Source organism: Acomys minous, assembly GCF_964271855.1.
Source record: "Acomys minous genome assembly, chromosome: 9".
In the NCBI taxonomy this organism is placed as follows: Eukaryota; Metazoa; Chordata; class Mammalia; order Rodentia; family Muridae; genus Acomys; species Acomys minous.
Window position 1 is genome coordinate 65076697 of NC_140490.1, and position 72089 is coordinate 65148785.

At 37.5% G+C, this 72089-nt stretch overlaps 1 protein-coding gene across 3 annotated transcripts; it reads right to left on the minus strand.

Moving 5' to 3' along the window:
• Positions 1-21242: 21242 nt before the first annotated feature.
• LOC311605303 (prolactin-2C5-like) lies at positions 21243-52573 on the minus strand. Of its 3 annotated transcripts, none has more exons than XM_084795714.1 (6): positions 52444-52573; positions 29209-29359; positions 26767-26942; positions 23548-23655; positions 22339-22518; positions 21243-21516 (listed from the first exon to the last, which is right to left on the minus strand). In XM_084795714.1, exons 2-6 carry the CDS (start codon positions 29237-29239, stop codon positions 21328-21330), a joined length of 684 nt encoding a protein of 227 aa, XP_084651840.1. In that variant the 5' UTR covers positions 29240-29359; positions 52444-52573; the 3' UTR covers positions 21243-21327. The 3 variants fall into 3 exon arrangements, with proteins under 3 accessions (XP_084651840.1, XP_084651841.1, XP_084651839.1); XM_084795715.1 differs by having other exon boundaries at positions 29209-29362; XM_084795713.1 differs by having other exon boundaries at positions 29209-29386.
• Positions 52574-72089: the final 19516 nt, after the last annotated feature.

Genomic DNA, 72089 nt, shown 5'->3' on the forward strand with positions numbered 1-72089 from the left:
CCCCATCGACTTCTGTTTTTTTTTTTTCCAAAATAGGCCTTCATGTGGTCTTTGCTTATTGCAGAAAACATCATGATCCAAGTTTCACATAAAATAACTTCAAAGGAAGAAGTAAGCAGCTACGGAACTATGGAACAAGAAAATGAGCCATCTTTTGAAATGGTAAATAGTAGATAGAAAGTTTCATTAATTTTTTTTTATTTGTACACTTTACATTCCCATTGTAGCCCACTTCCTCCTCATTTTTCAGTCCCACTCTCTTCCTCCCTGATCTCCCTTCCTTCATGAACTCTCCCCATCCCTTAGTGCTCAGAAAGGTTGAGCCTTCCTCACCTATTGTTTGACTTCAGACTATCAAGTCTCATATGGACTACCTGTATCCTCTTCCTCTGTGATCTGACAAAGCCACCCCACCAGTGGGAAGTGATCAAAGAGTAAGTACTGAGCCCAGGTCAGATGTAGCTCCTACTTCTCATAATATGGGGCCCACTCATGCCTATCTATATATCTGTATCTGAGATGTATGATGCATTGCCATGATGTTTCCTTTAACTATTTTCCCTCTAATTCATGATTGATATAATAGTTTTATTCATGGAAAATTAAAAGCTTATTCTTGAGGAAAGTCTGAATTGGAACTGATCAAATTTATTTACTTATTTTGTGGAAAATTTATCTACATAATTAGTATGTTCACAAAATAGTTATTTCTTAAGAAAGAGGGGTTAGGCACAAAATTAACACATGCCTAGCTCATGTAGGAGGGAATATCAATGTGTGTCAAGTTGTTGGAGTAAAAAAAATGACATTCCTTTGAATCAGTTCATCATGCAATCAAAAGTTTGGAGGTCTCAGTATATATTATGAAGGGTAGCTTCTATTGATCATCCCACATTTTCAGTATACTGACAGACAAATCAAATACTGTGCAAATAGACATTCCCTAAGCACTGAAAAATTTTTCAAACAGCACTATGTGCTAGGATACAAGTTTGAAATGATTCTGGGTAGCTCTACGAATCTCCTCAACCATGTTATCATTGGAATCAACTGAGATTTACTCCATATTATCTATTCATTTCGTATTAATAAGGTGTTCCCTTTTTTTTTCTGTTACTGCGATAAACACCCTGACCAAAAGAATCATTGGGAACAAAAGTTTAGTCACGTTACACATTGTAGTCTAAAATTGAGGGATGGTAAAGCATGGCTTTAAGTAGAAATTATGGAGAAACAGTGTTAAATTGGTCTCTCTCCTTTGCTCAGCTACCTTTATTTTACTGTTTAGACACACTCTGCCTAAGGGTTGCACCACCCATAGTATCCTGAACCCTTATATATGAATTAGTGATTTATAAGATGTGGATTCTAAAAATTCACTTATTTTAGCTTGTTCAACTTAATGGTAACCCCCTTTTTAAAGTACCATAAAATTCTTATCTTGTGTGCATTGCACTGTTTCCTTATTCATGCATAATTTTGTTCATTTGACCTTTTATTTTTTTCTTTTGGTTAATTGGACAAAGAGTCTATTGATCATTTTTATCTTCTCAATAAAAAAACAGTTCTTAGATTTATTGATTCTTTGCTTTGTTTTCTTTACTTCTCTTACTTTGGGCTTTATATTTTAATTTTTTCTTTCAGTCTGTGTCTTGTTTTTTCCTCATGTTGAGTTGCATTATTAAATTATTAGTATGTGTGATTTCCGATTCCTTTCATAATGCACATAGAGTTGTAACTTTCCTCATAGGGCTGCTATACATATGCCCCAGTGATTTTGTTGTGTTTTCATTTTCATTTAATCCTAGTAATTTCCTTATTTCTTTCTTGGTTTTTTTGTGAGCCATTTTACATACTTTCAATGAGTTTGTGTATGTACTAGGTTTTTTTTTTTTTTTTTTTTTAGCTGCTGATTTTAAGTTTTATTTTACTATGGTCATGTGAGATACATGGAGATATTTCAGTATTTTTAAACCTGTTAAACCATTCCATGTATCATGTCATTTAATTCTCTATGTTTTTTCAGATGACAGATGACCTGTATATTGCAATCACTTATTCTGTGTCATTAACTCAAGTAGTATACTTTGGTGAAATTAGTTGTAGCAGAATTTGAAGAATAATTTTAGAATAGAAATGTCTTCTTGGTTAACAGTTTCCCTGACTCAAATGAAGTGCCCTTCTTATTTTTTTTTTTTAATTTTTGTTTAAAGTCAATTTTGCCAGATATTAGGAGAGTGTCTATTGCTTGCTTCTATGTCCTGTTTGATTTTAGTGCTTTATTTTCACCCTTTTACTGTAAGCTGGTGCCTATCTTTACAGCTAAAATGTATTTATTTTATAAAACTTATAGATGAGTTTTGTTTCTTTATTAACTCAGTCAGCCTGTATCTTTTGAATGTAGAGTTGTCTTTCTTTAATATTTAAAGTTATTCTTGAAGGATATATGTTGATTACATTTATTGATGTTGTTTGTGTCCTAGGTGGTGTCTTGTGCTTTAGTAATTATAGCTTCATATTTCTTTCACAGTTTCTTGACTATGTTCACTTGTGTTCTAATTCTGAAGTGTTTCCCACATATTTTTCTTTTATTTTTTGTCTTTAAGTTTTCTTTTTTCTTTTTTTAAATTTTATTTTATTAATTTATTCATATTAAATCTCAATTATTAACCCATCACTTCTATCCTCCCATTCCTCCCTTCCTCCCATTTTCCCCTTACTCCCCTCCCCTATGTCTGTGACTGAGGCGGACCTCCTCCCTCTGTATATGCTCATAGAGGATCGAGTCTCTTCTTGGCGACCTGTTATCCTTCCTCTGAATGCCACCAGGCCTCTCCATCAAGGGGACATGGTCAGAAATGGGGAACCAGAGTTTGTATGAAAGTCAGACTCACTCTCCATTCAATGGTGGAGAATGTCCTGTCCATTGGCTAGGTCTGGGTAGAGGTTCGAAGTTTACTGCCTATATTTTCCTTGGCTAGTGCCATAGTTTGAGCAGGACCCCAGGACCCAGATCATAATGTTCTTCTTGTAGGTTTCCAAGACCCCCTGGATCCTTCTATTTCCCCATTCTCCAATGCTTCTCTCACCTAAAGTCTTAATAGGATGTCCTCCCCTCTGACCCACTTTCCTGGTAAGTAAAGTTTTTCATGGGACATACCCCTTGGACTATTATCTCAATATAAGTGAGTATATACCATTTGTCACTTTTTGTTTCTGGGTGAACTCACTCATTATGATAATTTCTAGTTCAATCCATTTGTCCACAAATTTTGGGAATTCCTTGTTTTTAATAGCTGTGTAGTATTTCATAGTGTAAATGTACCATAGTTTCTTTAGCCATTCTTCTACTGAGGGACACTTAGGCTGTTTCCATGTTCTGGCTACTATGAATAATGCAGCTATGAACATGGTTGAGCATATGTGCCTGTTGTGTGGTAGAACATTTTCTGGGTATATTCCAAGGAGTGGAATAGCTGGGTCTTGAGGAAGCCCTATTCCCATTTTTCTGAGAAAATGCCAGATAGATTTCCAAAGTAGTTGTAATTGTTTGCATTCGCACCAGCAATGAAGGAGTATTCCTCTTTCTCCACATCCTTGCCAGCATGTGGTGTCAGTTGAGTTATTGATCTTAACCATTTTGATGGGTGTAAGATGGAATCTCAGAGTTGTTTTGATTTGCATTTCTCTGATGACTAACAAGGATGAACATTTCTTTAAGTGTTTCTCAGCCATTTGATATTCCTCTTTAAGAATTCTCTGTTTAGTTCTGAGCCCTATTTCTCAATTGGGTTATTTGGTTTCATGGTGTTTAATTTCTTGAGTTCTTTATATATATTGGACATTAGACCTTTGTCAGATGAAGGGTTGGTGAAGATCTTTTCCCAATCTCTAGGCTGTCACTTTCTTCTGTTGACAGTGATTTCTGCCTTACAGAAGCTTCTCAGCCTCATGAGGTCCCATTTATTAATTGTTGACCTTAAGGCCTGGGCTGTTGGTGTTCTGTTCAGGAAATTGTCTCCTGTGCCAATGTGTTCCAGGCTCTTCCTGACCTTTTCCTCTAACTGATTTAATGTCTCTGCTTTTATGTTGAGGTCTTTAATCCACTTGGACTTGAGTTTTGTGCATGGTGACAAATAGGGGTCTAATTGCATTTTTCTACATGTAGACATCCAGTTCCTATATATTTTTCAACCTTGGACTTTAGGATATACATTTTTATGTTATGTGTAGCTTGGTAATTTTTATTTCCTCCTCCTCCTTCTCCTCTTCCTTCTTCCTTTTCTTTTTCCTACTCCTCCTTCTTCTTCCTTTTCTTCTTCCCTCCTCCTCCTCCTTTTCCTCCTCCTCCTCCTTTTGTCTTCATCCTCCTCCTTCAAATATCACAGATAATTTTGCAAGGTACATTAGTCTAGGTTGGCCACCAGTGTGTTTTGAGACTTATGAAGTATTTTCCAGACTGTTCTGCTTTCAAAATTTCCACTAAGCAGGCGTTAGTATTAGTATGTGGCTTGTATTTTTACTCTTCAAGCATTTAATAATATTTGTTCTGTTTAACTGTGATATATCATACATAATTTTTCATGTTTTTGTCTATTTTTTTACTCTTTGCTTCCTGTATGTGTATAAGTATGTCGTTCATTAGTTTGATTATTTTTTTTCTATTATCTTCCTGAAGATTTGGTCTATGCCCACGATCTGAGAATCTTTTTCCTCATCTATTCTTGTAATTTGAAGGTTCCATATTCAGGATGTCCTATTTTTCCTGTATGGTTGTTTCTTGTGTTCTTTTAAATTTTTCTATTATTTGCTTAATGATTCTATATAAAAATATGAAATGCTCCACATATTTATATGTCTTCTTTGAGCAAGGGCTTTGCCAATCTTCTCTGAGCTGGTTAGGCTCCAGTTTTAGTACATATGCTTCTAAAGTAGTCACGTTTTGGGTCTTCTTTAAACTCCCTGAAGTTTTTTTTGTAAGTTAATGATTGTTCCTTTAAATTCTGTGTCCTAGGGTTCATCTAAGTAATTTAAAAATTGGCGAACACATCTATAGGGCTGATGGATTTTGGAGTTGAGACATTACCTTGAACTTTCATATTAATTGTGTTTTTATAATGAGGTCTGGGTATTCGGATTTGTTTTACTAGTTGTGTCTAATATGAGTTCAGCAGGTTAGGACAGAACATAGGATGTGTGGGCCTGATTGAGCCTAAAGACAGATTAAAACTAAAGTTCAATAAAGTAATAAGGGTAGAGGGGATTGAGCAGGTAGGTATAAAGGAGGACTATCCCAATCTAAGCCTGGAGTTGGGTGAAAACTAGAGGATGGGAAGGGTGCAAGAGGGCATAATCAGATAAACTTTCCTAGTTAGAGCCTGGCAAAGGTTCCTCAAAATGTTTCTGGGCAGAGAAGTAGGCTGTGTCTTGGGAGGGGCTATAGGTTTTGGCCAAATAGCATTGACAAGCCCAGTTTGGAGACTGGATATGGAATCCAAGCTAGATCTGGATGTTTGTGTGTGCAGGGAGTGGGGTAGACTGAACCTGCTAAATGTTGGCAAATGTTATCAGAATGGAAATTCCTGAAGTCAGAAATCTACATTTTTTATTTTTCTCTCATAGAATACATCCCTACGTCAGGCACCTCTCACTCCACTCTTCCCAGTCTCCTTTCTATCTCTTTTCTTTCCCAGAGCCACTGTTCCTCTGCTTTCAGAAAAGAGGAAGACTCCCAGGGATATCAGTCAAACATGGCATAACAACATGCAATGGAATTAGACACAAACCATCATGTGAAGGCTGGATGAGGCAACCCACAAGGAGAAAAGTCTCACGAACAGGCATAAGAGTTAGAGACACCACTACTCGACTGTTAGGAGTCCCATAAAACCCCAAAATAATCAACTAAAACAAAAATGAAAAGGACCTAGTGTAGATCACCACATCAGTCTCTTTTGGCCCCTATGAGCCCTGATTGTTGTTTCTGTGGTCATGCTCTCCTGTTGTCCTTAACCACTCTGTCTCCTACAATATTTTCTCCCACTCTTCCTTGGAGTTCTCTGCCTCAGTCTAATGTTTGGCTGTGTGTCTCTGTATCTGTTCCATCAGCTTCTGGAGAAAACATCTATGATGGTGATTGGGATAGGTATCAATATATGAGTATAGCAGATTATCACTAAGAATCATTTCATTGATTTTATTTATTAATTTATTTTAACCAGTAGGCCTCTTGGCTATTCAGTTTCTGGCTCTTGGCCATCCAGGCAGTGTCAGGAATAGACTCCCTTTCATGTCATGGGGTTCAAGTTAGACCAGTCATTGGTTTCCCACCCTACAAGCTCTTAGCCATCATTTTCCTAGCACATTTTGCAGGCAGGACAGGTTTTACGTTGAGGGTTTTGTGGCTGGGTTGATGTCCTAGTTCCACCACTGGAAGTCTTGTCTGCCTGCAGATGATGTCTGCTTCAGACTCTGTATCCTCCATTACTAGGAACCCCTGCTAGAGTCACCATCATGTATTCCAGGAAGTTTCCATTACACTAGACTTCCCCATTTCCTCCCCAAATGATCCCTCCCAATTCCAATGGTCTCTTCCTGTACTCCCTTTCCATTCATGGGTCCCCTGCACAATCCAACTTGTTTCCATGCCCACCTGCCCCCAGTCCATGAGGAAAATCCCAGTCTTCTGGAGAAATATATTCTATTTTTGCTTCCCAAGGAGATCCGTGTGTTCTGCCTAAAGCTTTCTTTGTTACTTAGCTTCTCTGAGTCTGCAGAATGTATGTGATTATCCTTTACTTAACAGCTAATATCCACTTATAAATGAGTAAATAGGTTTTTCCTTTTGAGTCTGGTTACCTTACTCAGTACCATTTTTCTAGTTCCATTCATTTGTCTGCAAATTCATGATGTTATTTTATTTAATATCTTAGTACTAATCTAAGTTGTATAAATGTACTGCATTTTCCTTATCCATTTTTTTTTTGTTGAGGGGCATCTTTTTTTTTTTTTAGTTTCTGATTATTATGAATAAAACTACTATCAACATAGTTGAGCTAGGGGCTTTGTGATAGGATGGAGAATCTTTTGGTTATATGCCCAAGATATATATACGGGTCTTGCGAATTTTCCAATTTCTTGAGAAACCACCATATTGATTTCTATAGTGGCAGTACTAACTTGCACTCCTACCAGTAATGGAGGAGTGTTACCTGACCAGCATGAGCTGTCACTTGTGTTTTTAATCTTAGTTATTCTCACATGTGTAAGATAAAATCTCAATGTCATTTTGATTTGCATTTCTCTGATGATTAAGAATGTTATTTATTTGAGTCTTTCTTAGGCATTCGAGAGGGTAGGAGTTAGCTATTCTACATAGGAGGTGGAGGAGAGGAGTTTCAGGCTGTAAATGTGTGGGAGAAGGGAGGTAGCATTTTTGATTTTTTACAGACCCAGAAAGACACACATTATATGTACTCATTTATAAGTGGATATTAGCCATAAAGTACAAGATAAATAGACTGCAATCTGGGGCTTCCAATGGAGGGAGGACACTAACCCATCCACAAAAACTTTGACCCAAAATTTGTTCTGTCTACAAGTGGTTCAGGCATTAATATGGAACAACGGTCAAGGAAATAGCAAACCAATGATTGGCCCAACTTGAAACCCACCCTATGGAGAGTCCAACCTCTGATACTATTAAGGATACTCTGCTATTCTTTGAGACAGGAGCCTAGCATAACTTTCTTCTGAGAAGCTTAACCCAGAAGCTGATTAAAACAGATACAGAGAGGCACAGCCAAAAAATATGCTGAGCTTGGGAAGTTTTGTGGAAGAGTGGTGGGAAGAACTTGGGAGCCAATGTGACTAAGGACACCACAAGAAGACCTACAAAGTAATCTATCCAGTGCCCATGGGTCTCACAGAGAGTGAACCACCAACCAAAGAGCATGCATGGACTGGACTTAGGTCATATATATATAATGTGCAGCTTGTTCTTCATATGGGTCCCCTAACAGTTAGAGCAGGACCTGCATCTGACTCTGTTGCCTGCCATTGGACCCCTTTAAAAACATAGCTGGATTGTCTTGTCTGGTCTCAGTGGGCAATGATGCTCCTAGCCCTGCTGTGACTTGATATAACAAAGTGGGTAGGTACCCATCGGGGACTCTCCTTATCTGAGGAGAAGGGACTATAGAAATGGGGGAGGGGGTAAAACAGTTGGATAGGGAAGTGATGAGGTGGGGGAAGGCTGCAAAGTAATTTAATAAATTAAAACATTTAAAGTCTTTTTTAGAAGAAAAAGAAGAAGAACAAAAGGAAAAAGAAGAAGGAGGAGGAAGAGGAGGAGGAGGAGGAGGAGGAGGAGGAGGAGAAGAAGAAGAAGAAGAAGAAGAAGAAGAAGAAGAAGAAGAAGAAGAAGAAGTGTTTTTTTAGGAATCTTCCTGGTGAGCCTACAAAACTAGGAAGATTTAAGGTCATTAATGAGTGCTATAGAGCAACAGTAAGTAAAACAGCATGGTACTGGCATAGCAAAAAAGATGGTTGGTCAATCGAATTGAATTGAAGACCCAGAAATAAATCCACACATGTATGGACACTTGATTTTTGACAAAGAAGGCAAATCTATTCAATGGAAAAAGGATAGCATCTTCAACAAATGGTGGTAGGTAACTGGATATCTACATGTAGATAAATGGAAGTAGATCCAATTTATCACTATGCACAAAACTCAAGTCCAAGTACATTAAAGACCTCAACACAAAACCAGAGACACTAAATCAGTTAGAAGAAAAAGTAGGGAAGAGCTTAGAACTCATTGGCACAGGAGACAACTTCCTAAACAGAATTCTAACAGCCCAGGCCCTAAGGTGAACAATTACTAATGGGACTTCTAGTTTCTAAGATGGCAGTGCCTATCTCACACTGGATCTGATCTACCTGATCAGGACTGGACTGGGATCCACAAACTGTAAGAATTGGAGAACATTAGGTGAATGGGGTCTCACACAATGCAGGCTACAGATGGGTGTGGGCCCGGGTCAACCAACAGCCCATGAAAGTCCTGGACCCACTTCCCAGACTCTGGACCAGAACCCACAGGCAGTCTGCAGCCAGCCTTTATAGCCCAAACATGGTGTGTGGGACTGTGGAACACCAGAGCTCCTGGCCTGGGGGAATCTCAGTGAAATGAGCAAATCTGTCCTCAGACTCCACCCACCCACCCACCCTGCACCAGTCTACAGAGTGTCCCAGAGACCGCAGAGAAGCCCAGGCAGCTGTGATCATGGTGCCCAGTCACTGCATGTGGTCTGAATGGGACCAAACTGGAGCAGAGCTGCCGGCCAGGGCAGACCAAGCCTGCAAAATTGGGCAGATAGCACCCAGCCTTGCCAGTTCCCACAGCCTGAAAGGGACTCCCATGCTCCTGGGAGAAGCTGGACATCCCTGAGTGGTCCAGAGGGGGGTCTGAACAGCAACCACAACTCAGTGAGATGGCACTACCAAAGATGTGCTATCTAGATTCGTCTGGGAAGGAACCTGACTACAGGCCACAGCGGTCTGGGCCTGTACAATTGTGCAGATAAAGCCCAGCCTGGCCAGTCTACATGGCCCAGCAGGGTCTCCCATGCTCTTGGGAGAGGCTGGACAACCCTGAATTGTCTGGACAGGGTTCTGAATAGCAGCCACAACTCAGTGGGACTGAAATGGCACAGTCGTCCTGTCTGAACAGGTCCGAGAGGAAACCAATATACCAACCACTGCAGTCTGTGCCTACATAGTTAGGCAGATAAAACCCAGCCTGGCCAGTCCCCATAGCCCGGCGGGGTCTCCCATACTTTTGGGAGAGACTGGACAGTCCTGAGGAAGCAGGGTAGAGGTCTGAACAATGGCCACAAGTCAGAGGGACTGAATTGCCAAACATGCACTATCTAGACTGGTCTGGGCAGGAACCTGACTGTAGGCCACAGCAGTCCGGGCCTGCACAATTGGGCAGATAATGCTCAGCCTGGCCAGTTTAAATTGCTCAACAGGGTCTTCCATGTGCTTGGGAGAGGGTGGACTGCCCTGAGGGGTCAGGTAAGAAAAATAAACAGAGGCCCCAACACAACTGGTCTGAATCACCTCAGTAGCATGAACAATAACAGGTAGAAGTCTACCTCTGTTGACGCAGCCAGGAGCCTAAGGTGTAGAACAAAGTCTTCTGGAGTGAAAACAAGGTCACCTGCCTATTGCAGGGAAGAAATCCCCACTCAACACAGGCAAGGGCACGTGACTTATAATCACTCACCAACTATCCACTCTCAACAACCAGTGAAGGACACCAGAAACTACCACCCCACATCAGAGATTGTGGGATACTAAAGGACTGTGTAAGACTGCAAACAACAAAACCCAAAAAAATTCAGCATCTCAAGATCCCAGCTATCCAAAGAAAGCAATCCTGAGAACCCAAACACAATTGAAATACAAGAAAATGACCTCAAATACTTAGTAGTGAATATGATGATTGAAGAAACAAATAAAATCCATAAACAAATGCAGGAAGATGCAACCAAATAGGTTGAAGACATGAAAGAGGCCTATAGAGAAGCATTGGAAGAAATTCGGGAAAATACAAACAACGAGATGAAGGAAATCAACAAAACAGTTCAACATCTGAAAATGAAAATGTAAACAATGATAAAGGGATAGACAGAAGAAGAACATGAATGAGGGACCTTAAAGAAGAAAACAAGCTTCCACCAGAGAACTACTACAGTTGATAAACACCTTCAGCAAATTGGCTGGATACAAAATTAACTCAAAAGAGACAGTAGCCTTCCTATATACACATGATATTCATTCAGAGGAAGAAATTAGGAAAACTACATCCTTCATGTTAGCCACAAGCAATATAAAATATCTAGGAGTAACTCTAGCCAAGCAGGTGAAGGACTTGTTTGAAAAAAAATTCAAAACTCTGAAGAAAGAGATTTAAGATGATGTGAGAAGATGGAATGATCTTCTTGTTAATGAATAGAGATAATTAACATAGTAAAAACGGCAATTTTACCCAATGCAATTTACAGATTTAATGCATTCCCTATCAAAATACCTACACATTTTTAAAAGCTATTCAAAGATCAATTATCAACTTCATACGGAAAAACAAAAAAACCAGAATAGCTAAAACAATCTTCTACAATAAAATTTCTTCTAGAGGAATCTCCTTACCTGATCCCAAGCTGTACTATAAAGCAACAGTAATTAAACAGCATGGTACCGGCACAGCAATAGGTTGGGGTCATCAGTGGAATCTAATCGAAGGCCCAGATGTGAATCCATACCTATATGGTCACTTGAATTTTGACAAAGAAGCCAAATCTATTCAATGGAAAAACGATAGCATCTTCAGCAAATGGAGCTGGTCTAACTGCATGTCTATGTGTAAAAAAAATGCAATTGGAATCTTATTTGTCACTATGCACAAAACTCAAGTCCCAGTGCATCAAAGACTTCAACATAAAAGCAGAGACACTAAACCAGTTAGAAGAAAAAGTGGGGAAGAGCCTAGACCACATTGGCACAGGAGACAACTTCCTGAACAGAACACCAATAGCTCAGGCTTTAAGGTCAACAATTAATAAATGGAACCTCATGAGGCTGAGAAGCTTCTGTAAGGCAGAAGTCACTGTCAACAGAAGAAAGCGACAGCCTACAGACTGGGAAAAGATCTTGACCAACCCTACATTTGACAAAGGTCTAATATAAAAAATATATAAAGAACTCAAGAAATTAAACACCACCAAACCAAATAACCCAATTGAGAAATAGGGCTCAGAACTAAACAGAGAATTCTCAACAGAGGAATATCAAATGGCTGAGAAACACTTAAAGAAATGCTCAGCATCCTTAGTCGTCAGGGAAATGCAAGTCAAATCAACTGTGAGATTCCATCTTATACCCATCAGAATGGCTAAGATAAAAAATTCAAGTGACACCACATGCTGGGGAGGATGTGGAGAAAGAGGAACACTCCTTCATTGCTGATGGGAATGCAAACTAGTACAGCCACTTTGGAAATCTATCTGGCACTATCTCAGAAAACTGGGAGTAAACCCTCCTCAAGACCCAGCTATTCCACTCCTTGGCGTATACCTAAAACACAGCACAAAACAAGAATATTTGCTCAACCATGTTCATGGAAGCCTCATTCATAATAGCCAGAACATGGAAACAGCCTAATTGTCCCTCAGTAGAAGAATGGATAAAGAAACTATGGTACTTTTACACTATGGAATACTACTCAGCTATTAAAAACAAGGAATTCCCAAAGCTTGTGGACAATTGGATTGAACTAGAAATGATCATAATGAGTGAGTTAACCCAGAAACAGAAAGAGTAAAATGGTATATACTCACATATATCTGCACACTAGCCCAAGCGGCATGTCCCATGCAAGTCTTCACTTACCAGGAAAGTGGGTGAGAGGGGAGGACATCCTTTTGATACTCTAGATGAGAGAAGCATGGGAGAATGGGGAAATAGAAGGATCCAGATGGTCCTAAAAACTTACAAGGAGAACATTATAATGGGCAGATCTGGGCCCAGGGGTCCTGCTCAAACTATGGCATTAGCCAAGGATAATATAGGCACTAAACTTTGAACCCTTAACCATATCTAGCCAATAGACAGGAAATTCTGCACAGTTGAGTGGAGAGTGGGGTCTGACTTTCACATGAACTCTGGTGCCCCATATTTGACCATGTCCCCTGCATGGGGAGGCCTGGTGGCACTCAGAGGAAGGATAGCAGGCTACCAAGGAGAGACTTGATACCCTATGAGCATATACAGGGGGAGGAAATCCCCATCAGTCACAGTCATAGGGGAGAGGAGTAAGGAGAAATGGGAGGGAGGGAGGAATGGAAGGATACAAGGGCTAGGATAACAATTGAGGTGTAATATGAATAAATTAATAAAATATATTTTAAAAAAGAAGAAAACGAGCAACACAGAGGTGAGCTTCTCTATCCGAATCCAAGAGATGGAAGTATGAATCTCAGGACTAGAAGATACAGTTGTAGAACTCGAAGAAACCATCAAAGAAAATGCTAAATCTGAAAATTTCCTGACACAAAACATACAAGAAATCAAAGACACCATGAAAAGATGAAACCTGAGAATAATAGGCATCAAGGAAAGAGAAGAGGCCTGACTCTAAGGCCCAGAAAATATTTTCAAAAAAATCATAGAAAAAATTTCCTCAATATAAAGAAGGAGATGCATATAAACATAAAAGAAGCCTTCAGAACACCAAATAGAATAGAAAACAAAAGAAAAACTTCCTGCCACTTGATAATAAAAACATTAAAAGTGAGAAGAGAAAAGGCAAAGTAACATATAATGGCAAACCTATCAGTATTATACCTTACTTCTCAGCAGAGACCATAAAAGCCAGAAGGGCTAGGACAGAGGTTCTGCAAACCCTTAGAGACCATAGATGCCAGGTCAGACTACTATACTAAACAAAACAATCCGTAACCATTGATGGAGAAAACAAGATATTCCATGGCAAAAACAAATTCAAATAGTACTTATCCACAAATCTGGCCTTACAGAAGTTACTAGAAGGAAACCTCCAAACCAACGTGACACGATACAACAAAAAGTTCACAGGAAATAGATAACTACACCATCATGAAAACATAACTACACAAACACTCTACTGCAACCAACATAAAAAACAATGAACTTAACAGTCACTCGTCACTAATATCCCTGAACACCAATGGTCTCAATTCTCCAATAAAAGGGCAGAGACTAATTGAATGGATGCATAAACATCCAAGAAGACCCAACACTCTTCTGCATTCAAGAAATGCATCTCAGCCATAAAGATAGACAATATTTCAGGGTAAAAGGCTAGAAAAGATATTCCAAGCAAACGGACATAAGAAGCAAGCTGGTGTGGCCATTTTAATATATAATAAAATAGATTTCCAACCAAAGTTAATCAAAAGAGATGAAGATGGTCACTTCATACTTATAAAAGGTAAAATCAACCAAGAAGACATCACAATTTTGAACATCTATGCTCCTAATACAAAGGCACCCACATTTGTAAAAGAACTATTAAAAAAGCTTAAACTACACATCGGTCCCCACACATTAATAGTGGGAGACTTCAACACCTCACTTTCACCAGAGATAGGTCAGCAAAACAGACACTAAACTGATCAAGAAGGACACTTCCCAATGTCATGAATCAAATGGATCTAACAGATATCTACAGAACGTTTCACCCAAACAAAAAGGAGTATACCTTCTTCTCAGCACCCCATTGAACCTTCTCCAAAATTGATCATATAGTGTGTCACAAAGCAAGCCTCAACAGATTCAAGGAGATTCAGATAATACCTTGTACCCCATCAGATCATCATGGTCTAAAGCTGGACTTCAATAACAACAGAAATATCAAAAAACCCACATACATATGGAAAATAAACAACTCTCTACTTATTGACACCTGGGTCAGGGAAGAAATAAACAAAGAATTTTTTTTGAGAAAATCCACAAGATAGACAAACTATTAGCCAAACTAACTAAAAGGCAGAGAGACACTATCCAAATCAACAAAACCAGAAATGAAAAGGGAGACAAAACAACAGACATGAAGAAATGCAAAGAATTAAAAGATCCTACTTTAAAGGCATATATATCACAAAATTTGAAAATCTAAGGGACAAGGACCATTTTCTTAATCGATTCCACTTGCCAAAAGTGAATCAAGATCAGATAAACAAATTAAATAGTCCTATTTCTCCTATAGAAATAGAAGTAGTCATTAATAGTTTCCCAACCAAAAAAAGCCCAGGGCCAGAGGGTTTCAGTGAAGAATTCTACCAGACCTTCAAAGAAGAGCTAATACCCATACTCTTCAAACTATCCCAAAAGATAAAAATGGATGGAACATTACCAAATTCATTCTATGAGGCTACAGTTATATTGATACCTAAACTTCGCAAAGACCCAACAAAAACTGAGAATTTCAGACCAATTTCTCTTATGAACATTGATGCAAAAATACTCAATAAAATACTACCAATTCACGATGATCAAGTAGGCTTCATTCCTGGCCTGCAGGGATGATTTGATGTATGGAAATCCATTACTGTAATCCACCACGTAAACAAACTGAAAGAAAAAAAAACACATGATCATCTCCTTATATGCAGAAAAAACATTTGACAAAATCCAGCACTCATTCATGTTTAACGTTTTGGAGAGATCAGGAATACAAGGCATGTACCTAAACATAATAAAAGATATATACAACAAGCCAATAGCCAACATCAAATTAAATCGAGATATATTCAAGGAAATTCTTCTAAATTCAGGGACCAGACAAGGCTGTCCACTTTCCCCATATCTCTTCAATACAGTTCTGGAAGTTCTAGCCAGAGCAGTAAGACAACATAACAGATCAAGGGGATCCAAATGGGAAAGTAGGATGTCAAAAGATCCCTATTTTCAGATGATATGATAGTGTACATAAGTGACCCTCAAAATTATACCAGAGAACTCCTGCAGCTGATAAACACTTTCAGCAAGTTGGCTGGATACAAAATTAACTCAAAAAAAGACAGTAGCCTTTCTTTCTACAAATGACAATCATGCAGAGGAAGAAATTAGGAAGACTACACCCTTCATGATAACCACAAGCAATATAAAATATCTAGGAGTAACTCTAACTAAGCAAGTGAAGAACTTGTTTGAAAAAAAAAAAACTTTAAATCTCTGAAGAAAGAGATTGAAGATTACATCAGAAGATAGAAGAATCTCCCTTGTTCATGGATCGAGATAATTAACATAGTAAAAATGGCAATTTTACCCAATGCAATTTACAGATTTAATGCAATCCCTATCAAAATACCTACACATTTTTAAAAGCTATTCAAAAATCAATTATCAACTTCATATGGAAAAACAAAAAACCCAGAATAGCTAAACAATCTTGTACAATAAAAGATCTTCCAGAGGAATCTCCATACCTGATCTCAAGCTGTACTATAAAGCAACAGTAATTAAACAGCATGGTACTGGCACAGTAATAGGTTGGGGTCATCAGTGGAATCTAATCGAAGGCCCAGATGTGAATCCATACCCATATGGTCACTTGAATTTTGACAAAGAAGCCAAATCTATTCAATGGAAAAATGATAGCATCTTCAACAAATGGAGCTGATCTAACTGCATGTCATTGCTGGTGGGAATACAAACTTGTTCAACTACTGTGGAAATCTATCTGGTGCTTTCTCAGAAAACTGAGAATAGGGCTTCCTCAGGACCCAGCTATTCCATTCCTTGTAATGTACCCAGGAGATGGTTTACCACAGAACAAGAACATATGCTCAACCATGTTTATAACAGCCATATTCATAATAGCCAGAACCTGGGCACAACCTAAATGTCCTTCAGCCAAAGGATGGATAAAGAAACTGTGGTAAATTTGTACAATGGAATACTACTCAGTCATTAAAAACAAGAAAATCCTGAAATTTGTGGGCAAATGGATGGAATTAGAAATGATCATATTGAAGGAGTTAACCAAGACTCAGAAAGAGTCACATGGCATATACTCACTTATAATTGGGCACTAGCCCTACAGGGATGTCCCCTGAAAGTCTTCACTTAGCAGGAGATTGGGATAGTGTGGGGACCTCCTATTGGAACTCTAGGTGAGCGCAGTATGGGAGGATGAGGAAATAGAAGGATCCAGAGTGTCCTAGAAATCTACAAGAAGAATATCAGCATGGGAGGATCTGGACCCAGGGGTGTCTGCTCAAGCTACTGCACCAACCAAAGACAATACATACAGTAAATATTGAACCCCTACACAGATCTAGCAAAGGAACAGGGCATTATCCACAGTCATGTGGAGAGTGGGGACTGACTCTCACATGAACTCTGGTGCCACATATTTGAACACTTCCCCTTGGTGTGTAGGCCTGGTAGTACTCAGAGAAAGAATAAGAAGGCTACCAAGATGAGACCTGATAGACTGTGACTATATGGTGGGGGAGGAGGTCCCCTTCTGTCACAGATCAAGGGAATAGTGTGAAAGAGGGAGGGAGGAAGGGAGGAACAAGAGGAGCCAAGCAAGGGGATAAAAATTGAGATGTCATCTGAATAAATTAATAATAAAAAGAAAAAAATTAGAAAAAATATCATTAACGAAATCCAGATATTCTTGATGACATAATTCGTAGAGTTCTGAAAGGCAATATGATTATAACGGATGTACACCATCCTCAAGTAGTTCAAATTTTTCCAAAAGTTTAAAATGTCACAGGACACAACTATTATGTGTCTTTTGCTGCCTCTGACATGAAGTCAGGTGCTCTCTATTTCATCATTTCCTCCTGGCAGGGCAAGTTTGCAGGCACACAGTGGAAGGTGATGCAGGCTATCCTGGTATGCTGTGACCATATGTCAGTGGAGGAGGAAAAAGTCAGAAGAGGGAGGGAGGGTGGGAACAGCTATGTACAAACAAGGGGGTAACAATCAGTATGCAATGGAATAAATTTTAAAAGTTTAAAAAAGACATCTTCATCTTGCTATCTCAGAAAAATGGGAATAGGGCTTCCTCAAGACCCAGCTATTCCACTCCTTGGAATATACCCAGAAGATGCTCCAGCACACAACAAGAAAATTTGCTCAACCATGTTCATAGCAGCCTTATTCATAATAGTCAGAACCTGGAAACAGCCTAAGTGTCCATCAGTAGAAGAATGGATAAAGAAACTGTGGTACATATACACTATGGAATCCTATTCAGCTATTAAAAACAAGGAATTCCCGAAATTTGTGCATAAATGGATTGAGCTAGAAATGATCATAATGAGCGAGTTAACCCAGAAGCAGAAAGAGTCAAATGGTATATACTCACTTATATCTGCATATTAGCCCAAGGGGCATGTCCCACAAAAGCCTTCACTTACCAGGAAACTGAGACAGAGGGGAGGACATTCTAGTGGGACTCTAGATGAGAGAAGCATGGGAGAATGGCAAAGTAGAAGGATCCAGAGGGTCCTAGAAACCCACAAGTAGAACATTATGATAGGCAGATTTGGGCCCAGGGGTCCCACTCAAACTAAGGCACCAGCCAAGGACAATACAGGCCATAAAATTTTAAATCCCTCCCAGATCTAGCCAATGGTGAGAACATTCTCCACAGTAGAGTGGAGAGTGGGATATGACTTTCTCACATACTCTGGTGCCTCACCTTTGACCATGTCCCCTGGAGGGGGAGACCTGGTGGCACTCAGAGGAAGGACAGCAGGTTACCAAGAAGAGACTTGATACCCTCTGAGCATATACAGGGGGAGGTAATCCCCCTCAGGAACAGTCATAGGGGAAGAGAATAAGGGGAAAATGGGAGGGAGGGAAGAATGGGAGGATACAAGGGATGGGATAACCACTGAGATGTAACAAGCATAAATTAATAAAAAAAAAGAAAAAAAAGACTGTCTTGATTTCATTAAAATTTTCCTCAAACATGCTTCTCTGAATTATCTTCTTAGCACTATATTTGACATATACAACATATTCATCACCATCTCTGATTTCAATAGTAATCAACAGAACAATAGTAATAAAAACCATATGGCATTGGCATGAAAACAGAGAGTTAGATCAGTAGAATTGAATTGAAGACCCAGAAACAAACACATACAGCTATGGACATTTAATTTTTCACAAAGCAGCCAAAACCATGCAATGGAAAAAAAAAGATGTCCTCAACAAATGGTGCTAGTATAAGTGGATGTCTGCTGGTAGAAGAATGCAACCAGATCAATATTTATTGTCTTGCACAAAACTCAAGCCCAAGTGGATCAAAGACCTCAACATAAAACGACATACATTAAGTTTAATAGAAGACAAAGTGGGGAAGAGCCTTGAACACATTGATAAACTAGAGAACTTCTTGAACAGAGCACCAGTAGCTCAGACACTAAGATCAACAATTAATAAAATATACCTGATGAAACAGAAAAGCTTCTGTAAGGCAAAGGATATCGTCAATAGAAATAAGTGGCAGCCTACAGAATGAGAAAAGATCTTCAACAACACTATATCCAACAGAGGGCTAATATCCAAAATACATAAAGAACTCAAGAAATTAAACACCGACTAAAAAAATAACCCAATTAAAAATGGTGTATAGAGCTAAACTGAGAATTCTCAACAGAAGAACTTCTAATGTCCAAGAAGCAATGTTCAGTGTCATTAGTCATCAGGGAAAAGCATCAAAATGACTCTAGTATTCCATCTTACACCCATCAGAATGGCAAAGATCAAAAACTCAAGTGAAACAATAATATACATCTTAGGTGGGGCAGAGAGATATGGTTGTACAGAAAGATAAAGTAGGAGAATTAGATAAGGTCTTCAGAAACCTCAGAGATATGCAAAATATAACTTATAAAATGTTTCATTATTTTAAAGATTCACTGACATTGAGACAGGTTAACTCAGGGCAACACCCAGCCTACTTCAAAAGAGGATGATGGAAATCAAAGAACCTCCTTATAGAGTTGGCTTCAAAGGTAAAACATTTCTTTATCCCAGCACGTAGAGGCTGAGGCAGGTGGATCTCTAAGTTCAAAGGCAGCCTGGTCTACAGAGTGAGTTTCAAGACATTTAGGACTATACAGAGAAACTCTGTCTCAATGCAAGCAAACAAATAACAAACAGGCAACAAACAAACAAACAAACAAGATCTACTATATTAAGGTTTGTCACAGAAAGTCCTGTAAGGTCTATTTTCTTTTCCATATGATTCTGGATATCAAGATTTAAACTGAGATCTTGATGGATTTGTAATTTAGCTTGTGTAAGTTGGAGGTATGGTTCTGTATTCATTCTTTTACATGTAGCTATCCACTTTGAACAAGAAAATCTTTGGCTTCTCTATCCAAATCAGGTGTCTGTAAGTGTACGGACTTCTATGTGAATCTTCCATTTTATTGATCTATCATCATATTTGTTTTTATGCCAATACCATGATTTTTATTTCTATAACTCTAAAGAGCAGCATAAAATCAGAAAGGATGATGCCTTGAGAAATTTTTCATTGTTCATTATAGTTTTAATTTTATGTGTGGTACCATTATTGCTCCTTATATACTAAGCCTAAAAAAAGGTAAGCTTGGATGCAAACAGAGTTGGCAGCCAAACTCTGCCAAGACAGGATAAGCAAGTCCTCAATAGTTCCTGCCTCACAAATATGACTGTCAGATATATTGGCTGAAGGCTGAAGATGATGCTTCAACATTATAGAGAGTTTTGGGTGACAGTTCAGGTAGCAAACTGTCTCTATCATCTTCTCATTTGGAAAAGTACTAACCTGCACTCCTGGCATACTGAGGTAATCAAGTTTATTCTTTCTCAAGTCTCTAAAGGGGTGGAAGACCAGGTAGCTTAGTTTTACAATGAAACTTAGTTGTTTAGGGGTTAAGATGTTTTTAAGTCTAGATAGACGCTTTACGTTGATAATGACAAGATGTGATGGAGATTGATTTACGTTCAGAATTTTAGACACACCAAGATAGGAAAGATGTTTTCTTCAAGGTTGTCAAACACAAATAGCCAAAACACTAAGAATGTAACATTTATATAATTCCTGATTGTGTCATGGTACTTGTTGTTTTAGGTAGTTTATTGTATATGTGTGTAATAATATAAATGTAAATGTAGAAAATAAAAAATGTTCAATTAAAAAATAATAAAAAAGAAGGAAAGAAATTGCAATGAAGTGTTTTCCTTTGTATATTTATCCATGAATAGGTGTACATATGAGTAAAAAACAAACAAATAAACAAGCAAAAAATCAAGTGACAACTCATGTTGGCAAAATGTGGAACATGCAGAATACTCCATTGTTGCTGGTGGGAGTGCAAACTTGTACAACCACTGTGGGAATCAATCTCGCGGTTTCTCAGGGGAAAAAAAAAACCACTTCTTGGTTCTGACAATTTGACATGCAATAGAATTTCCTAATTATTAAATTAGTTATAAAATGTGTTGGGTGCATGTCTAACTTCCATTATTTGTGAAATATTTGACTGAAGTTGATTATATAGATAGATGTATAGATAGATAGATAGATAGATAGATAGATAGATAGATAGATTAAACCAACAATAGAAAATTTGACCAATTCACGATTGAGATGTTTACACTTATGGAGCTGCACTTTATTTTTAAATGAGACAATAATAACAAGATTCAAAAGCTAAGAATTTAAGGATGCGACATAATATTTCAGGAAGATAAGGTTTAGCAACTGCTTTGGACATTCTTGCACTTCAGGACATTGAGATAAATGTCAACCTTCTGAAAGTCATCGTACAGGCAGCGGATCATGCCGTGAAAAGCCCGAATTCGGGTTTCTTCATCGTTGGACTGCAAGGATGCCTGTCCAGACCAGAGAGGGTAATTCTCATTGTGTTCCTCTCCATGCAGAATCTGGTCACCAAAAGTAAATTCAACCGTCAGTTATATTATTTTTCATACATATTCTTTTTTAAATGATGAATGAAGACTTAAAAGGTTAGAATTCTCAAAATTCCCTAAATATATAATTCTCATTGATGTTGGCCAGGGTAGCTAAAATACAAAGATTCGGTGCTTGCATATTTTGTCTGATTGTTTAATGTCTTACAGAAGTTGAGGAATGAACATAGATTTGAAAAAACTACAGTGAAAGAACAAATGCTCATTAAGTCCACTTAAAGAGTATTCCATATCCTCAACAATCCCTGACTTGTCTTTTTTCTTAAAAGGTCATAATATTGAAATATTATCCTTGTTTCCCTTTTATTTAAAATAGATTTTTTCACATACATCTTATTTACCTCAAATCAATTCTTCATATAATGTATATATCCTTAGCCTGATATGCAATGATTTTTATACTTGATGGTTTTACATGCAAATAGTAAAGGAATGATGGTGATAAAAATACCTGCTCACGTAGTTAGGCATTTATGTTTTGGACTGGAAAATATTGTCTATGTTCAAACGAGGAGTGCTTTTTTTTTTTTTTGAGAGCCCTGAGATGTGAGATTCTGAACAAAACCCTACTTAGAATGCTGTAACTGCCAGCATCTGCCAAGTACTGTGGATTTTAGATATGTGGATTCCAAAGTTTGGTGTTTTTTTTTTGTTGTTGTTTAACTTTTTTGGGGTGTTTTTTTCAAAGTGAAGTGCTTCAAAGCTCAATTATCCTTGCTTGGTTACCTCATTTACTAGAAAAAAACTGAAGAGAAACATATAGGGACTGCTCACCAGGTCAATGAGGCTGTTAACTCCTTCCTGGAGTCCAGAATTCATTTGTTTTATTCTTATGGCTTTGGAGATGAGAGCAGCAGAAATGTTCTTCAAAGTAGTTATTTTACTCACTAGATGGTCCATCGGGTGTTCCCAGGAGGCCAAAAGAGTGTGCACTGAATTCAGCAAGACTGCATACTAAATAACCACATTTGAACGATTATATTAGAACAATCAAAATAAAATAGAGTTAAATACAAGCTATTTTTCTTCAAAAGACAGAAATGAATTTCTACTTTGCTATTCCAGAATGTACTTAAAATGCTATTTTGTAGTCATTGGCATTGTGATGTAGAATTTTGGAGTCGATTAAATTCAGAAATAACAAGAGAATAATTCATGAAGTCTCTAGAAAAAGTGGTGACTACCATGATATAGAATCCCTTTCTTCCCTTTTATATTTTAACTTTCTTTCATTATTTCACTCAGAGTTTAATAAGAATTAGAGATAGAGAATGTTTTCGACACTAAGTAGGCCATGAAGCATGCATTCTAATTGTTCAGATGTATAAGGATGTATGGTAATGTTAATCTAAATAATACTGTGATGATGATTTATATAGTAAGCTAGAAGTTAGGGATAGTAATAATGAATTAGAGGGGCCATGATACGTAGACTTGTAATCACACAATGGGGTGGCTACACATTGCGGAACGTCACACAACATATATTGTACTCCTTTCTTTAGTTGTGTTTTAGGCGTGCAAGAGGTGACAGGCATCATCATTTACAATCACAAACAGAAATAAAACCAGAAGATATTTAACAGTCAAGAACTGGGTGGCAGTACAAAGATCTGTCAACACACGGTCTACTATTAACATGTGATAAATACAACCACATTGTCATTCTCTAAGCCTGCATCAATGTTTTTAGTCTTGAATGTCAATGGCAGTTTGAAATCATCTACGGAATAAATAATATGAATAGTCCCATTAGTAGGTAGTGGAAAAGTAGAAAATTTATAGATATATGAAAGTAAATGCTTGGAAGATTTCGCTTACTATTCATCAAATATACAGTGTGGTTTTCCTTTTGTTGCATATTTTATCTCTGTTTTTCTACAGGTTTGATTACATCTATTACAACACCTTCAATAACAGTATGGAAAATCCAGTGTACTGTTTAAAAAGTCTCTCTGAAAACTACGTTGTGTGAGGACTCACGGGAGTGTGCATGGCTTTTTCCTTGCTCTCTGGATTCGAGAGGGAGGAAGTGTGGCAGCTGATGAGGCTTGTGTCACTGTGATTAGGGACTTTAGCATAGTGTTTTTCCTGGAATTGAAAAAAAAATATTCAGTTGAGAATATATGTTGTGAAAGGAATAAATAAACAGATAACTAATGCATTTAAAGTAAGCACTAAAAAATGGAAACCAATATGTTGGATAAATGAGCTTTGAGAACTATGTAATTTTCCCCTTCCCTTTCTTTTATCAAATCCCTCCCAGGTCCACTCCCTTTAACCCCGCCTACCATCCCACTCTTACTCCACCTTAATTCTTAGCATCAATTTTTTTTTCTTCTTCTTTGCGACAGAGTTTCTTTGTATACTCTTGGCTGTTCTGAAACTAGCTCTGCAGACCAGGCTGGTCTTGAATTCATGGAGCTCTACGTGCTTCTGCTCCTTGAGTGCTCAGATTAAAGTCATGCCTCAGCACTGCCTGGCCTCTTGGCACCTTTTAATATAAATTATTGTTACGTCTACACACACACACACACATGTGCACGTGCACACACACACACATGCACACATGCACACAATCTGTTGAATCTGTTTAGTGTTACTTGTGTATATATTATTTCATGGATGGTCATTTGGTATTGTATAGCCAATTAGAGGGTTTATGCATGGGGAAAACCTTTAAAGACATTTTAAACTTCATTGGTAGTGTCAGTTTATATTTGTCTAATTTTCAAATTTTCCAAAGTCCTCTTTAATATTTAAAGTCTTACTAGAAGTTGTTATTTGTGAAGCAGATACTAAAAATAGCAATGCTTTAAAACCATCAATTCTTTTAAGTGTCATACTGTACATTTCTTACAAATATCTTGCGACCTCTATATGAAATTTCTTCCTAGTTCTTGAGGAATTCAAAATACTATTGTGTTGCTTATGACAAAATAAACCTTAAACTCAGCACAAAATATACTAGGATACATAAGCCATGAAGCAACTAAGATGGAAAATTATTTAGCAGTTGCATATTCATCAACATTTAATTATTTGTTATATGCACTCCTATATCTTTAATGTTTGTAGTATCTATTATTTAAAAATACTATTAGTTAATTATTTTATAGTTTGAAAAGATTTTAGGATGATTTTGATGGGAAACCCACCAGGAAATGTAATAGAAATAATAGCGTGTAAAATGAATGGTAGAAAAAAATGGGCTTAACGGGCATTGACCTGACTTCTCACAGCCCATGTATGTGCAAAAGTCATTGACTGTGGCTTCATTGACTGGAGTAGAATATGTAACATATATCTCAAAGTGCCTTCATTATGAAAGCCTGAGAAATTTCCTTGTACACTCCAGACTTTATTGTTATTAAAACAAATATTTCGGAATTCATTAAAAATAGTTCTTCACACTTGGGAGTCTGAAGAGCAATTATTAATTTTCTCACTTTTCACATCTTTGCCCCAGTGTCTTTAACTCTACTTAATTCTTTCAAGCCACTGCAAGGCAATTTTCCTTTTTTATAAGTCTGCAGTGTCCAATGGAAGGAGGGGGCTTTGAAATGGTAGGATCTAGGGGGAGTGGGGAGTGGAAAGGGAAAAGGAGAAAGAAAGGGTATATGTATGAGAAAAGATAACTAAAATTAAGGGCTTTAAATGAAATTGCCAAGTAACTAGGGAGACAGAGCCCTGTCTGGCCATGTCTTGTCACCAAATGAAGCATTCAGTAAGAGTATTGTGTTACATCTAATTGAGTTATTGACCAAAGGGTTTGTGAACGCCAAAGAACCCAGGCTATACTGTTGCCAAGACTGTGGTCTGCTCTCTACAACCTGATGGCAAGGCCCCATAGCTGAAGACAACAACCCACACAATTCACCGAACATGAAAATATTGAACTGCTGCTTCTATAGAGCCTTCATCCTTGTGTGCTAGCATTTTGGCACAGAAAGGTAATCTGGGCATTATCGAAGGAGAAACAGAAACACTAGCTCAGCCACAAACTCTTTGATCTACAATGGTGTCCTGACTGTAAGATATGGTGTCCACACTGCAAGAGCAACAGTGGTATAAAGCTTGAGGGAGTACACAACCAACTTTTGATTTGAATTGTGCCCACTCTAGGAGAGATCAAACCTGTACCTAACATTGTTTGTGTGACTAAACAACTGAGACTGGATAGCCCAGGGACCTAGAAATAAAAATCAAATGCTACTGTTCTAAAAACAAAAACAAACAGACAAACAAAACAAAACAAAAACCAAGAAAAATTGAAAAAATAAAATGACCCCTAATGATGTTCTGCTATACTCATAGATTGCTTAGCCATCATCAGAGAAGCTTTTTCCAGTAGAAGGACACATCCAGAGACCCACAGCCAGACATTATGCAGAGTGAGGGGACTGTGGAACATTCAGCCCTAAATGGGATGTATACATCAAATCTCTCTACTCAAAGGTCATAGAACCCTGAAGAAGAGCGCACAGAATCTAATAGCAAAAGGGGAAGAAGGACACTAGTAAAACAAGGCTCTCTAAATCCACATGATTTACACACATACGAAACTTACATAGCCTTAGGCACTACGCACAGGGCCTGCATGGGTCTGCACAAGATCCCTTGTGTATCTATTATGGCTTCCAGTTTCATGAATTTTATGAGACTCCTGAGTATATGAAAGAGTGGATCTGTTTCTTGTTCCTTATTTTTAGCTCTTTTCTTTCTATTTGTTTGTCTTATCCAATTCTGCTGCATTGATTTTTGTTTTGTCTTTTAAAACTATTCCTTAGAAGCCCTCTTTTTTTCTAATGAGAGACACAAAGGAAGTGAATCCGGAAAGGGTTCCAGGAGATATGGGTAGGATCAGAGAGAAATAGAGGGAGAGGAAATTATGATTTGTATATATTATGTAGAAAATATCTATTTTCATTAAAAAGGCAAAACAAACAAACAAACAATTGAACTATTTTGTTATGGTTTGCATGCCTTTATATTATAAGAGATTAAAATAAAAATTAAATCATGGAAAAGCAATAAAATAATTGTGTTTCAGCTAACATTTTACATTTCATGTAACTCCTTTATTTCTGGCTTATTTGAGATTTAGATCATGGTGCTTTCTGCTTTAGGCTATACTATATCTCAACCATTGTGATGGAGGCTTGCTTTGCTAAGAAGCCAGAAGTCAGTGGGGGTACTTACAAATCGAGCAAGCAGATTCGAAATTTGTTCACTGATGTCATGAGACAAATCACCCGCTGTCTCAATCATGTCTCCCAAGGACATAAAGCAGCGGCCATTCCTCATTGCACACATGGGTACTGATACCGCATTCTCCCAAAGGAGCAGGTTGGAGACCACTAGTAGGAGCAGTATCCCTGTTAAAGAGAAGAGGAGGTACTCAGAAGTACATTCTTGTGAGGTTATTAAAAGTCATCTTGTCAATGGTAGCCTTGTTGTGGCCACAGTGGCCTCTTATGAAGAAACTGCTCTTTTTAGCACCGTGGAAGTAATGGAATATCCAATGGGAAAGCTAATCATATTTTCTGAGATTCCTATTTTTAATCATGAATATACTTCTTATACTTTTTAATATCATACCCAAGAATACTCTGTATTCTTTAAACATTTGGTGCCTGAATCAAGGCAGGGTGATCAAGTCATTCTGTTCAGATTATTTAATGCCTTGTTGGGTTGCTGATGATTTTCATTAATAAAAGATAGGTCAAGAGTTTGCAGCACTTTTTAGAAACATTTTTTTTATGTTTAGCAGCATTTTGCCTACACTTAAATAGGTGTTCCATATCCACATCTGTTTTTCATACTCGCTAGATGAAGGCATCTGAGCTCTTAGAATTAGAGTTACATATAGTTGTGAGCAGCCATAGGGTGAAGAAAACCAAACACAAGTGTTGTTCAATAGCAACAATGGTTTTTAACACCTACCCAGGCCCCAGATTTGTCTAATATTAGTTTGGGGTACCAATGTGACAAGGACAGATCTGTGGATTAACTTTGTCTTTAAGCTAAATGAAAATAAACAGAAAATTGTTTGTTTACTAATGCTGACAATGTAGAATTGTGTCAATAAATTTGCCACAGTCTGAAACAGATAATTCTGCACCATGGTGTCACACTTATTCTTTTGCCAATATCTCCTTACTTTGGATAAAATGTGTTAACATTTTTGATAGTGGTCAAGATTGGTATCATCATCAATTTACTTTTGAATGATGGATGTATTAATATGAATCTGCTTGTATTTGTTACAAAGAAATTCTATTACTTTTCATGATATTCTGATAAAACTTCTAATAAACAAAATTTTAGATAAATGGAATTGAAAATGCAGAACTGAAAAATTAAGGAATTATTAGCATTTAATGGAAAAATCTAAATTCTAATACTCAAAATAAATAAAGGTATCAAAGTATTTGTAGTATGTACCATAACAAACCACCTTTTAAAGGAAAAGCAAAATATTACACACACACACACACACACACACACACACACACTTCCATTTATCTGTAGAATTTTAAGAACCTAACAGAATTTTGTGTTGCTACCACATGAAATCCAATTTATTCTTGTTGAAATTCATTTTGCTTGCAAATAAGAGCAAATATAAGCAGTTGTACTTCCTCTTTCTTCTGTCCTTTAAAAATGTGTATATATTTTGATATTCACTCTACCTTCCACAACTCAACAGTCATGTCTGCTTTCTCACCCCCACAACCTTGAGTCTTAAAAACTGAACCAAACCAAACCAAACAAGAAACATTTAATATCAACATGTGCTACCCAAATATTCATAGATGTGCAGTCTTCTACTAAAGCATGATCAAATGACCAGGGGCAACACATAAAAAGATCATCTTTTTCCTCCCATCATATTACAATTACCAATGGCTTAAGAGGCATAGAATTGTGTGTCCACTCTCCCTTTCTGTTCTGGCATTTGGTCTTGTACAAACTTGCATAGCTTTTATGCATGCTGAAAGTGTATTTTCCTTGAATGAAAATGTTCATGTTGTATAAATGCACATATGTTATCCTCTTTGAACTTGATACCAGAATAAAATATGATTACATCATCAGAATCAAGCATAGCAGAGACACAGGAACCAGTATATGTCATTATTTCCTTCTGCAGTAGTTATAAATTCTACCTATATGCTCTTATGGTTTCATTACAGTTAAACGTTTCAATGTCTGGAACTAAAAAAAAAATTGTGAAAGTGATAATTCCATGTTCTATAACTTCCTTTGGCATTCAAAGTTTTGTAAATATACAACTTAACTTCTTACCACTAGACACCAATAATATTCCTCTTTTATATCTCAGTTCAACTAAGAAAATGCAGAATTCCTCTAGAAATTGCTATATAGTCTCCTCAGAAGAATGTTCCCCTTTAAGAACCCCTGGTCTAAGAGCTCCTATATAGTTGCTCTCTAGAGAGATGTTTAGAAAGTACTTCTCAATGTTATCTTATTTACTTCTATGGGTCAGGTATTAGCAAATGTCCATTCACTTCATATATGGAGAAAATACAATCAAAGAAGTAAACTGCCCAAGCCAGCTCTGTACAGTTATGCAGCGATTCAGGTCAACTGGATGAAGTTTGGAGAAGAGCTACTTACCGGAACGTGGTTCAGTCAAAGACAGCTGCATCTCTGCGGAGTCCCACCACGGCTTGGCCGCTGATCCAGGAAAGCTGTTTCACCCACGTCCGGACTCGTGTTAACTTTCCACCTCCTATATAGCGCAGAACATCATCCCCAAGGCCACACACTGCTAGGGGGCAGGAAGAAGCAATGTCTGGAATCCAAGTTGAGGATACCATTACTCTCACCCATCATTAGCTGATAGCTTCATTACAGCAATGATTAACCTAAGTCTATAGGCATTGTTTACCTAAGTTTTAGGCCATGACTATGATCCAATTTATGTTGTAAATCACCAGAGTCATTTGTGGTACAAGAAGATTGGTGCAAATTTATTACGTCCAAGGTCGCTCTGATAGTTCTTCTGGTTCTTATAAGTAACAAATATAGGCTCTGCCTATGGAACTGTGCTTAAATCAAACCCAGATGTCTTTGTTTGTTCCTATAACAGTTTTATTACTCTTTGGGTGAACCTATATATCTGGCTTAGGTTGGAAATGACCTTCTGAATAGGTCCCTTAGTGACATTTAACAGCAGTAGTCACTGTAGTATCACAGGATACTGTAAAACACATCTATCACTATGAGATCTTCTACCCTTGCCTCACCAAGAGTTATATAGTTATGAAACCAAACAATATGGCATCTCATTACATAGTTTAAAAAAAATATTCAGTACTGTTTACGTTTGATTCACTGAAAATGTTCTTAAGTTACCTGGAAGTTCAATGGGGCTTCATGTTGTACAAGCCATCGAAACTAAGACAATGAACCATAGGATATTTCAGTAACATTGTGGTTGTAGCTAATACTTCTCTCAACCATGCTAGATAGCTGCTTTCAAATTGTTAACTGTCATCTTTGCTTGAAGATAGCTTTCCAAATCTCTATAATACTAGATGTTATCTTTATATAGTGGAATCTTGCAGATAATTATCAAAATCACTGAAGGCCCAGTTTTGTCTGGAGCAAACAAATTCACATTGAATTAATTCAGTATTTTCCCTGAAACATTAAACAGGAAAACAAGCAAGGCTCTTATTAGCATGTTATAATAAACAATGAAGACAGCCAATAGTCATTTAATTTCAGTCTCACAAAGAGCAAAGTTGTAGAATACAAGGTTCACCCACCTATTGCCTTAGTTAGCTAAAAACCCTACATCATTATTAACTTTTTAATTCAACATCAAATTAACAGAATTTAGAATAACTTATGAAGCTCTGATGCAAAACTGTTCTACTTTTTGGTTGCACAGTTTGGTATTGTTCCATCTCCCTGTGTAGATATACTGTTGTTTGAAATTTGAATATGCTGTATGTAGTTTGTTTTATACATATGTAATAAAATAAATGTATTTAAAAAAGAAAATTGCATAGTGTGTTTTTGGCTTCATTTTATCCTATATCCCCATGCTTAAAGTTGTGATGCTTAATATAGATTGGCAACATATGATAAATAACTTAGGGAATCTCTAGGTATTGCTCTCAGAGAGAATTTATATCTTCCTATTGTTGTGACAAAGAATCACCTTAAAGGTGGGTAGCAGCACCCCATGGACTATAACTCAACGGAATGACAAGGACAAGGGAATTTCAGCAACAGAATTGTATCCTGCAGCTTCGTGATCCTGGAAGCAGTATGACGAGCTGTGTCACCTGTCATGTCATATTCAAAAGAGTCCTCTTGCAGTATGAACTACAATAAACTCTATGTCATCAAACACATAGAGTGTTTTACAGGATTCATCATAGAAAAGAAAAATGGATTTTCCCCCAATTTTATCGCTCATTATCATGGTAGTCTTTATCTTGAGACACTTCCATAAGACTACTGAGCAAACTTTTGTGTAGTAGGTTTCCATTGGTTGTCCCAGTCTTTGGTAAATTGGGGAGATGGCCTATTCTCCTACAGAGGAGTTTGTAACATCATCTGCCTTCTCATGTGTAGCTGGCTCTAGGCTGACCCTGTGGCTACATCTTACTTATCAGCCATGCATGTTTGCTGAAAGGTCCCAGATCTCAGAGAACAATGTTCATACCTAAAGGCTCTCATTTCCCAAAATGATTATAAGTTCAACTTGGTTTAATCTCCTCAGATGATTTTCTTCCATATTGGCATACACTATGCATCCTAACAAGACCACTACCTCATTTCTACATCATTTACTATAAATTTTATACTTTATGATATTTTTGGTAGCCATAGGTACCCATTTGTAGCTTAATTTGAATCTCTGTCACTTTAATGTTCAAATTAACTATATACTACTGTTCACTATATACAATTCTACAAGTTTCTTGACTTTATGCTCTCTTGGGTGAGTATTCACCAAGACAATAGCAGCTAGTGTGTTAGTGGGGGCACAATATGTCTATAATTTTATAGTGGGACTGTTCAGTCAGCAGTGCTTTGTGCCCATGTGTGGCAGAAGCCCTAACCATGCTACAAATGCAATGTCTGTATTGATTCCTACCCATAGCATCTCTTTGACCACAGCAGCAGGTTCACTTTTAACACCTGCACCTCTTCCTCTCTTTCATGGAACTGTGCTCTTGGCATTTCAGTCTTCAGAAACACATACGTGAGACATCTATCCCTCTTTCAAATTGCCTGTTGAGGGCATCCCTTACTGTTCAAATGCTTCTTCTAGAACTACCTTTTCTTGACTTTTCCTTACTCGTACTGTCTCCATAATCCTTTACAAGCTCAGTTTTCACTCCAGTCACTGTTACTTTGTTCCTCTAAACTTCTCTGTTTTGTAGCCCAGGCAGGAAAAGAAACAGTCTAAAGAGACACAGTGGAGGCTCTCTGGCACCCCTGTTACTATTAACTTGTTTGTACTCACAAGGGTCATTTACCCACCACACTACAGTTGAGAGATGATGCCTACAAGTAACCATACAATTTTGTACTTATAAAGGAATCGAGCTTGCCACAAGAATTTCCCAGGAATGGGATTCAGCTAGAATCTTAGTTAAGAGACATAACATATACTAGAGATTCTTCCTTCCTCACACTATTAAAAGTTACAGTATATAGTTTCAAAATGAAGTTAAATATTTATCACACAATAAGTTTGAAAAAGGGGTCTGGTCATCTATTTAAACTTCATAATTTGTCTCCGCTCATAAATCATTGCAAGGCTATATATATCACTGGACTTCAATTGTTTGTTTTATTTTAACATGGAGATAGAGATTAAAATAAGTTGGAACAAATGACTATAGAAATCATCTACACAAACATCACAGGAAGCAAATTTTCTATCAAGCAAAATGTGAATGTTCTTGTCTTATGACCAAACTAAACTCAACAACACAGATGAGCACCAAGAACACTAGACATTTCAGTTTTAGGGGTTTGTTGAGGATTCAGTAACTCATGAACCTAAGTAGCCAGAATTTTATTGACAAGAAATAAAATAACAAGACTTTATGTCCCAAACTCAAAAGCCCCGTTCTCTTCAATTTTTAAAATATATATTTTACAGGTAACTAACGTTAGAGGGTGATTAAACTTGGAAAAGATATTTCAAGAGTTAGAGTACCATCCATTTCAAACACCGGGAACAGTCAAGTAAAATTATGTTTCTGGCTGTATTAAGTCCCAACGCCTTCTGAAAATCCAAGTCCATAAACTAACTTGTTTATATTCCCCATATTTTAAAGTGTTTTGTAAACAAACTGATAAAAGAAAGTAGATTGATTTATTGTAGGTTGGAAGAAACATTGAATGTGATAGAAAAATTTATCTAATTTAAGTACATCTCCAATTGCTATTTCAAAAATTTATCCAAAGTCATCATATGGGATACATCATACATGGGTGGGAATGTTAGATATGCTCAATGGTGCATTCCCAGAGATGTTCCTGGGTTGTCTCTATTCTCTAGTACGCTATATACTATGGAGTATAAAACCCTTTCCAGTCCCAGGTATGGAAAATGATGCGATTATATCATCAATGATTAGAAAGCTGAGAGTAGATGGCTTTTAAACATGCTTTTGTACTAGTCATGATCTCCCAATCCCTCTGTGCCTGACAAAACTACAGATTTTGTAAGAGTCCAGGTAACACACTGAGACATAATTGGTGGAGTTCTAGAGTTTCTCTATGCACTGCCTCCTTTCTAGCCAGAGAACTAGCCTAGAATAGTGTCTACAGCAGGAGACACTTTGCTGGATCTCAGTGGAAGATAATGCCACGCAAATTGAGTTTTTTAAGTGCTAACGCAGTCAAGGTGGATGTAAAATAACAAAAAGAAAAAGTGATCACTCCAAGGAAAATATGGCAAAGATTATTTTGATCTCAAAGCAGAGTTTTAGAACATATTGAGTGGCCATTTGTGAGGTTGTATGGAAACCTGTTACAGTAAAACCTTCCTAGAATATATACATATATGAAGGCTATATAAATGACGTTTCAAAATAACAGGGGAGACAGAACCCCAAATGAACACTCTTTCTCACAAAATAAAATTCCTAGTACCAGGAATGGGTTACACCTAACCAAGTTGTTGACAAAATGGTCTCATGGGAGGTCCCAAAAAGGCTTTTGGTGGCTCTCCACAAATTGATGGTTAGGCCCTGTTGCTGAATACAACAGAAGACAAAATTTACACAACTTATTGAATGCAGAGAAGTTGATCTGGTGCTACCTAGAACCTTTAGCCATATGGACTAATGTTCATGGTGCTGGGAGTTATACTATACCAGAGGAGAAAGGTAAACACCAAATCAGATACAAACTCTTTCATCTACAATATCAGCAAGATATTATGATACCATAAACCCTGTGGGAGCAACCAACCAAGGTAAAGCCAACTCCAGGAGATGGAACCCAAAACCCAGTGCTGCTTGGGTTGCCAGGAACTCAAGACTAAGTCCAGAAATTTAGGGAAAAAAACCAAGTACTAGTGTTCTGTTGAAGTGACATAGTAATAAAATGGCTCCTAATAACATTTTCCTCTACTCATAGATAAATGCCTTGCTCACCCATCATCAGAGATGTCTTTTGACACCGATGGGAGCAGATAGAGAGATTCCCAGCCAGAAGAGTGAGAGACCTTGGAACAATCAGCCCTAAAGGGATTTATCTATCAAATCCCTCCCCTCAGGGCTTAGAAACTCTGTGGAAGAGGAAGTGAAAAGGTGTAAAATCCAGAGATGATGGAGAACATCAATGAATCAAGGCCTTCTAGACACAACGGAGCTGGTGTACATATGAACTCACAGTGTCTGTGGCGACACGTGCAGGGCCTACACAGGTCTGCACCCCATGAGGTTCTAGAACTAAAAGGAGAAGTAGATACATGTCTGCATCCATAACTCAAAAGCTATCTCCAATTGATAGCCACTTTCCAATGAAAAATTAGTTTTCTCCAAAAGAGTTTCACCTGGGAAACAACCCACTCTTTAGTAAAGGATCTATTCCAAGCAGTAGATGACCAGCCAACATAAAACAATCTCAACAGCGTCTTTGGAGGTTGTTGGTCCTATAATGTTGTTGGGGTATTGTTTTTACTGTACAGGTCTATTTGTATATATATTATGACTTCCAGTTTTGTTTTTTAATGGATTATCATGCGTGTGAATGTATAGAACACATATCTATATGTGTACATGTGATTCTTCTTTTAGGTTTGTTCTTGTATGCTTGTTTTGTCCTATTCCAATTTTGTTATATTTTATTTTATTATTATTATTTTTAGATGCATCTTTGTTTTCTAAGGAGATATAGAAAGGGTGTGGAGCTGGAAGAAGGGAAGGTTGGGGGAAATTGGAAGGAGTATGAGATTAGAAATCAGAATCAGAATATATAATATGAAAAAATGTAATTTAAAAAATTAAATATCAATAAAACACCAGAGTGTCTCGGAGGCTATTAAGCCTGTGCAAAGGGCTACTGATTAAAGAAAGTTATGCAAATGGTGTTTCAGTTTATACCACTGCTTTGGTGAAAAACAGACCATGGAAAATCAATGCGTGCTAATCTCTAAATTTATGTTGAATGCTAAGTATCAATGAATGGATTTAGATACCAAGCCATGAAGGTGAAAATGATTTAGTATTCTGTATGTTGGGTAATGTCCTGTGTCAGATTTTAAATGAGGCACATTATCTTCCACACAGGAAAATAAGCCAGGTATAGGGTTGTCATTGGGACTTATTTAACCAACTCTGGCCCTGTCCAACGCAGAAGTCTGACAATTGAAGAGGCAATAGTCATGGGGCAATGCAAGTGGAATGAAGACCAAGGAGTATTGTGATGGAGCATCTTCTGTGGCAGGTGAGAATGGTCCTGTCCTCCATTGAATCTGACATGAATTCCTCCTTAATGATTCATTCCACTGTCCATCTGCACTCTTCCCATGGAAGGAAGCCAAATGGACTGCAAGAATGACATTTATTACGGAAAACTAATGTGGTGATGCATCCTGTAATTTCAGGTCTTTGGAGGAAATAACTGATATAGCAATGGGGCCTCTTTTCTCTTAACTGTAGCTTTGCTTTTGCTGATGTTTTGGGTTACTTTTACCTCCTTACATTTTGAATATGAATATCAATATACTTGTTTGGAGGACTTTTTGCATGTTTGATGATCTGACATCCTCTGAAAATTTACAGACATAGAGTACCAAAATCACATACAAACACAACAACAACAAAAAAGTAGCAGATAAGAACTTAAAGGAAGATACCAGGCATGAGCAGAAAAAGCATACCAAAACCATGAAATGACTTAAGAAATATGTTCAAGAGAGGTTACCTTGGTTTTAAATTAATTCTTTTCATCATGGAAACTGAAAAATAAGAATGATTATAGGGTAAGTTTTCTGCGTTGGGCAAATGATAAAGGGTTTCATCCTTGGGCAAGGTTAATTCTTATTCTCCCAGCCATCAGTGGTTGCCTATGTATAATTTTCTGTCTAATGATGTGATGTTGTGAAATCCCCTACTCTTACATACTAACATGGTTATTGACATTGCTATTGTTCTGGGCTTGTTTATGTATCCATTTCTAAGAGAGACTGAATCACAGCAGACTTCCAGTTATTCTGGCTTTTAGAATATTTTCACTCCAATGCTGTAATGTTCCCTGCATGATAGATGCAGGATACACACAATCTATAAAAACAGACTCAGAAGGTTGTGAGTGTGTATGTGTGTGTGTGTGTGTGTGTGTGTGTGTGTGTGTGTGTGTGTATGTGTGTGTGCATGTATTAGTGCAGACCCAGACAAAAATAATTTTAAAAATGAGGCTTTCCTCTTCTAGGTGAAGGCACATGTGAAGGTCTTGAAGGAGTAAAGTTGAAGAAAAGAAAGAAGGGAGAGTGACATAATTCAATTTTAATTTAAAATATTAAAAAGAGTGATTATAGGACAGAAAAAATAATACCTGCTATCAAGATGAAAGAATTTTTTACAATCTACCCCAATTCCACTAAGTCTGAAATGTTTAATGGACTAATTAAAAAAGAATACCAAGACAATATGCGTACCATTTCTTTTCATTATCATGTTTATTTATTGCATGAAAATCTAATTTATGGATATAATATGTTTTGATCAGATCCATTCCATATTGTCTGCTCTCTAATTACTTCCATATAACTTTATCACTTTCTCTCCCAACACCATGTACTCTCCTCTAACCTACTAAGTTCTCACAGCAATCATTTATTTACAAAGTTTATCAGCTAGAGATGGGTCTTGGTGAGCCCTTCACTTCTCCAACAGGAAGTCTTGTCTCACTTGATTGTGTGTTTAGTAAACAAAATGTGTGTTAAATCACAGGTGTTTGAATTCCTGCTTGCAAAGGCTTTGCACTGTAGAGAAAATATTTTCTCAAGAATTCCATACTACCATTTGAAAAGTTTCTCTTCTCTGATGAGTGTTGAATGTTTCACTTCTCCTTAAGTATAAATATAAGTATTTAGGGAACAGTTTAATTACTCTATTATTCATGAGAATTTACTTAGTAGCTACTAATGACCTATACAGTCACAATTTCTTGGCCTGATTGACAATGCCAAGAATGAGTTCTGTGTTTTGAAGATGGTCTTTATCAAAATCCAATCAAAATGCACCTGGCTACTACCATAACACTGGCTCCACTATTGCAGTGACTAGTGTTTATTACTAAGGAAGTGTTCACTTTAACTAGCACGGTTCATAGCAGAAAAATTGTTAATTAACTTTCTACCTAGAAGAGTGAATAGTACCTTCCAGCACTATGACAACTGTTCAGTAGGAATGAAACTTCTGGGTTAGTATAGGCTTGATTTCTCCATGACTCAAATACATGTTATCTTTAGCACTGTCATTTTCCAGAGGATAACCAAGAGTGATAGCAATAGCTTGCACTGTTTTAAGGGTCTATGTTAACCCATTTGTCAGTACCTCAAATAGGAGTAAACCACATCTGACCAGGTTTTTTGTTTGATAGCAAGTGTAGGATGTAGGAGAGGCATTGTTTAACTGCATAGGGCAACTGTATTTTTACTCTTAAGACCATGTATTTTCAATGAAGATTCTACAATTGTGGCTTTGCATACAGCTTTTTCAAAAAACATTGCATTTTTCATCTCCATTCTCACTTTCTGCTCTTCTACCCCATCACTCCAAAGAATGCTTGTTGTTATACCGCTCCCCTTTGTCCTGACTCCCTCAGATAGAGTTTAAACCCAATATCTAAACCTTTAAAGCCAGGATCCATATATGAAGGAGAAAATGAAACATTTGCCTATCTGAGTCTAGAATACCTCTCTTATAATGATTTATTTTTTCAGTTCCATTTATCCATCCAAGAATTTTATTTTTTATTTACAATGGAATGATATCCTATTGTGTATATATGTCATCTCTCCACTGTCCATTTGTTAGTTGATGGACAGTCGGTCTTTTTCCATCTCATGGCTATGGTGAATAGAGCTGCAGTGAAAGTGAATGAGTAGATAACTCTCTGGTAAGATGCACAGTTCACTGGGTATAAGCCTATGACTATGACAGCTGGGTTATACAGTCTATTTGTTTCTAGCTCCTTGAGGAAACCCCACACTGATTTTCATAGCCACTGCACCAATCTGCTCACCTAAACTCAAGCCATCTTAGCAGCGAATGACGAACTTACTGTGAAGAGGACCATTTCATGGGCTGCTTCTCTAACTGAAGGAAAATGATAAAGTAAAATTGGCAACAACATCCACAGTACTCTCCCTCCTACTAGTGGAAGCAGTGCCACCAGCCACCTCACCTACTGTTTCCCATTGAAGTATAAGCTTCAATAAGCTATTCCTCACAAGAGTCACTTTTGGGGTATACTTGATTACAGCAGTGAAAACCAGAGTTTGTATAAATGTCATTACCTATAAGTCTTTATCATCAGGACCACTAAGCTGTCTTGGTATAGAGAGCACCTATTGCCTTCACTGGGCAGGAGAAGAGAGCCCATTTTCACCTGCAGAACTTGGGTTATACCACCTACTTCCTTGTGTCTGACTAACTCCGCACTGACCCTATAGTCATATCCTGTTTACCATTTCTATGTGTCGGCTTAAAGGGCCCAAGGCTTGATGAACAATGTTCTCATGCAAAGGTTCTCATTTCCTATTTACCATATAAGTTCAATTTCACACCTTTAGTGATCTTCTACAATTCTAGTACACACCATGTGTCCCTGGAAGACATCTACCATAACTCAAATATCTTTCATTATAAAATTTTGACTATATAACGTTTGGACATAATCAGTCCTAGCTTAAGCTAAATCTACTTACCTTTAACATATCTACCTTAATTTATATACCCAACCTATTTGCTGTCTCTGAAGAATTTCAAGACTGCCAAGATTGCTTTGGAGCAAGATAAATATTCAACATATTAGTAGGGATTCAGTACTTGCATAATTTATAGCGAGAGTCTGGGTACCAGTGCTCTGGGCCCATTTATGGAAACAAATGCTGACTATTCCACTAAAGAACTGTTAGAAGCATCTCATATCCCCAGTGATATCTCTTTTACCATGTTACCATACCCATACTTCCTCCCATGATGAATTATTCTCTTGACATTAAAGTCTCTCTACAACACATGAATGCCACATCTTGCCCTTCTCTCAAAATTTCTCTAGAAATTTTGCTTTTGCTTTCATATACTATATTCTGATAATGTTTTTCACTCCCCTTCTCTAACATGTTCGTGTTTCATCCCTTTCTCCCTTCCCTTCCTCTGCGGTCACTGTTTCTGTTTCTTTCTCTCAGCAAACAAACAAAAATCAAGGGGAAAAAACCCAGAAAGAATGTCAAAACCACTCACCCACCGAACCAACAAACAAGACAAAAAAAAAAAAATGACCAAACCAAACAACATGAAAAAAAAAAACCACCATGTACAATTAAGAGAAAAAACATTTTGTGTTGGCCAGTTAACTCCTGTGCAAGAAATCTGCCCTGGATTGTGGATGACATACTCATTTCATTGGAGAAGACTAATTTTTGTTTTGCCAGCAAGTATCAATTATAAATAACTTTTGGGTTGGGGTGAGATGCCAAGTCCACTTCCCCATCTCAGTGTTCAGACTTTTGGCTTGAACAGATCCTATGTGTGCTGCCATACAAGCTCTGAGAATCCAGATGTCCATAAGTCCTGTTGTGTCTGTTTCCTTGGAGACCTCTGTCACCTGTCTCTTACAGCATTTCCTCTTTCTCTTTTGCATAGATCCCTGAGCCTTGAGGGAGGAGTTTGATGAGGACGTCTCATAGCACCAAGCTATTCAAAGTCTGCTACTCTAAGTACACTGTCCACTTGTGGATCTCTGTGTTAAGTCCCATCTACTGTAAAAGGAATCTTCTCTGATGCGGGTTGATCAAGGCACTGATATATAAATATAGTACAATGTTATCAAGAGTCATTTTATTGTCATATGTCTTTATCAGAATAGCAGTAGTATATTTTCCCTTAGGGTAATGACTTACATAGTCTCAGGTTCTTGGTTACCCTAGTAATGACAGGTATGGGTTTCATATTATGGCATAAGTTTTAAATCCAATTTTTGAAAAGTGTTTGGTGACTTCTATAATATTTGTGACACTGCTGTACTAGTATATCTTTTTTTTATTTTTTATTTTTTTACTTTATTAATTTATTCTTGTTACATCTCAATGGTTATCCCATCCCTTGTATCCTCCCATTCTTCCCTCCCTCCCATTTTCCCCTTATTCCCCTCCCCTATGACTGTTCCTGAGGGGGATTACCTCCCCCTGTATATGCTCATAGGGTATCAAGTCTCTTCTTGGTAACCTGCTGTCCTTCCTCTGAGTGCCACCAGGTCTCCCCCTCCAGGGGACATGGTCAAAGGTGAGGCACCAGAGTATGTGAGAAAGTAATATCCCACTCTCCACTCTACTGTGGAGAGTGTTCTGTCCATTGTCTAGATCTGGGTAGGGGTTTAAGGTTTACCGCCTGTATTGTCCTTGGCTGGTGCCTTAGTTTGAGCGGGACCCCTGGGCCCAAATCTGCCTATCATAATGTTCTACTTGTAGGCTTCTAGGACCCTCTGGATCCTTCTACTTTGCCATTCTCCCATGCTTCTCTCATCTAGAGTCCCACTAGAATGTCCTCCCCTCTGTCTCAGTTTCCTGGTAAGTGAAGGCTTTTGTGGGACATGCCCCTTGGGCTAATATGCAGATATGAGTGAGTATATACCATTTGAGTCTTTTTGCTTCTGGGTTAACTCACTCATTATGATCATTTCTAGCTCAATCCAGTATATCTTTTTATCAGCAACAACACAAGTTTTTTAAATTCAAGTGCATGCCGTGTTATTTCTAGCTGCCAGAAAGACAAAAGTGGAAAAAGAAAAAGACTCAAGGGTATTCCTCCTTGCCTCTGCAAGCACATATTCAAACCCCATGTACCTCATCTCAGGCCCAGCTCTCAGATCACTTTCTTGCTGTTTGATCCACCGACAATTTTGGTCTAGTCTTTCATATCTTTTTTACAGGTAAAGCACCCAAATTACCAACACACCTAGGTCCTTCAAAGTTCTGACTTACATGGCCAGAATATTCCACTCCAAAATTTGGACAAGTTTTGTTCCCTTAGTTGGTTTGGGCTTAATCTCAACTCTTATCTTTTTGAGAAGCCATCTTTGACCATCCCTTAATTAGTCACATTTGAAACAATCCCTTTTTCTTACTCCACTCACAGCACATGTCATGTCCTGAGCATTATTTTATTTCTTTGTGATAATCTAAGTTTTTTGAACAATATGATAGATGTTCATTTACATTCAGAATTTTAGACTCATTAAGATAGGAAAGATGATTTCTTCAAGGTTGCCAAATACAAATAGTCAAAACACTATGAATGTAACATTAATATAATTCCTGATTGTTTTGCTGTTCTTCTGGCTGTATGTAGCTTATTTTATATATGTGTAATAATATAAATATAACTATAAATACATATTATATATTATATAAATATATTATGATATAAATATAAATAATATAAAATATTTTAAAATAATTAAATAAAAATTAAATAGGCTAAGAACCCTGGAACAACCAGTCGAGACAAAAAACAAAACAAAACAAAACACAAAACCACCTATGCCTCATGTCTTCATACTTAAGTTAAGAACATTATTGTATGGCATCAACACTGTGTGGACATATTTCAAATATCAGGGAGTTGTTTCCATATGTTAACATCTGCTCTTAAACAACTAAAATACAATAAAGAAAACACAGTAGTACATCTTAAAGGCAGGCCTCTGTTTTATGTTACAGAATTTATATTTGGGTGATATTGATGATTGCCATTCTCATCTGTTTGTATGAAGAATGCCTTTTAGTACCATAAATACTTGTCAGTAGGGTTGATAGTTATAGGTGGACACAAGCTCAACTTTTCCATATTAGATATACAAATGTTTTTCCTCAATAATAAGAACTCCCCTTCAGTTTATGGATAGCAACCAATAGTCTTGACAATAGCCTGTGATATTTTGAGGTAAAAATTATCCCTTTGGTCAATTATGAAACAAAATGTAACCATCACTGGCATTGGATACTTTACTTGGTGGCATAAGATGTCTAACTGGGGCACTGCCTCCTTATTATATATATGATGACTTCTTTTAAATTTCTTTCACATATGGATATATTTTAGAAAGCTTCTATTGAAGTAGGTTTCTGTATGATTTTTAAAAAAAGTTTCAAAAGCCTACTTTAAAGCCATACCAAATGTCTCCAAATATTTTTTCTATGAACAATGTCGATAATCCTACTTTAATTATACCATTTCAATTACGTCAGCCCTATACAAGCCCAATTGACATTCCTGTCACTGTTCATCAAACCCTCCTATACTATCTTGTTCTATGTCATATTCCAAGCAAGATACATGATATTCTAAGTAGAAACACAAGAGCACTTCTTTCTTCTTTTATGCTATTACTATGTTTGTATTAACAGAGTTAGTTTGTTACCTGCATACTACATTTAAGATATTGTGTTTACCTTTGAAATATAGTAGTTTTCCTATCTCAGTTCAATAAGAAATGAATTTAGAAAACAATTCTTCCATGAATAGTTACAATTCTGGTTAGGCCGGAAACATAGCAGAAATTAATTGTTTCTCATATCAGTAAAAAATCACAGTAAACATCTTTAATATTTATTCAAATATTTATCTCACAATAAAATTATACAGAACATGATCCAGCATTCAAGTCTCAGACTGATTTGATGGTTTATTTACTCTTACCACATATTAAAAGACTTCTACAAAGGAATCCAAATGTTGTTCATGAAATGTGGAGATGAAAGTTAAAACAGAATCTGAACAAATGAATGCAAAATAGAGCAGCAAACGAATTGGGTCCTATGGCAGGCAAAAATCTGAATGCACATCACACATAATCAGGCAACATTCAATAAATATACCAACTTCAAAAATGGGCACCAAGAGCACAAACCAATCCTTGTCTCGGTTACAAAAGTTCATCGGGGGGTCTAAAAGTTATGTATATGAATAACTAAACTATTATCAAGAAGAAAGAAAAATAAATAATTAAAGTTCTGTTTCCAAACTCAAAAGTGAATTTTCTCTTCTGTTTATTCTATATATAATTAGAGATAATCAATAGCAAAGGATAATTAAACTGGCAGGGCATTCCCCGATAAACAAATCCCTCCACTTCGATCACTTCAAATAATTAACCAAAGCTGTCTCCCTGGATACATAGATCTCAAATTGTTCCTGGGCATGTAGGTCCATCCATAAACACATTGCTTCAGTTTTTTAATTTTTACTTAAGTTTGGGGATATAAATTGCTAAAGAATCTGAATCTATTCCTCTTATCCTGTTAAAACACGATGGCATATAGAGAAATTTATCTAATTGATTTCATTCTCCAGTATATGTTACCATCTTATAATTAATCAAAAGTTATTGATAGTGGATAGACTACTTATAGAGGTGAATGTTAGAGAGCATGTAGCTTGCATTCCTGGGGCAAAATTACCAGTCACACAGGTTGCTTCCATTCTCTTTTACAAGTACAAATTTTGTGAGATATACTTTGCTCACCACTGGAAGACTTATCAGATGTTGCTATGGCTGGGTATACAGGCCTACCACAAAAGACCAGAAAGTTAACTTCCCACAGCATAGCAAAGATAAAACACTAAGTATATAGAACAAGGAAAAAGCACTGAAGGCTGCAAGAGGAAAAACAAAACAGAGGTCACATATGTTAACATGATCCATTGGAATAACATCTAAATTCTCAATGGAATCTCTGAAAGCCAGCAGAGTCTAAAGCAATACACTCAGAGTACTAAAAGACTACAAATGCCAACCTACATGACAGTGTACATAAAAAAAATATTTGCAATACTTGAAAGAGAAAGAAAAAGTTTTAGCGATACAGAAATAAAAAAAAAATCTTGCCCACCAAACCACTCCTGTACAGAACAATGGAAGCAAAACTTTGGATTAAAGAGAGGACTAAACGTTGTCATTAAATGACTATATTTTAGTAGTAATTTAAAAATTAAACAAGTGAAACTATAAATAATGAAAAACAAAACTGAAGGGCCAATGAAAATTACTATAATCAACACATACCTTCAATATTAACTTTACATATTAGTAGCCTCAACTTTCAAATCAAAAGACACATGTAGATCAATTGATTAAGAAACAAAATCCATCTTGTTGTCTACAACAAATGTATCTTAGCTTTGGAGATAGGAACAACCTTAAAGTGAAAGGATAAGAAAAAAGTAATTCAAACAAATGTGATCAGAAAGCAAGCAAGTGCTCTTATCCTAAAATCAGAAAAAAATTGAATAAAACCAAAACTAATCAGAATATATAAGTAGAACAATTAAGAAATAAGATATTAAAATCCTAAACATATATACACCAAAATACGGCCCATCCAGTTTCATAAAAACAAGTGTACTACTAAAATTAAAGACACATATTAACATTAACCCTTAAGAGTAAGTGATTTTATGCCTCTGTTTCTCCTATAAACTTGTAAAGAGTTCTCTGAGGAAAGGGAGAGGTCTAGGTGTCAACAGTGAACCTGTTGCTCTAGTGAAGGAGATGCCTTGGGCAGCAAGCAAATCAGTCTTTTTATTTGCAGAATAGCCAGTGTTGCTACCAAATGTAGGCACTGATTACTAGACTCCCTTGCAAAATTATAGTTGTATCAAGTCCCTAATAACACACTGAATGTTGTTATTTTGGGTTAATTTTTACTTAATTGAAAATAAATTCATGAACACTCCTCTGCAGTTTGAGCTTTGTCACGGAAAAGACCTGGATCTGACAAAAGTGGGATACCCAGACTCCAGCATTCACAGTCATCCTGACCTGGCTTTCTCATCCCTCCGTTGCTCCCACCTCCAAGGCTGGCTTCCCAAGCAGGAGCGGAGATGGTCCTCGGAGCTCGTTGAGAAACTCAGATCAGGCGTTTAGGAGAGAGTTCAATTTGACGTAGGCCTACTCTCCTTCGAACTTGGTGGGGGACAGGAGGTCTTTGCATTTAGATGGAGGATATTGTTCCCCTGCAGAAGCCTTTTCCAGCAGATATGAACATGGTTTTATAAAAGACTTCTCTGGGCGGGGATCCATGTCACCTAGTGATGAAAGGGCCTGTGAAGGAATCCCATCTGCTCCTCAGAACCCATCACAAAGGAAAAAAGTATCCTCGCTAGAGTACTGCAAATGGAAACAAGACGCCAAGGAAAATTCTGGCGGGGAAAGTGACTCTTCACAGAGCCAAAGCAAGTCTGCAGGAACTGGACAAGGCAGCAGTAACTCTGTTTCTGACACTGGTGCCCATGGTGTGCAGGGATCCTCAACCCGAGCCCCCTCATCCCCTCACAAAAAATTCACCCCATCTCATTCCTCCGCGTCGCATGTGGAGGCCATCAGATTCCCAGGTCTTCTCACTGCAGACCTCAAGAAAACATCAGCAGTGGGTGGATGGTTCCTGCATCAGTTGAACGACTCCGAGAAGGAGGAAGCATCCCTAAAGTTCTTCGAAGCAGTGTGAGAGTCGTCTCCCACATGGGAGAGTGACATCACAGAGAAAGTCAGACCCTGCCGATCGAGAAGGCCCAGAGCTGTTGAGCTCAGCACTATCTAAAGGAGCAACTGTTTACAGCCCCTCCAGATACAGTTAATCAGCTCCTGCAGTGTGACAGTCCACTGACAGAATCACAAAGCCTCCTTCAACAGAGTTCGTCCCCGTTTAGAGAACATCCCACCCAGTTTCCAGGATACAGTTATCGAACTATTGCACTGAGACCTGGAAATCCTCCTTCTCACGGCTCTTCAGAATTTTCCCTCTCTGCCACGTCCTACCCCAGCCTTGCCCACCCTGTGTCCACAGAGTCGTTGGCCCCATTTACGGGGACTCCAGGGTATTACAGCAGCCAGCCGCATTCTGGAAACAGCACTGGCAGCAATCTTCCAAGGAGGAGCTGTTCTTCGAGTGCAGCTAGCCCTCTTGCACAGGGCCCCTCGAACTCACCAACTTCAGACTTGGTTTCTCAGTCCAGCACAAGAACTCTGAATTCCATGTCGCCATTTCCATCAGATTTACGGATTATCAGTCAGCCCTGTGCTGGGCAGTCAGCTGCCTACCAGGCCTCCAGGGTGTCTGCAGTTTCCAATTCACAGCACTACCCACATCGTGGGAGTGCGGTTGTACAAGAGTGCCGACTCCAGCCGCTGCAAGGTCAGCAGTCAGGACTCAGGACCTTCCTAGGGCTTCTGGATATGGCCAAACTGAACTTAATGAGCCCATAGCTGCTTCCTTCCAGCTGCCTCTGGAACCAAGGCCGAGCATATTGCTGGGGAAGAAGGGTACAAGGTGCCAGAGGAGCGGGTCTGGTTGGGAAGAAATGAGACTTGTGGTCATGACTGGCCTCTGGCCTTGGAGAAAGATGTAAATCTTGTCTGAAGCAGAGACTATAAAGAAGTTTCTCCCTGCTGTTAAGGGCACATTGTTAACAAGCAAATGGTGTTTTGATTAGTAACAGTTCTAAGTGCAATGACTTGTGCTGAAGCCTGTCTCCCATCCTTGCCTGTAGCCTGTAGTCACTTCTGCAGTAAGGACATCTTTTTCAATTAAAAAAAAAAACTTTTTTTCTTAAAAATAAAAAGAAAATAAATTCATGATAATTGTGGAATTCTATAGGAAGAGTTTGCAGCAGTGTATATATAGAGGTAGATGCAAACAGTAAAGTGAAACACTCTTAGCTTACACTAAGAGTTGGTGTTTATGTCTACCAAATATATCACATGGTATAAAATTTATAATAAAAGATGTTTAACTTGGGGGTCGGTATCCTGTTGGTGTGTATAGATGGTGTGTAACTAGTGTTGAAGAGAAATTTGAGATCACACCAAGTTGAACTTAGATGACCAAATGAAACAAGCATCTTTGGCTTTGACCATTGTTCTTCAGATCTGGGAATTTCCAGCGGATATGAGTGGTTGATAAACAGGATACAGCCACAGGGCCAGCCTGGAGCTGGTCAGACGTAAGAAGGCAGGTGATGTCGTGAAGTTCTGAGTAAGAGCATGGGTGCTACCCCTTATGTATCCTGGTCTAAGACAACCATTGATAGCCCACTACACTGAGGTGGCTCAGTGTCCCTACAGAAGTGCCTTAAGACTGTGAAAACTAAGGTCTGATGGTTGATGGTATTTGTGCAAATTCCACTTGTCGTTGCTATGATGAATCTGACAAAATAACGTTGATGCCATAGAGTTTTTTGTACTTCATATTGCAAGGGAACACTTTTGAATATGACAGGATAGGCGAGACAGCTGGTCGTACTGCTTCCAGGAACAGGAAGCTACAGAATATCATCACCTTGCTGGAATTTCCCCATCCATGTCTTTCCATCTAATGCACAGTTCATGGAATGCTGCTATCCACACTTAAGACGATTCTTTTTGTTAAAGTGGCCACATAGAGATTCTCTTTGGGAGCAATGCTCAGAAGTTAGTCTCCTAACTCATTCTTTATTATATCATGCCACACCATACCACCAATCCATACTAGTCACCAGAACTTTAACCCCTGAGATGTGGTATAAATTGAATAAGAAAGCATCATAATCCAAAATTCAAACAATGTACCTTCACAGGGAGAAGAAGTAAGTACCGACCTGTATAACAAAAACCTCAGACAGTTTCATAAACTGTCAAATGTACTAAGATGGAAATTATATACATATGCATCTATATTACAGCCACTAGTTTAACTTATTTTAATTTGTTATTATGCCATAAATCTCATTTAGAAATAGCCAAGCAGCCGGGTATGGTGGCGCACACCTTTAATCCCAGCACTCGGGAGGCAGAGATAGGTTGGTCACTGTGAGTTCGAGGCCAGCCTGGTCTACGAAGTGAGTCCAGGATAGCCACGGCTACACGGAGAATCCCTGTCTCAAAAACAAAAACAAACAAAAAAGAAATAGCCAAGGAATGGTTTGATTGAAATTTCTTTTCCTGTTCCTTTATCAAGAAGGCTAGTCTTGAATTTCATTTTTCATCTTGGCCGTTGTTGTTATTTAATAAAAAAGGACTGTATTAAACAGACTAGAAAATACTAAAGAAGGATAATGGCACTCCTATTTTTTCTATCTTTTATGTTTTAAATCAGTAACCTTGCTTGTTTAAAATCATCCTAAAAGTCCATCCAACTATTAAGTATTTCTTCAATAGTAGATTTAAAATAATAAATATTATAAATAATAAGAACAAAAGGCATACATTCAATAAGAAGTTAAATATTAAAATGTAAGTGCAAGGAATTTTCTTTTAAATTGGATAATCTTAATAGTTATTAACATTTCAAATACGTTATGCACAGAGATTAAAACCTTTTCTGTCATTTTCTTAGTTACTTTTCTGTTACCATGACAAAACACAATGACTAAGGTAACTATGACTAAAAGAATGCAGGTAATTTGAGGTTTCATAGTGCCAGAGTGTTAGATTTCATGATGATCATGATGAAAGCATGGCAGATGGGAAGCACACTATCCCAAAATCTGCTTATACCATTTCTGGGAATATACCCAAAGGATGTGTCCTCCTACCACAGACAGAGTTGTTCAACCATGATTATTATTGCTTTATTCATAATAGTTAGAACTTGGAAACAACTTAGACATAACTCAAAACCATGAGGAAAAAAATCACATTTACACAATGTAGTGTTACTCAGTCATTAAAAAGATTGACATCATGAAGTTACCAAGTTAATGAATAGAATAAGAAAATATTATCCCAAAGTGATGTGACCCAGATTCAGAAAGACATCCATGGTGTGTATTTACTTATATATGAATATTAGTGGCTAAGCCGATGATAACAAAGCTACAGTTCATATAATCACGGAGGTTAGGCATAGAGTAAGGGACTAGGGAGCATAGATAGATCTCCCTAGGAAAAGAAACTAGAATAGATAGTTTTGGAGGGATGGAGGCAGGAACAGGAAGAGGGGCATGAGGAAGGATATACCACTAGAGATAGATTAAATTAAGGGCCATTTGCTGGGCACTATAGAAATGTGATAGATTAGACGTTTTTGAAAATATACCCTATATCATAATCATAATTTTGTTACATCTAATTGAGTTATTGGCCAATAGAGTGACATGGAAACCAACAAAGAACACAATCTATTGCCAAGTGTATGGGTTGCTCTCCCTGAATTGATGGCAGAGCCCCATTGCTGAAGATAACACCTGCACAACCCATTGAAGATGGGGATGTCAAGCTGGCGTCTCCATAACATCTTCACCTTCTTTTGTACAGGTAATACTCTACATAATTTCAAAGGAGAAATATAAACACCAAGCCAGACAAAATCTTTTGATCTACAATCATGTCCTACAGGTAAGATATGCTACATCATGGTGCCACAAAACTTGTGGGTGTAAACAGTCAATATATTACTTGACTTCAGGTGTACTTCCTAAGATGGAACCCATGCCCAACATTACTTAGGTGATCAAGAACCAGCAATTAGATAACCCAGGAACCTAGAGCAAAACCAAATTCTAGTGTTCTGAAAGCAACATAACAATAAAATGACTCCTAATGACATTTAGCCACACTCTACAAATTTTTTCAGGAATCCAAGCAATCCACTGAGCCAAAATGTTTTCTCTGTGTCTTTGTCATAAATCTCATGTTTCAGCAGGATTCCTGTCTTTGTTCCAATCCTCTTAAGCATAGTGCAACACCAGTATTTCTAAAACCATTTGTTTGCCTTCAGGAAGGTATCAAGGTTTGCCATTAACTGTATAATCAAAATATTTTCCTGTTCATACTAGCTCCCTGTTTCCTAAGATGAACATGAAAGCCTCATGGTTCACTTACAGTTTGTCTGCTTCTAGAATTTCCCTTTTATTCTTGGACTATTTTTCCTAGATCTTGTGTCATAAACTTAAAAACATCACTTATGAGTGGTCTAAATGTGTGTGTCTAGGTAATAGATTCTATGAAAGACTCATTTTTTTTGCATAGCAATATTTCCTAGGGAACAACCATTAGTTTTATTTATACTAACACCAGATTTCATGAGAACACCAGATTTCATGAGAATTATTACATTATCTCAGCTCTAGCTTTTGGTGAGAGGCCTTTAACAGTAAGCAATATAAATACAATCAAAAGTTGTGCAGCAAATTTCTTCCAAGGCCAGTGAAGGTCAGTTTTGGTCATTTGAGCACTGGAATTTGTCAAACAGTGTCTGCAGGACACTTGGCATTGCCATCTCCCCCTTTTCCTTTTAAGTTTTGAAGCATGGAATTCAGCTGTCAAGGCCTGCAGACCTTTGGCTAGGTGTCAGACGATGACTGTGAATTAGAACAATAAAGAACAACATTATAAAAATCCTGATGCCCAAATTTATTAAATGGGGCTAGGAATTGGTTCGTCCAATATAGGAACATACAGAGAGCAAAAGAGAGTCAGTGATCTCCTCCCAAGAGGAGAAAACAATGGGAATCTGAGCTACGTCAGAGATTTTGTTGATGAGTGGAGGCCATATTCATAGACAAAGCAGAAATATTTCAGATTCCTTGTAAATGTGCTCAAACTCAACCCCAATCATGTGTCATTATATGAGTGAGGAGTCACACAAATCCATCTAAAAGTCCAGTGGCTTTGTACACTAAATCTAACCTTAATATTGCTTAACTGATTTCCTATAAAGAGAACATCTTCCTCCAAGGCATTGATACCATCCTGAAGGCCTTTATCACTTTGTTCTTTTTTTTTTAACACTTTGTTCTTATAGCATAAGGAGCACAGAAACATTTTTTGAAAGCTTAGCAACATGAGTTGCAGTACAAATGTGCTAAACAAAAGCAGTTGTAGATATGGTAAAAGTGACCAAGATAACCATGAGGGTTGTAATCCCTAAGATTAAGTCAATGACAAAATGTTTTGGGTGTAAGAGAGCAGCAGAGGTATGATCTAGGGCTTGTAGTCCTGGATTACCATACCAAGGAGTAGAACTATTAGCAGGCAGGTGGTGGCTGTCTAACTAAAACATAAACTTCACAAGGAGAAGAAGCAATAGTGCAATTAGTAATTATACAACCAAAACAGGAAACCCTAAAGAAACCATATCGGCTATGAAGAGTAAAACGGAGCACTTGGGGTTCTCAACAAAGAACAGCAAAAGGAGCTCCAATACAAGCACAAATAGATTTAGTAAAGAATTCAAATTTGGATGAAGGGCCACATAATGAGACCTTAGAAGTAGCAGCAAAGAGAAGAAATAACTCATTCTATAAAGCACATTTATGGAGAGAGGTGGGAATACAATTTGGAGTGGTCCAGCCAGGGTTGTACTAAACATTAAAAGTTTCAGGGGATTGAGATTAAGTGTCATAAATAAAATTTCATTCATTAGGTTCAATGTCTGTTTTATAATCAAAATCAGGTTTATTAACTGACCAGTCAGTAATGATAAACGAAGTATTAAAGGAAGGATAATCTGCAGATTTGTTAGCAAACCCACAAGAAAACTACTTAGGAAAATTTTCTTCACAGTTAATGTGTCCAAACATCATCTGTTGTTGAAGGGTCAGGATAAGAAAGAGGCAGGGGAAGAGGCAAGGGCAGAGATATAATCTCATACTTATTATTTTTGAAGTCAGGAAGCATAAGTTGTAGAGCCTAGGGATCTTTACTATATATACACACTACACACACACACACACACACACACACACACACATATATATATATATATATATCACACACACACACACACACACACACACACACACACACACACACACACACACATATATATATATTACTGTTATGGTTAACACTCCACCAGGGAGGTAGCAATTAAAGTATATTGAGTAAGTGAAAAACAACTAGTAATTGGGGAAGCAGAAGTAGTATAAAAACAGATAGGCAATGAATCAGAAATGCCTTCATATATAATATTCTTATATTCCCGATGTAACAAATATTCATTAATCTCTTCTCTCATAAGATCCACAGCATCAGCTATAACATAAACAGAAACAAAGTCCCTAGCTGCAAGATGAAACATAGGGGTCCCAATATATGGGTGCATCACAGCCAGAGCTGAGAGCAACAGGACATTGAGTGTGACTAGGGATAGCATACCGTAGCAGAAGCAGATTCTCTGGTGTATGTAACAGTGCCCAGGTATTGATCAGACTTCCTCCTGATTACTGAGAGACTTTTGTTGGCCCCAACTTGGTATTTGCTGCTGACAAGTGGATCTGGAAGCAAGATGCTTGGTACCAGGGTGAGAGTGCAGATGAAGTCTCTTAAGAGATGGAGCCAGAGAATCAAACTTTTAAGGAGACGGAGGAGGAGGAGGAGGAAGAGGAGGAGGAGGAAGGAAGAGGAGGAGGAGGAGGAGGAGGAGGAGGAGGAGGAGGAGGAGTAACATCTGTTTGAGCAGAAGCAGAGGGGGAATCAAGAGTCTCTGCAGGGGAGGTTGTCATCTGTTGTTTTATAAAGTGCTTGGGGGAGCATCAGGGTCATCTTAGTGGTAGGGCCACATGAAACAAAGTCAGCAAACAGCAAATCTCATGAGAACTAAAAATTAATATCATGAGAAAATGAGTTTTCTTTTAACTCAAAGTCTTTTTTCCCTTAAGATCAGTGTCATAAAGCCTTATGGTTACAGAGATGCTAGAGAGGATGACTGTGTTTGAGTTTGACTTTGTTTAAGTTTGGCATAGAGTTAATAGATCGGAAGTTATTTCATAATATTTGTTATATCAAGCTTATCTTTCTATGGAAGTCCAATCTCTCTGCCCCTTGTTTAATTCTTCCTTTTCCCCTTTTATTTATTTATTTTTTTATGTTTAACATAGGACCACCATCCTTTCCTTTGATTCTTAAAATACTGTTCAGTCTTTCTAGCAGGACACAAACATTGCTTAAGCAAAAACAGTCTGTTCTTTGTTATTCTAAAATATCAGAGAAGTCCCAATCAGATAAGTTTGCTCAAGAATCCAAGCAGTTCACTGAGTCAATTTTTTTCTTTGTGCTTTGTCATAAACCCTTGTTTCAGTATGACCCCTATCTTTATTACAATCCTATAAAGTGTAGAAGGACATTAGGATTTCTAAGACTGTTTGTATTGCCTTCAGGAAGATACCAAGGTTTGTCATTAATTGTATTATCAAAGTTTTTTCCTGTCCATACTAGTTCCGTGTTTCTGATGCTGGGTTTTCCCTCCTTGTTGCATGGTGGGGGTTAATATCTTGTATATGGCTGAGCATTCACAACTCTTATTCTCAGGTATTTGAAAAGTAATGTGTCTCTGCACTACTCACTACATTCTGCAATAGGGTTTTCTGCCTGAGGTTGGCACAATGTAAATCCACGGAAGTAAGAAAGACAGTTTAGAAGCATGACCACTTAGAAAAACAAACTTACTCGTAGTGTCCCTAGGAAGTGTGAGTTCCCTAATAACCAACAGTTTGATTTATAAATCTGTGGATTACAAGTTTATTTTAGATACTACAATTAATATTTAGATTGGGTAAACGTCACATTTTAAATCATTAATATTTTTGCTTCTGCATTTCATACTTGCATATAATAGACTTTGATCCAAGCCACCTACATTCACTCCCTTTAATAGTCTTCTATACTTCCTCCACACTGTTTCCCCTTTCTGTATATGCTCATCTTTTTATACCCTGATTATAGGCATGCCTGAAGAACCATGTACCAGAGATTGGATATCCTTTCATGAGCCTCATCCTTGAAGAAAACTAACTTTCCATTCCAGCATCCATCAACTTTCCAGCAAATACTCAACTAAGTGGGAAAGTTTGTGAAGAGCTGAGTTTAGATCTGAGAGTGCCACAATCTCTTTCTCTTTGAGCTCTGCTGGGTTCTATTCTTTTTGTAATAGCCATGTACTACCAAAAAAATCTTTTTTGACAAGTGCATAGAGATACACTAATCTGTGGGTATAAAAGTATCAACATATGGGACAGTTCAATGTATGTCCAATAAGCAGAATAATAATACTAGAAACTCTCCTCTGTGGCATAGTCAACCAGGGGCTTTGTACAGTACCAGCTATGAGTTCTGTTTTATGGGGTCAGCTTCAAAGTTAGGCAGAAAGTAGATGGTTATCAGTGTTTCTATTGTGCTAGTAAGCATATCTTCCCATGCCAGACATTTTATATGTTGCAGTTTATATGTTGATGTTTTCCCCTTCACTATTTTGCAAAGCCCCTTCTGGCACTGTTGAAGCTAATCAATGTGTATGAAGTTTTCAGCCAAGAATCAGCTTGTTTCTTTTTCGTCCTATGACTCGAGTATGTGGTACCTTCAGAAATAAGGTCTTACAATAAATTTCTGGAGGATAACCAAGAAAAATAATATCTTGCAATCTTTCAGGAATCTAGGGGGCCAACAGACCAGCAACTCAAAACAAAAATGAAAACAAAAACAAACTTAACCCATGTCTAGTAATTGTATTCTTATTTGAGAAATATTTGATCTGGGAGAAGCATTATTTTTCCCATAATAAAACAACTTCGGTTAATCTCATTTTACATAGGTGTAAGTGTGGTGGCTTGAATGACAATGAACTCATAGACCCATATATTTTAATGTTTGGTTCCTATTTGGTTGACTGTTTAGGGAGGATTAGGAGGTGTGGCCTTGTTGAAGGAGATGTGTCACTGGAGGTTATCTTAGATGCTTAAAAGTCCAACTAGACCCAGTCTCTCCCTCTCTCTGCCTCTTTCTTGTTGATCAGATATTGGCCTCCAGATACTTCTCCAGTGTTGTGCCTATCTGCATTCTCCATGCTATACAACATGATGGTCAAGGACTCACCTTCTGAAGTGGCAAATAAGACTCTAATTATATGGGTTTTGTTATAAATTGCTTGTGTATCTTCACAGTGATAGAAGAGTAACTAAGACAATATATATGCATTCTGTAATCTAATTCAACAGTAGATTTTTACAATGCCTTTCAAAGTTTTATCTGCTTCTTTCCCTATATTCTTTTCTGCTTTGCCTTCCAGTCTCACAACCAATTGACTTCTTTATGTTATATTGTTGCTCCTGTAACCTTCATACAACTTGCATTCTTTCCTCCTTCCTTGAAACTGCACCTGACTTGTTTCATGATCTCTATGGGTACTCTTCTTTAAAGCACTAAATATTCAGAGCTAGCAGGCTCCTTTAAAAAAGAGCATGAGACATTAGTCTGCATTTGCCTTACCTCACTCATAATTATTATTTTCATCTCAATCTGTTTTTCTATGGATTTCATATTTTTTGTTTTAATACAGATGAATTGAATCCATGCTGTGCATTCATTTTCATTACTGATTCACTAGGTGGTAGATATGTACACAGATTCTAGCTCCTGTATTTTAAGAATAGAGAAGTAATGAGCATAAATGAATGAATATCTTACTAAAATTTGTAGGTCTTAAGAAATAAAAACTTTACACCACAAGAGAAAGAAAGAAAAGAAGAAACTAGAGGACTTAAAGACCTCCTATGCTCATGTATTGATAGTATAAAGGTTATGAAATTAGCCTTTTCAGAAAAAGCAATATACAAAATAAATACACTCTCCAGCTGAGTTACTCACAGTGACTTAAATAACAGTCTAAAGCTTTCTAGGGAAACAAGAAAAACTTAGTATAGTCAACACAACACTGAACAGTTAAAAATATAAGCTATTGCCAGTATCTCCACCCTGATTTCAAGTTATACTACAGAACTATTCTAATAACAGCATAGTAGTGAAACAACAAGAGATCAATTGAACAGAACTTATGACTAATATACTTCTATGTCCCTATTGATACCTGCTCTTTGCAAAGAAGCCAAAAACATCTATTAGAGACAAAACAATATCTTCAAGAGATGCTGCTGCTCACAGTAGATGGGAACACGACAGAAAATGAACCTAGACCTTCATCTTTTGGCCTGTATAATATTCAACCTTATATGGACAAAAGACCTCAAATCTGATCTGCTATATTAATCTGTTAGAGAAGAAAGTAGAGACAACTCAATTTATAGGCACAGGAAAGAACTTCTAAATAGGGCTCTGATAGTCCAAGACTGAAGGCCAACAATTGACATTTACGACCTCATGAAACTTTAAACAACTTCTCTTACAGCAAAGGAAACCATAATTTCAGCAAGAGAGCTGCTTATATATTAGGAACATATCCTTACTAACTATACATCTCACCGAGGGTTGGTGTCTAGAATATAAAAAGAACTCAAAAAATTAAGCACCAAGAAATTAAGTAAACCAATTAAAAATAGGCATGTGTGAGTACAAAGAATTCATAAAAGAATCACAAATTGTTAAGGATACTTGAAAACTGAATAAAATCCAGGGCCTTCTAGGAAGTGAAAATTAAAAATACTTTGAAATTTTATGTTACCATCAGGATGGCAAGAAGGGGAAATATTTCTCCAAACACCAAGAGAGTCAGAATATTTTAAGAAAATACTTTACACGCCTTTGCTGCACTAAGTTGGGAAACATGAAAACATTTTCTAGTCACATCTGAACCATCATTTAGACCAAAAACAGACCAACCACTTGACAATCCCATGGCATGTGTATTATATCATTAGTTATTTCACAGGATGGAATCTACTCCTGGAGCTATAAACATGGTTAAAACCCAATGGCTGAGCATGTAGCACTGTAGAACAATATACAGTTCCTCATATACTGTTTAAAATCTATCCCAGAAGTTTTCTTTTTTTATTGATAATATTGATATTATATCTCAGTTGTTATCCCATTCCTTGTATCCTCCCATTCCTCCCTCCCTTCTGCTTTCATCCTATTCCCCTCCCCTATGACTGTGACTGAGGGGGACCTCCTCCCCCTCTGTATGATCCTAGGGTATCAAGTTTCTTCTTGGTAGTCTGCTATCCTTCCTCTGAGTGCCACCGGGCCTCCCCATCAAGGGGACATGGTCAAATATGAGGCACCAGAGTTCATGTGAAAGTCAGTTCCCACTTTCCACTTAATTGTAGAGAATGTCCTATCCATTGGCTGGATCTGGGTAGGAGATTGATGCTTACTGCACATATTGTCCTTGGTTGGTGCCATAGCTTTTGTAGAACCCCTGGGTCCAGATCTGCTCATCATAGTGTTCTTCTTGTCGGTTTCTAGGACCTTCTGGATCCTTCTATTTCCCCAATCTCCCATACTTCTCTTACCAGAGTCCCAGTAAGATGTCCTCACCTCTATCCCACTTTCCTGGTAGGTGAAGACTTTCATGGGAATTGCCCCTTGTGCTACTCACAGCATAAGTGAGTATTTGAGTCTTTCTTCTTCTGGGTTAACTCACTTATTATGATCATTTCTAGTTCAATGTATCTGTCCACAAATTTTGGAAATTCCTTGTTTTTAATAACTGAGTAGTATTCCATAGTGTAAAGGTACCACAGTTTTTTTTTTAAATCCATCTCAGAATTTTTTTTATATTGTGTTTTATTTTCATGAAGTTTTTGGTTTCTACTTTGACTCATGTCATTTTAATCTTCCTGAGTTTGTGTAAATATTAGATATTGCTTTGTATTTGATTTCAAACTTTTTAATTTTTGAATAATGGTTAGCTAAGACAGATACATGGGGTTATTTAATTATTTTTTCTTTGGGAACTTTATTTTCTGTGTCAATGTGTTATCTTTTTTAGACATAGTTACCTGGGATGCTGACTAGAATATATGGGTAGAATGTTGCATAGATACTCACTAGGCCCATTTGGTTTAGACATATGATTCTCTGTCTATTTTTGTCCAGATCATGTCTGTGAGACAAAATGAGGAACTTAAATAACCCTCTATTGCTCAGTTCTGGTTAAGATGTATCTTGAATTCTACTAGTATGCTTTTTATGGCATTGAATGCTTTAGAGTTTGATGCACCTTTGTTTGAAATTATAATTCCTTTTTAGTTAACTGCCTCCCCCCCACTGCAATCACAATGAAATGTTCTTTATGTATTCTTAAATTAGTTTTGATTTTAAGCCTTTTTAAAAGGTATTAAGATAGACTTTCTTGGAATATTGTACTGCATCCTTTCACTCTAAGTTGCTATCTATTATGGACCATACGGTGAGTTCCTTTAGAGGTCAAAAAGACCATTTGTTTCTTCATGTATTGGAATAACTTCAATTTTTTGACTAGGAAGTTGGACACTAATATTTAAGATCATTATTTAAAAGGTATTTGTTGAATGTTGTCATATGTTTTTTAATGTTTATATTCTTAATCCTATTTTGTATTTCAGCCTTTATAACTTCATGTATTTTCTTTATGAACCTGTTGTATATGCTTATTTCTCTCTTCAGTCTAAAGTATTATCACTACTATTCTCTTTGGGTCTGATTTAGTAGATCTGAGTTCTTTCAAAGTATTTGTATCATGGACATTTTTTCCCTTCAATTATGCCAAATAGTTTTTCCAGATGAAGTGGCTGGAATTGTTTCTGTGATCTTTTAGAACCAGAAGTACATTGTTTCAAGCTCTTCTGACTTCAAAAATTTTCATTCAGAAGTCAGCTGTTACTCTAAGAGATTTTTCTTTTACATGTGCCTTGTAATATTCTCTTGCAATTTTATTTATCATTTCTTTATCTTATATTTAGTATTTTAGTGTAATATGCAGCTTCTTTTCTTGACCTTACTGTTTGATATCCTCTATGCTTCTTATAATTTTACATTTATGTATTTCCTTACTTAGGAGAAGGTTATTTTGTGATCTCGTTAAAGAGCTGGCCTATGCATTGATTTTGAATTATTCTTCTTATTCTACTCCAATTCTAAGACCAAAATTTAATATTTTCCTTGATTTTCCTATGTTTCTTCATGTCCCTTTTGGGCTTTATGGAAAATCTACCACTATCATTCCTCTGAATCTAAATAGCAGTAAATAAATTCCTAACATTAAATTGTTATACCTATAAGTAAGGGCCTTGTTCAACCTTCTTGTAGATAGTAACTAACACAGAGAATCCCAACTGGAAAATATGCAGACAGTGAGAGACTTTGGAAAACTCAGGCCTACATGGGATGTCTTGATCAAGCCCTGCACATCGCCCAAGACTCAGGGATCTATGTAGAAGAGGAGATGGGAAGATTGTATGAACCTGCTGTGTTCGATGACTCCAAGGAAGCAGGGATACAACAGTGAGAGAAGCCAGCTCAAGAGCTCAAGCGAGACCTGTGAAGCATAAACTAAAGCAGAGTTCATGAAGGACTGTTGCATATTGTCTTGATTCTTATGGCTTCTACTCAGGTTGCTTTCTTACACAACTCAGGACCAGCGGCCCAGGGTGGTGCTACCTGCAGTATGCTTGGACCTTTCACATGAGTAGTTAGTTAAGAAAACTCCACAGGCTTGTCTACAGGTCTTTGGGATTAAAATATTTATCCGAGTGAGGTTCCATATTCCCAGATGGCTCTAGTGTGTGGCAAGTTGACAAGAACTAGCCAGTACATTCTGATAGTCATCTGTCTTCTCCTTGATCCACTCTATTTGTGAGGCCTCCTTCTGAGTTGTTCAATTTGGTAATTAAGATTTCCAATTACTTACACATGTCAGATAGTGAGGTCAAAGGTTCTGACTCACTGATAGAGCCTGTGAATGCAGCATCTAGCTTGGCTTCATCTTGAAAGGGTAGCGTAAGAGAAGGTACTTGTTCTGTGTCTGTGGATTTATGGATGCTGAGCTGAGTGACACACTTGGTTAGCTGATGATGTGTTGTTACTTTTATTCCTGCTTGGTGTTTTGAAGAGTCTGAAAACCTCATTAAGTGAGCACTTGAATATGGTTCTGGAGGGCCTACCATGTGTGACCAACACAGGGGGTTTGAGTAAGTTAGCTGATTCTCATGCACTTGAAAAGAAATGGCATTGGGCCAGAGTATGTATAGGTGACAAACAACAATGGTCTGAGACACCACGGGTTGCTGACATGGACATGACCTGTGACACTTTAGATGGCCTGAATATGTAATAGGAGTATAGGCTGTGGCCTGAAGAGCTCATCTAGCTGTAAACATGTTTGCAACTCCAGATGTGTTTGAGTGGCATTCTGAGAGTAACATGTTAGGCTTCACTTTCATAGTTTATTGATAGGTGCATGTGGCTATCTGGGCATCATTATTAAAGGACAACTTTCCCTAGATATGCATTTCTTTTTTTTTTTTTTTTTTTTTTTTTTTTTTTTTGGTTTTTCAAGACAAGGTTTCTCTGTGTAGCCTGGGCTGTCCTGGACTAACTTTGTAGACCAGGCTGGCCTCGAACTTACAGTGATCCACCTGCCTCTGCCTCCCGAGTGCTGGGATTAAAGATATGCATTTCATAGCATAAAAATATTAAAGTTCTATCTTGAGAAGAACTCTGATTCCTTTTCTTGTTTGCAGGAAGTCAGTTTCCATTGGAATCTTGAAAATTCACTGTAGATATCCTATAAACCCAATTGCTTTCTAGTAGGCTATATTGGAATGGGTAGAAACAATATAAAGTGCAACAATACTAAGATGACCCTCAATAGTAGTTTCTCTAAAGGAATTTAATATCAGCTCATCAAGGAGAAAATCATTCTTTACACTTAAAACTTAGCTAAGTACCTAGGGAATAATGAAGTCATGGATTTTGGGGACCTTACAACTGCCACTTTATTAAACCATAATAACCCTTAAGTGCATTCCAAATAATTTTCTCATATCTGTAGATAAGTGTAGACTTTGTCCTTCATAAAGAAATTGAAAGCTACAACCAATCAGAATGCAGAGCCATGAAGCCCAGTACCAGGGTTATAGGTATGACACAATTCTAACACAAAAGGTTCAGTAATCACTGAAGAGGGAAAAGAAAAATTGTAAGAACCAGATCACCGTGGAGTTTTCTATGAGATTGTGCCCCCTATGAATGTCATAAGGTATATTCATAATATATCACCAACATGACTGTCTAAAAATGAGCTGAACAAGGAAATAACAATAGACATGCTAAGATAAATGGAGGAGTGCTAAGGAACCTCAACCCTACCAAAGATCCATGAAAACTAAAGAATGCTAAGAGCAGGAGAAAAATTATTTCCCAGGAAGAGAACACAATTGATTACCTAATACCAAATGATCCACTCCCACAACAAATAAACACAAATAACACTATAAAGACTGAGCGGGTAGTATTTATGCATATTTAGAAATAGATATATGTGTGTATATGTGCATGCATTGATGTAGGTAACAATATTTAATGAAAAAGACACTAATTTGAAAGAGATCAAGATATATTTGAGATTTTAGAGGGAGGAAAGGAAAGAGGAAAATAGTTTGATTTGATTATAAAACAAATAAAATAAAAATGCCAAACCAAACAAAAGAAATATATCACATAATTAGAATCTCAAAATATCTGAAGTATCTTTCAAATTTCCTGTTTTTTTCAAATATCTATAAGCTAAAATCCCTCTAAGACTCCAAAGTTGTAACTGTAGGCTCCTGTATCATCATCATCATCATCATCATCATCATCATCATCATCATCATCATAACTATTATTATTATTATTATTATTATTATTATTATTATTATTTTAATTTGAAATACTTTCCTACTCTCAGAAGTAAGAACAAGTCCTAGTACTGACTTGAACAAAGTAAACCCAAAATCCTGTAAGAGTCCAATGTGTGGGATTCACTTATAGTTTTCAGAGTTTGGACTATAGTGCTTCTGTATTCCGCTGTTCACAGTAGACACAGCTTGCCTTACAAGCCCAGATTGGCTCCACTTTATAGCCACTGCTGCCCTTGGCAGTCATCCCATGCTACTAACATCTCCAAAATTCTTGGGTCTCCACTGTTAATGCATTGCATCTTCACCAGTATTATATTATGGGCTCTCTTCAGATACTCTAATACTTTCCACATGGTACAAGCTTCAACTCCTCCTCATGACTCCTGCAGTTCTAGAAATTCTATTGTAACTGTGGCTTCTTCTTCAACAGGAATCTTTCAAGGCCTTTCTTAGGGGATTCTATTCCTGCTCTATAGTGCCAAGCCTCAGCTGCTCCATGATCCCTTCATGCCTTTGGATGCTGTATCATTCGAGTGACTTACATATTACAGAGTTTGGCTGCCAACCTGAGATACAGCTTGGGCTCATCTGGACCACAGCTTCTGTGTATGGACCTTGAGGACACATTCCCAGACTTAAAATCCTCAGTAATGCTGCTCTCCAGAATCACCATTAACTTCTTAGGTCTAGCTAACCATCAGCTGTTTCAGTAAAGCAAAGGTTTTGCTTTAGTGATTTCAAATTCAAAATGGAACAAGAATAGCCCTGAAAGAATGAGGGACTCTCAAGCTTCCATCCAAAACTTCCCAAGACAAGCTTCCATTGTCTGCATTACTGCAAACAATATGATTTAAGTACCCACAATAGTTCATTAAGTTCTAAGTACTCAATGTCTTATCTAGCCTAGTTTTAAAGCCCTTTCACAATCATATCCCAAGCTGTGGTCACGTCTGTCTCAGAAATTCAGCATGGCCTGGTAAAAATTTCTGTCTTAGGGTTCCATTTCTGTAATTAAACACCATGACCAAAAGAAATTTGAGGAGTAATGTATTTTGGTTATGCTTCCATGTCAGAATCTGACATCTAAGTTGGCAGGGCAGAATGGAGGAAAGCACTGATGTACAGACAGAAGAGGAATGCTGCTCTTTGGCATGCATCTCACAGATTTCTCAGCCTTTCTTCTCATAGTCCGTACCACTACCATACCAGGGGTGGCAGCACTGATACTACACTGAGATTTCCCATACCAACATCAAAAAGAAAAAAAATGCACCCCAGACTTGTCCACAGAACAATCCAGTTGGAGCATTTTGTTAAAAGAAGCTCTTCATTCTAACATGAGCTGGTTTGTATCAAGTTGACATAAAACTAGCCAGTACAGATAACTGAACCTCTCAATACTCATCAGAGAAGTTTTTTTTTTTATTATAGTAGATGGTGATGAATACAACTGCTCACTGTTGTGAGAATAAGAGACTGGTATGCTCAGGCCTAAACAGGCCATTACATAATACTCCTCTCTCAAAGTTGCAAGGGTCATTACAGAAGAGGGATGAAAAGACTATAAAATCCAGCAGTGGTTGATAACCACAAGAAAACAGTATTTTCTAGACACAGAGGGAAGTTGCATATATGAACCCACAGTGGTTGTGACAGCATGTATAAAGCCTACAATATACAAAACCAGACAGGAAAACAATATATATAGAGAAGTCGGGCAAGGAGTTCCGTTTCTAGCTAAGGAGCTTTTGCCAGCTTCTGAGACAGAAAGATTCAGTATTAAAAGTGTGGCCAGCCCATTATAGTATTCAGTGCTATACAACAGTGGAAGAACATGCATTTAAGACTATACAGGCAGCATAAACTATAGTCGATGGGTTTTATAAAAGATAGGTCATGGGTAAAATGGAGATGAAATGCCATGGACCACCCCAGCCAAGTGAGGATCCTGAAGTGGGGGGGGGGGGATAAAGATTAGGTGATAGCAAACAGAAAGCAAACACAGAGGCAGTTTGAATTCTGTGTGTATCTTGCAGCTCTCAAACAAGGCAAAGTAGAAGGATCCAGAGGGTCCTAGAAGCCTACAAGTACAACATTATGATAGGCAGATTTGGGCCCAGGGGTCCCGCTCAAACTAAGGCACCAGCCAAGGACAATACAGGTGGTAAACCTTAAACCCCTACCCAGATCTAGCCAATGGTCAGAACACTCTCCACAGTAGAGTGCAGAGTGGGATATGACTTTCTCACATCCTCTGGTGTCTCACCTTTGACCATGTCCCTGGAGGGGGAGACCTGGTGGCACTCAGAGGAAGGAGAGCAGGTTACCAAGAAGAGACTTGATACCCTATGAGCATAAAGAGGGGGAGGTAATCCCCCTCAGGAACAGTCATAGGGGAGGGGAATAAGGGGAAAATAGGAGGGATGAAAGAATGGGAGGATACAAGGGATGGGATAACCATTGAGATGTAACAAGAATAAATTAATAAAGGAAAAAAATTAAAAAAAAGAAAAATAAAATCATTCATATTACATCTCAATTGCTATCCAATCCCATGCATCCTCTCATTCTTCCCTCCCTACCACTTTCACCCCATTCCCCTTTCCTATGACTGTGACTGAGGGAGACCTTCTCCCCTTGAAGATGATCCTAGGGTATCAAGTCTCTTCTTGGTAGTCTACTATCTTTCCTCTGAGTGCCATTGGGATTCCCCATCAAGGGGACTGGGCAAATATGGGGCACCAGAGTTCATGTGAAAGTCAGTCTGCACTCTCCACTTAACTGTGGAGACTGACCAGTCCATCGGCTAGATCTAGCTAGAGGTTTGATGCTCACTGCACATATTGGCCTTGGTTGGTGCCATAGTTCAAGCAGTACCCTTGGGCCCAGATCCGCACATCATAGTGCTCTTCTTGTAGGTTTCTAGGACCCTCGGGATCCTCTATTTCCCCATTTTCCCATGCTTCTCTCATCTAGAGTCACAATAGGATGTCCTCCCCTCTGTCCCACTTTCCTGGTAAGTGAAGACTTTCATGGGACATACTCCTTGAGCTAGTGTCCAGATATAAGCGACTATATACCATTTAAGTCTTTCTGCTTCTGGGTTAGCTCACTCATTATGATCATTTCTAGTTTAATCATTTCTAGCTCAATCCATTTATCCACAAATGTCGGGAATTCCTTGTTTTTAATAGCCGAGTAGTATTCCATAGCATAAATGTAACACAGTTTCTTTATCCATTCTTCTACTGAGGGACACTTAGGCTGTTGCCATGTTCTGGCTATTGTGAATAAGGCTATTATGAACATGGTTAAGCATATGTCCCTGTTGTTTGGTGGAGCTTCTGAGTATATGCCAAGGAGTGGAATAGCTGGGTCTTGAGGAAGCCCTATTCCCAGTTTTCTGAGATAGCGCCAGACAGATTTCCAAAGTGGCTACACTAGTCTGCATTCCCATCAGCAGTGAAGGAGTGTTCCTCTTTCTCCACATCCTCAGCAACATGTGCTGTCACTTGAATTTTTGATCTTAGCCATTCTGATGGGTGTAAGATGGAATCTCAGAGTTGTTTTGATTTGCTTTTCTCTCATGACTAAAGACGTTGAGCATTTCTTTAAGTGTTTCTCAGCCATTCGGTATTCCTCTCTTGAAAATTCTTTGTTTAGTTCTGAGCCCCATTTCTCAATTGGATTATTTGGTTTGGTGGTGTTTAATTTCTTGAGTTCCTTATATATTTCGGATATTAGACCTTTGTCAGATGTAGGCTTGGTGAAGATCTTTCTCCAGACGCTTTCGCTTTGTTCTGTTGACAGGGTCTCCTGCCTTCCAGAAGCTTCTCAGCCTCATGAGGTCCCTTTTGGTAATTGTTGACCTTAAGGCCTGGGCTGTTGTTATTCTGTTCAGGAAGTTGTCTCGTGTACCAGTGTGTTCCAGGCCATTCCCCACTTTTTCTTCTGACAGATTTAGTGTCTCTGGTTTTATGTTGAGGTCTTTAATCCATTTGGACTTGAGTGTTGTGCATGGTAACAAATATGGGTCCAATTGCATTTTTCTACATATAGATATGCAGTTAGACCAGCACCATTTGTTGAATACGCTACCCCTTTTTCCATTGCATAGATTTGGCATCTTTGTCTAAACTCAAGTGACCATACGTGTGTGGATTCATTTCTGGGTCTTTGATTTGATTCCATTGATCCACGAACCTATTGCTGTGCCACTACCATTCAGTTTTAATTACTGTTGCTCCATAGTACAGTTTCAGATTGGGAATGGAGATTCCTCCAGAGGATCTTTTATTGTATAGGATTGTTTTTGCTATTCTGTTTTTTTTTCCATATTATGTTGAGAATTGATCTTTCAATGTAGTCAAAATATTTTGTAGGTATTTTGATAGGGATTGCATTGAATCTGTAAATTGCTTTTGGTAAGATGGCCATTTTTACTATGTTAATTCCCTTGATCCATGAACAGGGGGTATCCTTCCATCTTCTGATGTCATTTTCAATCTCTTTCTTCAGAGATTTAAAGTTTTTTTTAAACAAGTCCTTCACTTGCTTGGTTAGAGTTACTCCTAGATATTTTATATTGCTTGTGGGTAATGTGAAGAGTGTAGTTCTCCTAATTTCTTCCTCTGCATGTTTGTCATTTGTATATAGGAAGGCTACTAACTTTTTTGAGTTAATTTTGTATCCAGCCAATTTGCTGAAGATGTTTATCAGCTGTAGGAGTTCTTTGTTGGAATTTTGGGGGTCACTTAGGTACACTATCATATCATATGCAAATAGGGATAATTTGACTTCTTCCTTTCCTATTTGGATCCCCTTGATCTCCTTGTGTTGTCTTATTGCTCTGGGTAGAGCTTCAAGAACTATATTGAAGAGATATAGAGAAAATGGGCAGTCTTGTCTGGTCCCCAATTTTAGAGGAATTTCCTTGAGTATCTCTCCATTTAATTTGATGTTGGCTATTGACTTGTTGTATATGACCTTTATTATGTTTAGGTATGTGCCTTGTATTCTAGATCTCTCCAAAACTTTAAACATGAAAGGATCCAACAAATGATTTTTTTAGCAAGATTCCAATTATAACTTTCATTATAAGGTAATGGCATTACACATATGTACTGAAAGTTGGTATGGCACTTGGTGGAAAATTGAACTTTAATATTTTCCATCTTTTGTCCTAGTGTTATAACTATATCCTCTACAGTATCAAGTTTTACTTCTATTTTTTATCTATAGTCTGTTGCCCAGCAAATATTAAAGAGACATTTTTATTTAAGTGGCTAACAAAATGTGCAGTTTTTACATTTGAGAGTAGGGTGACTGTTGAGAGTATAAGTGAAGTAAGGATAACTTTTAAAGCACTAAAGCCTAAAATTAAAGCTGCAACAAAATGCTTTGATCTAATTAGCTCACTAATTCTTTTGAGTTTTTATAAGGCTGCGTTGTCAAACCAAGCCTCATCTTTTAAATCTACAGGAAGCATAACATAAGAAGGTGTTTGCACTAACAAAATGACTGAATATTTTAGCTAAAGTAGGATCAATGCAGTTAGTTAAAATACATTTAGAGCAACTGACCTGATAAGAGCCTTTTATGTATGTAGGTATGTACTATAGGCAATGTCCCAGGGCATTCCTTTGCTGCAATGCAAGACCTGTCGCTTCTGTATCCAGTAATCCTTGAATATTTTTTCCTTCTACTTTTGTAGTTTTTAACGGTCTTTGTCTAGTAATCTCCTGAGTCCAGGCTGCCACTTCTGTAGAGCCAAACCCTTTATTCCCTCTAGTCTGTTTTAATATTATATTGGGAAGCTGTATATAAGGGAGCAATAATATCTGAGTTACCCATTGATTCTTATGCAATTGCATTGTTTCTTTTAATGGTTTAATCATAATTTTTACTTCTCCCTGGAAAACTGAATCAATTACTCCATCAATTACTTCAAAGTTTTTCTTATAATTTGAACTTCTCCGTATTATAAGACCAAAGGTGCCAGATAGTAGTGGCCCTTTGAATCCTGTGTTTACCACTTACACCCATCATAAAGAGAAAGTAAATAATCTCTATCAATTGCAAGACCTTACCCTGCAGTTCCTGGGGCTGCTCTTGGTAAGTTTAAGATGTTGAACTCTTTCTTTTGTCTCCCTTTCTTGCCCTTTTCTTATTTCAGGGCAGAGGGCTTGCCCCCATCCCATTTTTTGTCTCCTCATCTTTCAGAGTGTTTCCATCCACATGAACTTTTGATTTACATCCATTCCTCCTATGTTTTCCAGTCCTACACCAAGGACACAGCCCTAGAAGTTGGTTTTCTTTATTTTAATTTTTCAAAGTTTGTTCTTCTCTTTTACAGTCACAGCTCATATATCCTTGTTGGCCACAAGAAAAACATGAAACTTTTTTTATTTCTTCCTCCTTTTAACTTCTGAATACAGGTGTGAAAATGTTGTTCTTGCATCAGTGCAGCATAGGCCATACCCTGGACCATTGTTGGTGAGGCATCCATACATGCTTTTTATGTAATCTTGCATAGTCCTTGTTTTTCTGACTGGTCTAATAGTTACTGGCAGAGAGTATTGGCATTTTCCCATGCAAATTGTTTCAATAATATGCCCTAGCCCTCAGAAGAAGGACGCATCCTGCCTAATGCTTCTTCCAATCTAACAATAAAATCTTCATATGGTTCATCCTGTTCTTGTTTAATTCCTGTTAACACAGGTTTTATTTTATTTTATTTTATTTTTTTTACCATCTACAGAAAGGAGCCTCCTCCAAGTAGCTACCACTATCTTGGAAACGTCTAGTACTTCCCTTTTTAAGCCAACCTGTTCCTGGGGGGAAGTATAATCTTCTCTACCTAAGAGCATTGACATAGTGGGTTTATTTATCTTTTTTTTTTGAAAGTTAAATTCTGAATCATTTCTCTTGGTCTATCCTCATATTCAGTCCTCCATACTATAAATTGTCGTGGGTTAAGAGTGGACTTTTCAGTCTGATGTCAATCATAAGCAGTTAACCACATGCTAGCCAACATTTTTACAATCTGTAAAGTGTATGGAGCACTTAGCCCCATAATCTTAACAGAATACTGGCATTCTTTAAGAGTTTTGAAAGGAAGAGGTTCCCATTTTGGTATCTCTTCTTCGAAAATGGGAATTGGGAAACAAAATTCCAAGCCTTCTTTTTGTCTGGCTTCTTTTATAGCCCCTAAAATTCCCATAGGATTTGGCATTTTCCATTCAAATTTAGCTGATTTTGTTTTAAAAGTGGAAGGGGCAGAAGCTGAGATATCATCCATTTCTGTCCTAAAAGGATTTTTTTTTTATCATGAAAACGATTCCTTTCTTTATTAGGATCATATTCTTCTGCTTTATCATCTGGTTCTTGTTGTTCCTAATCATCCAACCAATCATCCCCTGGTTGTGCATTGGAGAGATTAGTGGTAGATGAGGAAGTATTATATGACGTAGTTTCTGTCCTCAGAGAAACTACCTCACCCTCTCAGGGTGCTGCTTCTACAAAAAAAAATCCATTTCTGGCTTTTCTGTGAGGTGGTCTCTAATTTGTACCCATAATGAAAATGTCTCAACCAAGACCTGTTTAGGGCCATAAAATCTCTTCATCTCTTGTCCTACCTTTTTCCAATTTTCTAAAGACAGGCTTCCTTCCCCTGGGAACCATAGACTGACACTTAGTACAAAGTCATAAAATTCTGCCAAACTCTTCTTTGAGGCTTTAACACCTCTGCTTTCTATCCTCTGTTCTGGCCTTGTGAATGTCCCATGATTCTTACCTTCTTGCGGTCTTCACTCGATATCTCTTTATCGAGGAGTCTGCAGCACTCTGACGGGGTCCAATCTTTACCTGAAAAATATTTTTAAGAAAAAGGAGAGAGAAAACTTACCTGCTTCAGGTTCCACTTTTTAGTGCCAGTTGCCATGAACCATCCCAGCCAGGTGTGGAGGTCCCTGGGAAGAGGGTCCTAATGTAGGGGGGTAAAGATTAGGCGATGACAAACAGAAAGCAAACACAGAGGCAGTTTGAATTCTGAGTGTATCTTACAGCTCTCAAACAAGGACTTTTATACAGAATGATACAAGTATTTCAACTCTTAGAAGATGTGTTTAGTGATGTGTCATGGATAGAACACAGAAGATGTGTGTAGTGAAGCAATCATAGGTAGAACAAGGAACGTCATTATTATTTGGCACAGGAAAGTACAAAATCATCCAAGGCGAATGGCATAATTCCAAGATCAGGGTATAAATTCTTATGGTAAGTAATATCTAACCTATATTACTATAAATCTTCAAAGTGTGATTTTAAACTATTTTAAGTCTTTTAAAGGTTCCCTTAACCATATACCAAAGCCCACTTTCAATTACACACATATAGCCATATGAAATTTATTGTTGGGAAGACTTTCAATCATAACTCTTTTGTAAATGATTTGTAAAGTAAAGAACTGTATTTTGTAAATGATTTGTAAAGTAAAGCACTGGTTCTCATGGAAATAAGGTCATGGCTTATGACTCCGTGTCAAAGGATGGTCTCTTATCCAAGTTTCTCACTAAAAATCTCAGCCTCGGCTATCAGGAACATCTTGTAAATAAGGTGAGGAACAGAATTAATGAATTGCCATGAGAATTACAGTTCAATATTTTTTCTCCAGTCAAGGGTTCCACAGCTGGTTCCAGGAGACCTCCTTCCTTTGAAATTGATGCCTCAGTCTGTGCAACTTGTCACACAGAATCTACTGGAGGTGATGTGGCAATGAAATATAAGATAGAACTGGAAATAATCGAGAGAGTAGAAGTGAATTCATTGAAGATTCAATGTACAAAATTCCCAATGAACTAAAAAGTTAGGGGGGGGGTAAAGACTTTGTGTATTGAGGACATATAAAGTTCTGTAGTTGAGCATAGAAATGAAACAAATTCCTTCATAGTCCCTTTGCCAAATCTCTATCATAAACAAGGCAGCAACCAGTTGTTTGCCCATCTGTCAAATGCAGAAAGTGCAGAGTTTATTAGGGAAACATGAGTGTCAGAAATCTCATTTTCTATTCACTGAACCCATTTGAATCCATTTATATTTTACAATCCTAGTTTTTCACTAATCTGCATTAAACAGTTACAACGAAATATCACTGAAATTACTAAATTATAATTAAAATATGATTGCCTATTTTTTGATGATTAAAATAAGAATGGGCATTCTTGCAGTCAGCCAATAGAAACACTTGTCTTTTTGTATTTTATAGTCTATCTGCTGCCTGAACAGATGTTGTAATAAGGTTGATGCCTACCTCAAGGTACTGAAGTATCAAATGGTCCTTTCAAGCAACAGCTGACCTTCTGCTATGGCTGTAGTTGATGCAGCCCTCCACCTTCTGAGATTCTCCTTCATAATGGATTGCTGTCAAATTTCCTTTAAATATTTTCCTCTTGAATGTATGCTTGGGGGAGTGTGTCTCTTTTTTGAAAAACAAAAAATTTACTCTAAAGCAAGATTTCAAGCAAAGGCTCAAAATTCTTTTTCTTTATTTTATTTCATATTTTTACTGCTCTTCATTTAATTAGAATTTAAGTATTTCATTCACCACCACCCCCTTCAATTTCCATCTCCTCTTTGTAGCACTCTCATATCTCCTATGTCATCTCAAATTCATGGCCTCTTTTTATTATTGCTATGGTAACATATATGTATATTTATAATTAAATATTCCAATTAACATATAAATGCCACCTGCTTACTTTGATTTGTATTCCTTATATGTATATATTTAAGGCAAACCACATGGCATTGGATAAATGTTTACAGGGTAAATACCTAGGAAAAACTAATTCTATCTCTCAGTCATAAATTGCTTACATTTCTCCATCTGTGGGTAGGACTACATTAGTATGTCAACTGTGTTGTTACTGTTCACAGATAGTATAAACAGCTGTACTGATGAGATTTCATGAGTGTAGCTTACTTGTCATATCCAGAATACACAACTTTGCTGGCACTCCAGCTCTTACATCTTTCCTCTTCTTCCATCATGTTTAAGGTCTAGGGGTAAATTGTAGATGTATCATTTGAGGCGAGGCATGTCAGTTAAAGGACATTCAAATTTCTATTTCCTAGTGATTGTGAATAAATCAACAACAAACACAGTTAAGCCTGTATCTGTAGAACTGA

Bases quoted from the DNA above. Each gene is read 5' to 3' on its own strand.
- LOC311605303 (XM_084795714.1), bottom strand. From the start codon at position 29,239: ATGCAGCTGTCTTTGACTGAACCACGTTCCG. The intron at 23,656-26,766 runs GTAAGTACCCCC...TTTCAATTCCAG, and splicing joins CGAATCTGCTTGCTCGATTT to GAAAAACACTATGCTAAAGT. The intron at 21,517-22,338 runs GTGAGCAGTCCC...TTTGGTGACCAG, and splicing joins TTAACAGCCTCATTGACCTG to ATTCTGCATGGAGAGGAACA.